Source organism: Myxine glutinosa, chromosome 1 (assembly GCF_964187855.1).
Source record: "Myxine glutinosa chromosome 1, kmMyxGlut1.1, whole genome shotgun sequence".
In the NCBI taxonomy this organism is placed as follows: Eukaryota; Metazoa; Chordata; class Myxini; order Myxiniformes; family Myxinidae; genus Myxine; species Myxine glutinosa.
The window spans coordinates 300,149,916-300,222,004 of record NC_136261.1 but is presented as its reverse complement, the minus strand read 5'-3'; the positions used below and the strand labels follow the sequence as shown (position 1 = coordinate 300,222,004).

The window sequence follows — 72,089 nt, the reverse complement described above, 5'->3', positions numbered from 1 at the left end:
TAATTCAAAATACCTCACCACCAAGTAATTCAAAACACCTCACCACCATAAAACACATAATAAAAACACCTCACCACCACGAAATTAAAAACACCTCACCACCACGAAATTGAAAACACCTCACAGCCATCAAGCACGTAATAAAAACACCTCACAGCCATAAAACACGTAATAAAAACACCTCACAGCCATAAAACACGTAATAAAAACACCTCACAGCCATAAAACACATAATAAAAACACCTCACAGCCATAAAACACATAATAAAAACACTTCACCACCACAAAAATAAAAACACCTCACAGCCATAAAACACGTAATAAAAACACCTCACAGCCATAAAACACGCAATAAAAACACCTCACAGCCATAAAACACGTAATAAAAACACCTCACAGCCATAAAACACGTAATAAAAACACCTCACAGCCATAAAACACGTAATAAAAACACCTCACAGCCATAAAACACGTAATAAAAACACCTCAGCCATAAAACACGTAATAAAAACACCTCACAGCCATAAAACACATAATAAAAACACCTCACAGCCACGAAATTAAAAACACCTCACCACCACGTCATTTAAAAACACCTCACCACCAAGTAATTCAAAACACCTCACCACCACATAATTCAAAACACCTCATCACCAACTAATTAAAAACACTTCACCACCACGTAATTATAAATACCTCACCACCACGTAATTTAAAAACACCACCACCACGTGATTTAAAAACACCTCACCACCATGTGATATTAAAACACCTCACCACCACGTCATTTAAAAACACCTCACCACCACATAATTCAAAATACCTCACCACCACGTGATTCAAAACCACCACAATGTTATTAAAAACACTTCACAACCACGGAAACAAAAGTTTGAGGGAGTCGTTAAGTGACAACACAGACACTGCCCAGATGTGTAGATATATAGATAAATGACTGGACCCGAGTTGCCGTTTTGTCATGGTTTAAACCAATCATAATTCAAACAATTATTTTGCACATATGTATTTGTAATATAAGTGATATCACATTTTATAAACAATTCAAGTTGAAAAAAAAAAATTCCCCAAAAAATTCAAAAATAAAAAAATGGAAAAATTTTCAAACAAAATACCCTTAGGACATACCGACGGGAGATATATGTGCATTCCAGAAGTTTGGTACGATTTCACAAAAGTTTGAGAAAGTAGTTCAGTGACAACACAGGACAACACAACACAACACAAGACAGACGCTGCACAGATATATACACAAAGAATTAAGTTAAGCACCCCTACACAACGAATTAAGGTAAGCACCCCCTAATATATATTCTTTGTGTATATGTATACATTGGCATATATTCTAAGGTATGTGAGATCAAATAATGATTGGTATGACATTAGCAATTATCCATTGATGAAATGCAGATGAGTGCACTCGTAGGGTTGAGTTGGGTTGAGTAGTGATCCGATCACGTGGGTCCTACACACGTTATTGACGCAAAGATCGCTAGAGGTCTTCTCAGAACAATGACTGTACGTTAGAAAACATAAACGTCATCCACACTGTCCGTGATGGACCTATAGCTCCATACTTAAATTGAGGTGAAAATATGCCTAAAATTCCCAAAAAATTTCACCTTAAATTATTCAGAAAAAAATAATGAAAACGGCATGATTGTTATGTTTTTATGTGACCATAATATCACTTCTCCAGAAAATATAGCAATACCATGGGTATATTACACTGTTTTGACGACAACAAACTTGTAATGTGCGAGGTTGTAAAAAAACGGGGGGGGTGCTTAACTTAATTCTTTGTGTATATATATAGATATATATATATTATATATATATAATCTTGTTTCTCACAGTCTGAGAGTCCTTTAGGCGCTTTTTTTGCAAACTCCAAGCGAGCTTTCATGTGTCTTTCACTGAGGAGAGGCTTCCGTCTGGCCACTCTGCCATAAAGCCCAGATCGGTGGAGTGTTGCAGTGATGGTTGTCCTCCTGGAAGTTTCTCCCATCTCGACACAGGATCTCTGGAGCTCAGCCAGAGTGACCATCGGGTTCTTGGTCACCTCTCTTACCAAGGTCCTCCTCCCCCGATTGCTCAGTTTGGCTGGGCGGCCAGCTCTTGGAAGAGTCCTGGTTGTTCCAAACTTCTTCCATTTAAGAATTACTAGGGCATGCCCGTACTATATCTATATCTAAAATTATATCCCCCCCCTCTATTTACATGAAATGGTTTGGTCCAAAGCGAACGGCTTGCGAGTACGGTGACAATCCCCCCCCTCTATTTACATGAAATGGTTTGGTCCAAAGCGAACGGCTTGCAAGTACGGTGACAATCCCCCCCCCCCCCTCTATTTACATGAAATGGTTTGGTCCAAAGCGAACGGCTTGCGGAGTTTGGTAAAGAAATCGCCATAGCGTGCACAAACGCGCAGGAAAGCGAAAGAATCGCAAAGTAGTTTTAATTAGTTTTAAAACATAGTTTAACGCCAACATAGTTTGCCAACGTGAAATAAATGAATACGCTCTCAAATGTGCCGTCCGAGGCAGAGTCTGTTCGCCACGTTCGGCACACGTGATAGCTCGCTGCTCTCTGATTGGTTGAATCGTTTTTTGGACATAGCTCGCTAACTACTTGTCCGATTAATATGAAACCTTGAAAAGGCACATCCTCGGGTCCCCAGCAATATACCTGGCAAGTTTAAAGTATATCGGACCCGTGGTTGTCGAGAAACAGCGGTCACAGACATACAGACATACATACATACATACATACATACATACACACAGAGATTACTGGAATTATAGATAGACTAGGGCATGCCCGTACGTGGGTGCCCGTTCCTTGCCAAAAAAAAAAAAAAACGCTACCCGTACGCTCTACCCCGCCCGTACGCCCGTAAACAAAAAAAACAACGCTCTTCGCTTCCGCCCTTCGCTCTGACTGAATTGGGAGAAATAATGCGCATAAGAAATCGAGAAATTATTATTTTCTCCGGAAGAAATCGAATTACGAACCGTAATGGCGCACGCGCTCGGCTCGGCTCGCTCTCACATCGGCCACGCCTACGCAACAACGCGTTCTGTGATTGGCTGCCGGAAGTGCAGTCTTCACTGTCCGGAAGGTCGCAAATCGCAGTTACGATGAATCGCAAATTAGTTTTAATTAGTTTTAAAACATAGTTTAACGGCAACATAGTTTTCCAACGTGAAATAAATGAATACGCTCTCAAATGTGCCGTCCGAGGCAGAGTCTGTTCGCCACGTTCGGCACACGTGATAGCTCGCTGCTCTCTGATTGGTTGAATCGTTTTTTGGACATAGCTCGGTAACTACTTGTCCGATTAATATGAAACCTTGAAAAGGCACATCCTCGGGTCCCCAGCAATATACCTGGCAAGTTTCAAGTATATCGGACCCGTGGTTGTCGAGAAACAGCGGTCACAGGCATACAGACATACAAACATACAAACATACAAACATACAAACATACAAACATACACACAGAGATTACTGGAATTATAGATAGATGAAGGCCACTGTGCTCTTGGGAACCTTCAATGCAGCAGAATTTTTTTTGTAGGCTTCCCCAGGTCTGTGCCTCGACACAATCCTGTCTCTGAGCTCTGCAGGCAGTTCCTTCGACCTCATGGCTTGATTTTTGCTCTGATATGCATCGTCAGCTGTGAGACCATATATAGACAGTTGTGTGCCTTTCCAAATAATGTCCAATCAATTGAATTTATCACAGGTGGACTCCAATCAAGGTGTAGAAACATCTCAAAGATGATCAAGAGAAATGGAAGGCACCCGAGCTAAATTTCAAGTGTCATAGCAAAGGGTCTGAATACTTATGTAAATGTGATATTTCAGTTTTTTCTTTTTAATAAATTTGCAAAACTTTCTAAAATCCTGTTTTCTCTTTGTCATTATGGGGTATTGAGTGTAGATTGATGAGGGAAAAAATGAATTTAAACGATTTCAGCATAAGGCTGCAACATAACAATATATGAAAAAAGTGAAGGGGTCTGAATACTTTCTGAATGCAGTGTATATATATTGTTGTGGATATGAGGATTGTATGTTTTTGATTGTGTGTATTGTATTGGAAATTGCTGTGTAACATTGATGATTATGGCCCCCTCCTGCCTCCAGAGTTGTGTAAAGGTAAAAAGGGCGTCCATGAAACCATGAAACCGTTAATTCCATGAAACACCACATTGAAGGACACGATAAAACCCTTGTTCAGTAGCTTATATCTTTATTATGTGTTTTAGAGTAAGGCCTTGTCTTCCAGTAACATGACACTCCATTGCACCAAGTAAAAGAGATAGATTCCCTTCATTCCCATTCCCAAAAACCTCCATTTCCCCTTTCGTAATGGCCAAGCCTCAATTTGGCAATTACATTCCCTCCAATTGCCGCCATTGACCACGAGGCAGGGTTGGGGAAGAAAGGCGGGTCCCCACCTCGTCATAGAGGGGAGGAGTGAGTCAGCCCCACTCAACCAACCACGAACAAGAGGTTGGACTTGGAGAGGGTGTGGAGAGAAACATCAAGGAGGTTCGCGAAGGTTGAGGGGCGGGGCCTATATAACCGGCCGCGGGACGTTCCCCAAAAACAGATGGCAGATGAGCTATGAGAAGAGCTGAGTTGTGAGGTCCAAAGGCTGAGCTGAGCTGCGAGATGAGAGATGAGCTATGACAAGAGCTGAGTTGTGAGGTCCAAAGGCTGAGCTGAGCTGCGAGATGAGAGATGAGCTATGACAAGAGCTGAGTTGTGAGGTCCAAAAAGCAGAGATCATCCAGGGAAGCGCAAAAGCCTGCTATTCGTCACCTTGCTCGCCAGCGGCAGCGTCCCCAGCAGCAACACTCGACAGCCGTTTGGGGCCTGGACGGCGGTTTTGAGCAGGGCCGCGAAGGGACGGCGGCTGCCGAACGCGCCGATCGTGCTACCAGCTCCGGACCTTCCTCTCCTTTCCAGCGATTCCTGCCTGCAAGTTCCCCATTCGTGTACGTGAGTTTGTTCTGTTTGTGCTGTCCGGGGTAGTCAATTAAGTCTGTATAAGCTAGTATTTTCCCTGTGTCTCTAAAAGCTTCTGTATATTATTTTCTTATCTTTCCTTCTCCTTGGTTATTTTGAGCCTGTAAATAGTAAATAAATTTAGTAGTATTTTCAACCTTTGTTTTGTCTTTTTATTCCTTTTCTTCACCTCCGTCGTCTTTGTCTTTTCCCTGATTGAATAGCTGTGGCGCGATACGGCCAACGTCTGGGTGAATCGGGTTTAGTCGGGGAAACTGTTAGGTCGCGGTGCCTTCGCTCGGCAAACAACATCCTTAACCGCGAACCGTAACAATATATATATACACTGTGTATACATATATATTGTTGCGGATATGGGACTTGGCCTCCATATCCGCTTGTAAATATTCCCCTATTTCCCCAATACTCCCCAACTATCCCCAATCCCCCATTCCCTAGTCCCATTGTCTGTAAACAACACTCTGTAGAACCGACCTTCCCCTTCTTCCCCCATTAAATGTCGTGCCCAGGTCCACCGCATCTCACGTAGACAACTTTCGGACCTCTTGCTAGTTATTCTTAGTCTATGTCAGTTAAGGACTCGTTTCCATTAATTCTGACTCTTCGTTGCACCAGAATGTGATTGTATGGCACCAGTAGTGAGTTTAGGACCTCCCCATACCTCCTCCCATCTTCCCCATGAAACAACAACTACAACAACGGCGTGCGGGGAGTGTGCGCCCTCACACCGGCTTGGTTAGCCGCCATTGCCATGTGCGCCCACGGGGTTACCACGAAGGGGCTGGCTGTCAGCTCCTCGTCAAGGGCGGAGCCCGGTAACCCCCGCACCCAATAAGAAGCAACGGGCCGATTCCATCTGGGGCGGCGCTAACGAGCCGAGGGCGTGTCACTCCCCGCCGGATATACGCAGCCTACCGGACGTGACGTCAGATGCGCCTCAGCCACGAAAGAGAACCAGACGCCACCTCCGAGCGCTGTGAGACCTCCCGCATCTCTGGACCGGACCGGGTCGATTCTGTCCCTGAGCCAAGAGTGCACCTTGAGCCATCGACTACCCGCCTTTCCTTGCCATCAATCCCCGTGTGAGTCAGTCTTGTCCCGTTTATCTGTCGTCTGTCGGGGCTAAGATAAGACCGTGTTTAAGTGCCCACCTTTCTATGCTGTCTCTCTTGTCTTTGTAATCTAACCTTCCGCAATATTATAACCTCCTCCGGAGGTCTTGAGAACCGTACCCCTGGTGTCGTGTCATTTAATCCAGCCGTTGTGTCCTTTCCATCATTGATTTAGCATAGCGCGACTTAGTCAACGTTCGAGTATAATCGGGTAACTTGTGCGAACACGGCGGCCATTCCGCTCGGCCCAGCATAACATCTTAATAAGTCGTGTCCGTAACAATTGGTGTCGAGGAGTGGAATTCGGACCTGGGACTAAATTTATTAGGCCCAAATTTTGGAACACCAATTGTACCATTAGGGTAACATTTTGGTGTTGGGAAGTGGAATTCGATCCGGAGCGCGTTTCCCGCGCTCGAAATTATAACGGCGAAATTTGATTTTGTTTTACGAAAATAAAAACCCGAATTTTGAAAGTCGCGCTATGGCAGACCAAGACGGCTGGGTTCCGGTAAAAGAGAGTGAGGCAGGGTTGATCCAGGACCAAAATGAGGGACATAAGGAGAGCGAAGCAGTGAGGGTGGCAGGGTCGCAAAATAGCGTTGTCGCGCACGAGGTGGCCACGGCGTCCACGCCCGCGACCGTAGTGGCGCCGCTGGTGGATTCGAACCTTTTCCTCCTGCAAATGAGGGCCCTTATGGAACAAATGGGTGAGCGATTGGAGGGCCAAATGGGGTCCAATAGCGAGAAATTGAGGGATGACATGGGGGCCCAGATCGGGGGGTTAGGGAGTAGAATAGAGGGATTAAACAATAGATTAGGGGAAATACAGGAGGGGTTAATGGGGGTAGAAAACAGAATGGCCGTTCAGGAGAATCAAATGGAAGGGATGAAAAAGGGGTTAGAGGGGTTAGAAAACAGTATGGAAGGCAAATTGAGGGACATGAGGGACCAAGCGGAAAGGGAAGTTAAACAAATGGGGCAGCAGATAAAGGGGGTCAGAATGGGGGTAGAAACCAAACTGGATGCTCACAGGGAGGAAATGGAGCAGATGAGGGTGGCATCTGGGCAGGAGATGCAAGTAATGGGAGAGGAGATCAGAAGAGGTGTGAGTGAGGAGGTCGGAGGAGTGCGCGAGGAGGTGAGGCACTGTAAGGAGCACATGGAGAAGGAGGTGAGAAAAGGGACTGTAAAGTTACAAGGGGGCATAGAGGACCTGACGCAGGAGGTGGAACAGCTGACGGAGGGACAAAAAGGACTAACGGAGCAGGTTCAAAGGAACACTGCGGTATTAGGAGGGTTAAAAGTGACACAGAAAGAACTAAAAGATGACTTGATAGCGACGAAGAGGGAATGTCAGATGGTACGTGAGGGACTGACAACGAGGTTGGACGAGGTGATAGAGGTAATGGAGACGAAGGACCGGCAGGTGAGGACGCACATGGAAACGGTCAAGGTAGCCTTGGAGGACGAGCTTGAGGAGACGTACCGGGGAATAAAAGAGGTGAAGCAGAAATTAGAAGAAGTGGAAGAAGGGGTGAGCGAAATTAAGAAGCGACGGAGAGGGGATAAGAAAGAGATAAAAGAGGAGATAAAAGAATTGGTCCAAAGTCTGTGTTCGGATCGTAATGAGGTGCTCATTAACCGGATGAGGGATTCGCAGGTGATGGAGGAGAAGCGAAGAGGAAGAGGACCCGGTGTAAGTGGTGACCAATATGGTCGTGCGTATGATGCGCCAGGGGATTTAAGAAGCTTGGGGGTCGAGATGGACCCGGGTGTTCATGAGAGGCCGTTGGTGAAGTGTGCGACAGGTCTGGTGTGTGAAAAAGGAGGTGTGCGAGAAAGTCCGACTCTGGGGTGCATGGGGAAAGAGTGCGCTGTCAAAGGCAAGGAAGAATGCACACCTGTGGTGAGTGTTACAGAGGGTGTAACGGGAGAGTGTGCGCGAGAAAGGTGTGTGACGGACAGGTGCATGAGGAAAGAGTGCGCTGTCAAGAGTAAGGGTGAGTGCGCTGTCAAGAATGGAGGTGAGAGTAGTGAGAGTGACAAGGAGAGTGAGTTGGTTGTGACAGGTGAGCGAGGATGTACACCTGGGATGGAAGGATGCACACCTGGAATGGTAGAGCGTGAGTGGGAATGCACGCTGGAGTTGGTTGTGAGGCACGTGGTTGGGTGTGCGAATGAGAGCACACCTGTGATTGTCACAGAGGAGGTGACAGGGGAGGGGGCGCGAAGAGGTGTGTTGGTGAGGTGTGCGACCAACGAATGTGTGCCAAAGTGTTCGGTGGTCAGGTGTGTGACCAAGGCTGTGAGTGGAATGGGTGTACCTGGGTGTGTAAGGAAAGGTACGAGGAGCATGGAAACGGCTGGATGTGTGAGCAAGGAACGGGCTGCGGGGTGTAAGCGTCCAGGTGAAGCATCGACGGTAACCGGTTTAGAGGTTAGAGCGACTTTTAGCCGAATCGGGCCCTCGGTGCGTGCTGGGCCTCGCTTTGAACGGCCGCGTCCGTGCTCCACTAGGCGGAGCGGGCAGCCCGATAGAAAGGGTCGTCATGGCGACCACTTTTTGTTGAGGCATTCCGGCAGGTCGAGATCGGGACATTGGATGGCTCCACGCCGAGATGGTGCGTGGGATCTCGGCCCGGGTAAGCCCCCGTCCCTGCACCGAGTGCCGGACGCATCCAGCCGCTGGCACAGAACAACCCGCATTCATGGCTTGGCTTTACGAAGCCGGGCTTTGGACAGGAATTGGCGCACCGAGAGGTATTAGTGAGTAGACGGGTGATGAGGATAGTGTTTTGGCCCCGAAATTAGAAAAAAAGCAAAATTTGATGATTGGCAAGGGATTGGCAGTAGTGATTGGCAGATGATGGGTAGTGATTGGCAAAATTTTTGATTTGTTGAAATTTGATGTGCAAAATTGGTAGTGAGCGATGGGCCCGGTGGGTAAGGCTGGCATCCCTGCCGCCCTTCCCATAGTGGGGCAAATGCGCAATAGCTTATGGGGTTGATGGCAGTGAAAACTAGCCCGGGTGGGTTAGGATATTGATAGGGATCTAGCGAAGATGACATTAGGTAACGTTAAGTTTAGTTAGTGACTGATACCTGTAGTGGGGACGCAGGTAGATTAGTATGGATGATAATGACGAGGGAGCGCAATAGTTTAAAGGGACGACTGGGAAGCGCAAGTTTCAGAGGGGAGTAGTTAGATGAGATGATGCTGTGTGAGGATTGAAGAGGTGTGATTGCACAGGTGTGCAACTGGACAGGTGTGTGGAGCAGTGTATGAGTAGTGAGTGTGTGGATCAGCGCGAATGCGCTTGGGGAGAGAAGGGTGCAGGTGGCACCAGGTGTGAGAGCACAGGTGTGCAGGTACAGGTGTGTGGAGAGAGTTGGAGTAAGTGGTACGGAGTGGTGTGCATGGTGCGAAGGTGTGGATGGGGGAAGAGTGGACCCCTTTCACGAGTACCCGGGGCGGGTAGTGTAAGTGTTAGGTAGAGGGTATAGGTAAATTGTGGTTGGATATTGGCATTTGTGGTGCGGTTGCAGAATGGTATTGTGGATGGGTGCATTAGTGTTGTGGAAATGGCTGGGCGTGTAGCCTGTTAGTGTGTGTATTTGGTTGGGCACTCCACCACTGTGAGGATGTCGGCCAGGTGAGGCCGCAGGTGGGCTCTGGGAGCCGGTAGTTGTGGATGGGGCCCGAGGATCCGGAGGACGGACCCGGGTAGCCCAGTGCCAGAGAGGGCACCGAGTGGGGAGAGCGCCAGAGGGCCTTCCCCAGGTAGTTAGGTTAGGGTAAGGAGCAGGTAAGCTCGGAGGCAACTGCAGTGGTGGAGGTGTGCAGGTGGGTAGACCCGCTGGGAGAGGTACACGCCACAGCCCAGAAATTGTGCGAGGGCACCGGGAGATGAATCGGGGGAGTGAGACCCCAAATTGAAAAGCACCACAGTTGGGTCAATGGGAATTGGTTTTTAGAACCCATAGTGTAAGTTGGCCAATGGATTGGCAGGGAAAGACCCCGGGTAATGTAAAGTTGTTAAAGTCATTTAGGAAATAGTTAGGATTGATGAACCTGTCGCACCATACGCAGCCACTTGCCTGAGGTGGTGATGATGACTCCACACCTGTGTTTTCTTTGTTTTGTGTTGCAGGAAGTAAGGATTGCTGTTGGATTGGTGAGACGCATCACGACGTGGATGAGACATTGGGGTGATTCCATCTCTCCCTCCTTAGGAGGGACTGATGATGAATTGGTAATGGCAAATTTTGATGTTCAGTTGGAGATGGCAAATTTTGATGAGAGTTGAAAATGGCAAATTTGATTGGTTAGGAGGGAGAGAAGACGAATTTGGTTTATGGGAGGAACGGGGAAGACAGTAGGGACGTTTGTTGATTTGTAAAGTAGATGTTTATGGGTAGTGTTGTGTTGTGTGGATACAGTAAGGGGTAAGGGAGGGGCTATGTAGGTTACCTGGTGGGGGGAGGGGCGTACGGTAGGAACGTACCTGTCTCACCTGGTTCCCATGTGCCCCCAGTGTGCATCACCTTGTATTGCGTGCACTTTTGCGCCCTTACCACCTTACTCACTTGTCTGCTTCTTTTGTCTCCCACCTCCGAGGATCTGGCTTTGGGGCAGAGAGAGAGGAGAGAGAGGTGCTGGCTCCGCAGTTGTGGGCCTGCACTTTCGCTGCTTGCTGCCGGGATCGATACACCATATGGACCGCAATGTTTGTGGCCACCCACCATGGACCGCAGTTCTTTTGCGGGCAAGCACCACCCATGGATGGACCTATGGGTCAACGTGGCACCTATGCCATACAGGTGAACCACTAATAGTTGGCCCCCTGACGGCCACAATAAAGAAATGGACGCGGTTGGCGCCTTTCTTTATTTTTGAAAGAAGTAAGAAGGCCAAGTGCACCACACGAAGAGCAAGAGACACCTGCAGGGTTAGGGGTTGTTGTTTTTATTTTAATGAACAATGGTGACTGCACCGATTGGGGCTTGGGGTGGTGCTTTTGGTGCTTGGAAGGGGTGCTCTGCACATTATTAAAGGCCGTAAGGCCACAGAGCACTCGTGGGTTGGTGTATCGATGCTGGCATGCGTGCTCTCTCTATGCATAACATCTGCATGTGTTCCTCCAAAAACAGGTCCTGGATCGTAGTGTAAATAGCAGCGTAGTCTTGTAAATAATGCTCCCTACCGGCTGTATGTTTAGTTTGCGAATTCTTTCCGCGATTCGGTTATCCTGTGGGTGTGTTTCTGTGAGAAGAAGGGTGCAACGTCGCAGGGGGACATATTTACTCATTTGTGAATATCTGTAAAACTGTCGCACTCAGGGTAGAGTTAATAGTAGAGGGAACTACATCTGAGTGCCACACTAAAGTAGGTAAAAATTTATCGGGTCGGGACGCCCCGAGGGTAGAGAAGGGTGCAATGTTGCGGATATGGGACTTGGCCTCCATATCCGCTTGTAAATATTCCCCTATTTCCCCAATACTCCCCAACTATCCCCAATCCCCCATTCCCTAGTCCCATTGTCTGTAAACAACACTCTGTAGAACCGACCTTCCCCTTCTTCCCCCATTAAATGTCGTGCCCAGGTCCACCGCATCTCACGTAGACAACTTTCGGACCTCTTGCTAGTTATTCTTAGTCTATGTCAGTTAAGGACTCGTTTCCATTAATTCTGACTCTTCGTTGCACCAGAATGTGATTGTATGGCACCAGTAGTGAGTTTAGGACCTCCCCATACCTCCTCCCATCTTCCCCATGAAACAACAACTACAACAACGGCGTGCGGGGAGTGTGCGTCCTCACACCGGCTTGGTTAGCCGCCATTGCCATGTGCGCCCACGGGGTTACCACGAAGGGGCTGGCTGTCAGCTCCTCGTCAAGGGCGGAGCCCGGTAACCCCCGCGCCCAATAAGAAGCAACGGGCCGATTCCATCTGGGGCGGCGCTAACGAGCCGAGGGCGTGTCACTCCCCGCCGGATATACGCAGCCTACCGGACGTGACGTCAGATGCGCCTCAGCCACGAAAGAGAACCAGACGCCACCTCCGAGCGCTGTGAGACCTCCCGCATCTCTGGACCGGACCGGGTCGATTCTGTCCCTGAGCCAAGAGTGCACCTTGAGCCATCGACTACCCGCCTTTCCTTGCCATCAATCCCCGTGTGAGTCAGTCTTGTCCCATTTATCTGTCGTCTGTCGGGGCTAAGATAAGACCGTGTTTAAGTGCCCACCTTTCTATGCTGTCTCTCTTGTCTTTGTAATCTAACCTTCCGCAATATTATAACCTCCTCCGGAGGTCTTGAGAACCGTACCCCTGGTGTCGTGTCATTTAATCCAGCCGTTGTGTCCTTTCCATCATTGATTTAGCATAGCGCGACTTAGTCAACGTTCGAGTATAATCGGGTAACTTGTGCGAACACGGCGGCCATTCCGCTCGGCCCAGCATAACATCTTAATAAGTCGTGTCCGTAACAATATATATATATATATATATATATATATATATATATACAGTGTCTGTCCTGTGTTGTCACTGAACTACTCCCTCAAACATTTGTGAAATCATACCAAACTTCTGGTATGCACCTATCTCTCCTGCGTGTATGTCCTAAGGGTATTTTTTTTTGAAAATATAAATATTGTTTGTATTATGATTGGTGTAAATCATGACAACACAGCAACTCAGGCACAGTCATTATCTTCAGCTACAACAAGCCCGTTCCTCTGTAACGACACGTGGTGAGGCGAGCATGGTGAGGGGAGCGAAGCTAGCCGAGCCAAGCTAGTTATACATATGCCTACAAAGTTTGGTTTAAATCCCTTCAGCTGTTCTCAAGTATCACATTTTTACCTGACATGACAACAAAATCGAATCAGTTCATCTTTGCGTCATAATATTTGCATCAAACTGCATCACTGAAATAAAATCCTGGCTTCAAATCAACTTCCTCAAACTTAACTATGATAAATCTGAAATAATCATCATTGGCCCAAAAACGCTCACCAAATCCACCCATAACTTTGCCCTCAACATCGACGGTTTCCCAGTATCCACCTCCCCTCACATCCGGAATCTTGGCATCATCTTTGACCAAACCCTCTCCTTCGACAAATACACTAAACAGATCACAAAGACAGCCTTCTTTCACCTGAAAAACATCGCCCGTCTCCGTCCATCCCTCTCCTCCACGGCTGCAGAAACCCTCATCCACGCCTTCATCACCTCCCGTCTGGACTACTGCAACAGCCTCCTCTATGGTTCACCCTCAACAATCACCAATAAACTCCAATACATTCAGAACTCCGCTGCCCGTCTACTCACCCATTCCCGGACCCGTGACCACATCACCCCCGTCCTTTACAAGCTTCACTGGCTCCCCATCCCCCAGAGAATCCAGTACAAAATCCTCCTCTTGACCTACAAAGCCCTCCATAACCTGGCCCCATCCTACCTGGCTGACCTCCTCTCCAGACACACTCCCACCCGCAACCTCCGCTCTGCTGGTACCAACCTCCCCCCCCCCGGACCAAATTCAGATCCTGGGGGGACAGGCCTTCTCCATCGCTGCTCCCACCCTCTGGAACTCACTACCTCACACCATCAGAGACTCCTCCTCACTCACCACATTCAAAACATCACTCAAGACCCACCTGTTCAACACTGCATTCAACATTTAACCCACATGATTTAACCCCTGACTATCTCTTCTCCTTCTTCCTTTTGCTTTGATTATTTCCCTTTTGATTTTTGTCTTTTTGCACTTGTTTTTTGTACTCTGTCAAAGCGTCTTTGGGCTTCTTGAAAAGCGCTATATAAAATAAATGTATTATTATTATTATTATTATTATTAATATACACCGATACAAAGTTCAGTCAAAATCCCACCACTGGTTCACAAATGAGTGCGGTAAATTAATTTTACCTAATGGGATCTCTGACCTATTCACCGAATAATCCGATCCACTTATCTTTACATCATTTTACAGACTTGTAACAAGTTTGACTTGGTTCCCTTCAGCCATTCTAAATTATCACGGAATGACGAACGCATGGGACAGCCAGACTGATAACCTGAAAACATAATGGCTCTGGCGACATCGTCGGTGGAGGCGTAAAAAAAGACATGGGTGGTGTCTGCAAACAGCAAATTCAATTGGATTTGATGACAAAATGCCGCAATATTTTGTTCAAGCGCTGGTAAGTGGAAGGGTTTTTAAAGTGCCAAAAAGGCGATTTGTGTTCTGCAGTGTTCAAGTATATAATTCAACTGAAATAAAAAACCGGTGAAAACAAATTTCCAATGTTTATCGCCATTGATGCAGCATCTTTTACATGCTGCATCAATGGCCCGCTAATTTCGGGCCCCTTGTGTTTTATACCTCTCCCCCCCGCCCTCCCCCTCCCACGCCTCCTGCCCCCAAGCCCTCTCCCTCCCACACTTCTCCCTGCTCTCAAATGTTGTGGTTGTGCGCTTCCCCTTCTCTCCCCATCTTGTCTTCCGCTCCCTCTTTTTGTGTGTTTTGTTTGTCTGGTTGATTTGTTTGTGAAATAAATGTTAGCGCTTTCACGAGCCTCGATTCAGTATACAATTAAAAAAAAAAAAAAAAAAAAAAAAAAAAAACCTTATTTAACACGTTCCATTGGATCTTCATGCCTGCTGTATGTGTCCTTAAAATAGTAGGTTTCCTGTTTAGAATGATTAGGTGTTGTTCGACTGCCAGACAGAAAGATGAAAAAAATCTCACTCCTCTCTGCACGTACACAATCGGGACAAATTCAGAGCCAAAGTATTGCAAAACTACAGGTTTTTTTCCAATTTGTGTTCAAAATATACCATTCAATTGAAATCAAGTTTTGTAGTTTGAATTTGAATTGAAAGTTTGAATTTAACAATTAAAAAAAATAAATCCTCGATCATAAACTGACATTTGCAGACAGACAGAGTGAACTAGTTGCTTAACCGGCTTTTCGCTTTGCGTGTGTGGGGTAAAAATAAGTAGTTGATCAGCAAGCTGAAGCATATGTTTCAATGGCGAAATGGTAGTTATTTGACTCATTGCCGCAAAGAATTGCTGAACAATGAAAGGCAAGTTGGTGGAAACAAACAAGATGCACTCGCCAAATAACCTAGCTCCCAGATTATGTTAACCAGTGAAATGATTAATGAGTCATTGTAAACATAAATGTACACTGCGAGAAACGTAATGGGTTGGAATGCACCTTTATTTTCGTACTACGTACTTGCGACTAGATCCTCCTCATCCTCAGCCAATATCTTCCCAAACAAACCTGTGCAACAAAATGCACATTACAGAAATGTCGAAGACTATGCAGCCTAACGCTTTTAACACTTTGGAATAATAAAAAAAACAATAAAAAGGAATGAGGTAAATGAATGCGTTTCTAGTGCTAGAGTGGAGTGAAAAAAATCAAAAGGAAAATATCAAAATAATCAGCAAAACATCTCGTTGTACTCAAGAAAATGGATAAAAAAAAATTACAAATACTGGTACAGTATATCTACATTAAAACAAAACATGCAAATCCACTCTGAAGGCCATAAATAATAGCAACATACGTGCCAAGAATGAGGTGTTCAAGTTGCATCAAATGCAAGGAATAAGAGGGGAGGACCAAAGGGGCAGCAACCTCTTTCGTGATCCGATTTATAACCCAGGAAAGGTCGCACGTGCTTCGAAACCAAACTTGTTAACGCAAAGAATGGACAAACGACCACCAATTCACCATCAATAGGTGCTTGCCATAATACCTCCAAGCATGCTAACTCCAATCAAAAAGATTACCTTATATTTAGGGATGGATACAAGGGATTTGATACATGATGGGTCAGCCTTCCTCTGGTCACCAACTTCTGCAAGTTACAAAATAAAATAAAAATTAGTTTTGTAAGCGTCTTCAAAATTCAGATTTCATAACACTACCAGAGCGTTGTCGATTTATATTTTTCATAGCGCAAAAACAAGGAGTTTTCAAGTTTGGTTTGCATCGCTGGCAATGGTGGGTCGCCGCTACGGCCTGGCAGTTACCGAACAGAGGGATGGAAATGTTTCGTAGTCCGACAGGATGGAAGAAAGACCTCCAGTCATCTAGTTTGGGTTCCATTCTCAAATGGACATCAAGCCAAACTTGCCATCTAATCGCCGTCCAATGTGAAATGGCTAATGACGACGAATATTTGGTGAGCGGACAGAGTTGACTGATAAATGCAACTGGAAGCACAAGAAAAAAAATATATCAAGGCTACACTCTGGGCAAAACGCACCTTTATTTCGCATTCCACGCAAGCTAACTGACCAAAATGAGGCAACAAAATTAATAAACAAACAATAAACAAACAAACAAACGGGTTCTCTGAAACAGCACCGTTTGTCTCTCAAGTAAAAAGTGATTAAAGAAAGTTTGTGAATAAACATGGCCGACAATTAAATTCGGTCTGTGGTAGAAAGAGCAGGTGAGAAGGAGAGTATGACGTCAAATGAAGTTAACACTCTCAAACCACGTGATTACTATTACCCCTCCCACGCTACCCCACACATTCCACCCTCACATTTCCCCATCACTTCCCCATTGTTTAAAAACCGTATCTTAATCATATTAGCACTGCAGCTGAGAACAGGAAAACCAATGATTGTGAATAAAATGTGTGGAAAGGTGTAGGTGGAAGTGGGGAGGTGAGTACGGATGAACTGAAGGCAGAAGATCTGGGAGGCAAGGTATTCGAGGTTGGAAATGTCAAAGGGGTGCTCTTCAATTACAGCGAGCCAATAAACATAATCGATGTGTAAATGGCAAGTCTACGTTCTCCTGCCACCAACACCCGCCTTGTTTTCCCCCACTCACCCCTTAGCCTTGCTTATAAACAAAGTGTGACGTGATTGTGATAGCACAAGGTTTTGCCATTTATTACATCATCCCATAAATCTATTTGGGGACAAACTGCATGGATTCACCTTCTTCCAAATTCATGATGACGACACCAACAAACCACACCAAACAGAACTGCCGGCACCAATTACTGGCCAGCAAGAAGCAGGGCCAGCGAAGCCACTGAAAATATGGCTCAAACGGCTCTTAATCCTCTTGGAAACCTCCATCTCACATAGCCAGCCCGTTACTGGGTGTGATTAAATAGAGCCAATAGATATTACCATGCCTGATTAAATGCCCACAAAGACAAGGCGTTAGGCCTACAGTCTATTGTACGTTTTGGGATCGAAATCAGGGATGGAAGAAATAAACGATGCCGATGGGATGAAAGGAGAAGGGGAATGGAAAAGGGTGTGATGAAGAGATATTGTCATCAGGCAGGAAGAAGAAAAAATGCTTCATACTCTTCCATAAGAAGCAAGGTTGACCTACAAAACTTTTGCAAGATTGATGGACCAGAAGAGAATACGAGTTAAGAAACCAGAATTCATTGAGCCCATGGTTTGCAATTCACATCCATAGCCAATGTGTTTGTTGGAGGTGGGGTGTGAAATGACAGGTGGAGGTGTGAAATGACAGGTGGAGGTGTGAAATGACAGGTGTATGGATTGACCATTTTAACCATAGCATCAACAAAGAAATGCAAAAGGCTGCTGGCAAGGGTCAACAAAAAATAAGGAGGACCATGGGCAATATGTGTGGGAGAAGAGGTTACATTCAGATGAAAATCCCCTCCATCATTATGGGTTAAATTGTGGCAGCAAGAGAAAACATGATTAAAGATGGCAGCAATGGACTGTGCAAATGGTGGAGAAAGCACCTCGATCAACTGCCAAACAGATTCAAGATGACCTTCAGACACAAGGTACGACAGTTTCAACTCACACCATCCGCCACCAACTTAATGAATGGGGTTCTATCGTCGGAGACCGAGGAGGATCTCACTGCAAAGAAAGCCTGACTGGAGTTTGACAAACTGGTTTGAGGAAGGAGGAAAGAGGAAGGGGAATAGGTGTCCAACATCAGGACACAAGCTTTGTTCAAATATAGTTACAATGGAAAAGATGAGTAGCAGAAAAGGAGGTTTGTATTCAGGAATGTGGAATGGGAGAGGAGGAGAAGAATACACTTTCCAGTTGCGATGTACATCTCTCAAGGATCCACATGTCATAAGCGCAATGTGCAGCGAGTCTCAAATGTAGGCCTCCATCACTATTGGTGGACAATGATGACTTGGGGTAAGAATGCTGGAGGATAATTTGAGTTTGGGAAGAGTTAGGAAATGCAGGAGGAGAGGAGTCTGCCAGGGTTCAAGATTACAAAAAAAAATCTGAAGGGAGAGGAAGGAAGGAAAATTAGTTGGGGTGGGTAGTGGTTGAATGAAGAAACAAAATCAAGAACAAAAAAAAAAAAAAAAACGTTTAGCGGTTCAGGGGTGGGGTGGGGGAAGAAGTCCAAGGGGGCAAAATACAGAACCTGGTTGTGATGAAGATTTATACAAATCAGCAACGGAACAGACAGTGATGGCAGTCCCAAAAAAACTGGGATTCATCTACAATGGCAAGACTATGAGCAGCATCGCCATCAACCATGCCTCAGGAGCTCCGGTGACACTCACTGCAGCCCACTGGACGAGTGAGCTTCCAGCACCTCACGGACCAATAAGATGCGGGTCAGCATGTGCTCCATAACTGTGGAGTTTACGGGCTGTGAAGAATACCAGATCGGGCTGTTGGGAGCCACGACGGGTTCTGGGGTAAGGTAGAACATGTCACTCTTCCCCTTCACGCTCTGTGGGCTGTTTGGTCAGTAGCCATGTTGGGGAGGAGGGGGGGAGGAGGGTGAGATGAAAACGAAAAAACATTTTTCAAAATACATGACAAGAGAATACATGACAAATCTTTTTGACCATAGCAAGCCCAAGCAGTTGGTGCCCTCGTTAAATCCTCATGGGTGTTGCAAGATTTGTCCTGCCCACACCTCTTTCTGGCCTCATGCATCCCTCTCCAAACTCGACGTCGTTACTGAACTTGATGTCATGCTCACAAGCAAAGGTCCATCTCAAAATTGACTTTTTCGAAGGAGTAATAATGTAATAAAACACCATCATGAAGCTTATATAGCACATGCTGTATTGAGGATAATGACTTAAGACTACAATAGGAAGTTTGTGTTTCGACTATTCTCACAAATTCCTTACGCGATGTAACCTGTAAAGACGGAAGTGGCGGTCACGTTCCTAGTGGGACATCACAGCCAAGGGTGAAGAAGAAGATTTCAACTTTTAATCGCTAAATTACCTACTTTATAAAATGCAAATCACAAAAGACACATCATATCTATTTTGTCGGGTATCAAGGGATAGATAGATTGGTGGCAAGGTGGTCTGAGTGTTTGGCTTTCTTTTTAAGAATGACTTAATTGGAATTGTGGTCTTTGGCTTTCGATGAAATGTAATAGGGCTTTCAAGACCATTCACTTTTGGACCTCAAACCACAACTTTGCCAAATTGGTGCTCAAAATGCATAATTGCAAAACTTTACAGATATCTATATACTGAATATGAATGAAAGAATGATCGTTTTAAGGCCATTTCCCCCCCTGGAGCGGGGGTTAGCCTTGTGGGCCCCATGACAATCATGGTTCCCTGTTTTGAGGCAATGTTTTTATGGCTGGATGCCCTTCCTGACGCCAACCTTTGGTCGCCTCTTACGATGCGCAGGGACACGGTGTACCTATTCTAAATCAGGGTACACACCGTGATCATTCATCCCAGCAAGCTGGTACTCAATTTGCCGACCTCGGAAGGATAACAGGCTGAGTCAACCCCCCTGGTGTTAATTCAGCGATCGATCGGGATTCGAACCCAGGATCCCAGGATCCCAAGCCTGCACCCTAACCGCTAAGCCAACACCAGGCTAAATACGCAATTTTAGTATATACTAAAATACGCAATTTGGTATCTGTCTGTCTGTCCGACAGCGATACGTTCAGTCGTTACTTATCCAATCTCAACCGAACTTGACGGGAGGACTAAGGGTCACACAATGGAGGTTGTACCAACTTCATCTGCCCCTACCGCCTACCACCCTCCACAAAGGGGGTTGGCCGCCTTGGGAAAAATCCGTGTTAAGGTGTATATCCGTGTTAACATAAGTTTATCGGGGCATTTTCCAAGGTGGCTTTTAATAACAAAAGTAATAACAACACGGACGATTATAATAGCATAATATGAATGCTATTACAAAACAATATCAATACTAATACTATCCCCCCTGCCGAAGGGTTTTTTTTCTCCATGGACAAATGTTGTGTTAACGTGTATAAATAGCATCCATGTTTTTAGGCCATAGCCCTTTGAAATTATTTCACAAATTAGTTCAATTACATCTTTCGCAATTTCTCGTAATAACACATACATGCAGTCGTGGCCAAAAACATTGGCACCCTTGCACTTTTTTCAAATAATGCACCATTTCTTCCAGAAAATTGTTGAAATTTAAAAATCTTTTGGAATCCACATATGTATTTCTTTGGTTTGCAGTGGATCAAAACATAAAAAGCTGAAGAAATTACTGAATCTTAGCTTATGCCACACAGAAATCCTAAAATGGCCAGGACAATATTATTGGCACCTTTTAGAAGTTGTTAGAAATAATTAGATTTCAAGCAGATGATTCTCCTTTACTTTGGAATTGAACTCACCTGTGTTGAGATGCAGGTGCCTGCAAGATAAAAATCACTCATTCAACCAGTTTGAATAGAGAAAAGGAGTCATTCTGCTGTTTTGTGTCACTGGGTGTACCACAATGAGCATGGAGAAAATAAATAAAACCAGAGAATTGTCTCGAGGTCAGACACAAGATTGTAGCCAAGCATGGACAGGAGGAAGGCTTTTACTTAAGGCTACAAGTCCATCTCCAGAGACCTTGATGTTCCTGTGTCCACCATACGCAATGTTATCAGGAAGTTTAAGGCCCATGGCACTGTAGCCAACCTCCATGGATGTGGCAGCAAGAGAAAACATGATTAAAGATGGCAGCAATGGATTGTGCAAATGGTGAAGAAAGCACCTCGATCAACTGCCAAACAGATTCAAGCTGACCTTCAGACAAAGGGTACGACAGTTTCAACTCACACCATACGCCACCAACTTAATGAATGGGGTTCTATCGTCGGAGACCGAGGAGGATCTCACTGCAAAGACAGCCTGACTGGAGTTTGACAAAATACACTTGAACAAGCCAAAAATCCTTCTGGGAGATTGTGCTGTGGACAGATGAGACCAAATTAGAGCTTTTTCTAAAGCACATCATCTCTATGTTTACAGAAAACAAAATGAAGCGTTCAAAGAAAAGAACACCTTCCCTACAGTCAAACATGGAGGAGCTTCAGTGATGTGTTGGGGTTGCTGTGCTGCCTCTGGCACTGGGTGCCTTGAATGTGTGCATGGCATCATGAAATCAGGAGATTACCAAGGCATTTTGGAGCGCAATGTTCAACCCAGTGTCAGAAAGCTGGGTCTCCGTCAAAGGTCATGAGTCATGCAGCAGGACAATGACCCCAAACACACTTCAAAAAGCACACCGGAATGGTTCAAAACAAAACACTGGACTGTTCTGAAGTGGCCAGCGATGAGTCCATATCTAAATCCCATTGAACACCTGTGGGAAGATCTGAAAACAGCAGTTGGGAGAAGAACCCTTCAAATCTGGGAGAACTGGAGCAGTTTGCACAAGAAGAGTCGGTCAAACTGCCAGTAGAGAGGTAGGAGCTCATTCATGGCTATAGGAAGCGCTTGACTACAGTTATTTTGTCCAAATTGCTACCAAATATTAAGTCTAGGGTGTCAATAATTTTGTCAATGCCATTTCTTTTTATTTTCCGATTTAAACGACATAATAAGTTCTGAATCAAAAACAAAGGTCCTGTAATATTAACAGTGAAATAAAGAATTGTGGAGACCAAATACTTTTGTCAATTTCAATGTATTTTTTATAGAAAATTGTGAGTTATTTGAAAAAAGTGCAAGGGTGCCAATATTTTTAGCCACTACTGTATTTTATCATGCATTTCCGCTGTCACAATTTGACCATGCAAAGGACCAATCTCCTGGGTACCACAGGACAGCAGAATAATATCGAATAAAAGTGCTTCTGTTCTCACCCTACAGGATCTCTCCAGAACATGGTGGTAATCAAAAAATAAATATTGTTGCGGCATTAGCTTTTCCTGTTTCGAACCTCTGGCCTGCATCTTGTAATTTATCCTCCAATTGACACCAATTTTTGAAGATGAACATGTTAAGAAAAATGTTGATTAAAAAAAAGACCTTTCCAACCATTTTGTATGACACTGTAGACCTGGGATAGCAAATTAACACAGCTGCATACCATTTGAAGAGGTAGAAGTCATACAATTTGATGGGACAGCGCAGGGGGTTTTCTACATTTTCTGGTTGTTCGGCATACATGTCATCAGTAACTGGAGGGACAGGGGGCAGACAAGGATGGTGGTGAAACGAGGAGAAGTTGAAGAAAGTCAAAACATTTGTCATCAGTTCAAACACAGCAGATAACGATGCATGTTATGGGCCTATACACAACATTGATCCATAGATTTACGGCATATATATTATATACGTTCTTCAAAAATTGTACAAAGAGTGAAATTCCATATTATTGAACTCGATTTTCCCATCGACTCCATTGTATTGTGATGGTTGTGGGCCCGAAGAGGACGTCATGCACCTCTCAGGTGAGGAAAAGCACATACACAAAGGATTATAGTCAGTTATGCCTTGGTACAGTATTCTATTTTGCAATTAAGTTAGATTGTATACTGTACATTGGATGAATATGCATTGTGAGTGCGAGTTAGCACAAGTTGCTGTTCTTTTCACCCTCTCCATCTTCTCCATCCTCTACATCTCACAACAAATGCACTCTCACTGACTTTCAGATCCTCACATGCCTCAAAGCTTTAGCGGAGCAGTGAACGCGGTTCTCAAGTGAATAAAGGCAAGTTTTGAAGCTTCTCGAAGATCCTCCCTCGCCCACCCTGCCCCTCCGAGACGTGACGTCGCTGCGGCACTGCTCCACTAATCAGGTGAGGCCACAACCAAGGAGACAGCCATCACAGATGACTCAACAGCCCAAGAAAAACTGCATCAATAAGGGGAGGATGGACCGATGGGGGGGGGGGGGGCTGAGAGATAGCCAACACGGTGGAAGGGGGGAGGGGGACATGGTCAGTTTCCTCTGACCAGGCACTGCTGCAGGAGGAAGGAAGGGACCGCAAAGGAGGTGCGCCTGAGCTGCTGAGCAGTGGGCACTTGCCTCTACTGAGGATGCTGAAGGTGTGCTTAGTAGACCCCATATTTCTCTTTCACACTCACTATCTCCTCAACCCTCTTCCCAAACTATGTTTCCTTCCTTCGGGTGTCTCGACCCATGAGTGTAAATGTGCCAAGTCATTGCTTTAAGTCCAAGGCATCCGAGGGTGTGATTGTTCATGTAGGGGACAAGGACTAAAGTACACCAGCTGTGGATATGTACCTCCACCACCGAAGGTGGATGGAGGTTATGTTTTCACCCCTGTGTGTCTGTCTGTCTGTCTGCAAAAAGAATATCTCAGAGTTGTGGCCAGATTTGAACAAAACATGTTGGACACGTTGGGTGCGTGACAAGGATTAATCAATTGGATTTTGGTTCAGGTCCAGATCCAGATCCGACCTATCAGTGGGATACAAAAAGTAAACTGGTCAGCCTGGCGGAGGTATGCACTCCAGCGAGTGTCGTTCTAGTGGCAGATGCATTCCTTTGGTAAACATTTCAGCCCCAAGACAAAATAGAAACACAATAATGCAGAAAACCTTGTTTTAAGCACATATTTATCAAACAAAATTTAAATCCAAGTCAATTGCTTTACTCTGGCTTTTTCCACTTCTTTTGTCACTTGCATTTAATGGCCTTTTCCCTTACTTTTACATCTTGACTTACTTTTACTGAAGGAAGAATGTTGAAAAAGGATGAAATAAATGTATGAAATGTGTGTTGTTCAACTTGCCTTCAATTCACCCCTTCCCCCCAACTTTTTATTATTAAAATAACTGAGGTTCATTATTCCGTAAAAGCAAATTTAACATAACATATAACAAATTGAATCCCTAAATTACGTTACATTATAGCGAAATTCCATATATCGAGTCACCATATACATCAGGGGTGTATGTACAGAGATACCAGGATACAAGTTGCTCCATTTAACATTGATTCAAAGTTCCGTCATCAATCAATAGGTGCCTCGGCTTTGAATTACGTCTCTTTACATCGAAGTTACGTCTCTTTACATTGACGTTACATCGTTCAAGCCACGTGCTTTGACGTTTTTTTGTCGCCAATTTCCCAAAACCACCCAGTCTCACACCGAGATGTTGAGATCATTCAAATTATTAATCTTGCAGACACGCACACCGCCACCCATTTTTGCCATTTCAAGACATGTTGGCATTGAAGTGTGATGGAGGTTTTGTACAGTGCTACGTCACACTTTTCGGATGGCAACCTTCTTACAGTGTTGCCAGATCTCAAAAGTGAAAAAAAAAAATCACATTGGAAGCTCAAAATTATCGCATTTTTAGTAAAATTAGGGTAAATTGTTAAATATTTGCAGAATGATAATATTTTACTCACCAATTATATTTAATCTCCGTCACACTTCAATTACGTGTCAATGACAAACTGTGCTGTGTGCGTGCCAGCAAATGCAAGCTTCACGGAACGGAAGAACGTTCCAGCAATCTGTGCACCGACCGTGCCCTTGTCAGGCTGTACTTGTACTTGTAGTCCTGTACGTAATATATTCCACCACGGAAATGAATGGAAATTTAAACCGACTAGATGGCAGCGCAGTCGGGCACTACGCCGCCATGGGTGCTGTTCAAATTTAAACTATTTATTCCACAAAAAACATGGAAAATTTTCTTGCCGTGGTAATTCAATTTAATTCAAATTTAATTGACTGGCCAGCTCAGGAAATGTCAAAACACGTGACTTGAATGACGTTACTTCAATGTAAAGTGTTCTGTATTTTATTATTCTTCTGCTTCTTCTGATTTCACTATGATAAGTGTATGCCCAAACCCTGGTGTTGGGCTAGCGGCTAGGGTGCCAGCTTAGGATCCTAGGATCCTGGGTTCGAATCCCGGTCGATCGCTGAATTAACGCCAGGGGGGTTGACTCAGCCTGTCATCCTTCCGAGGTCGGCTAATTGAGTACCAGTTCACTGGTAATTCCCTGTTTGTCGTTAAAGGCGGCAAAAAGGGTTGGCGTCAGGAAGGGCATCCGGCCGTAAAACATTGCTTCAAAAAGGGGACCAAAAAACAACAACAACCACGGTTCCCGAAAAAGGCCAACCCCCGCTTTGCGGGGAAAATGGCCTCTAAAGGTGGTTATTTTTTTTTTTCTAAGTGTATGCCCAAAGAAGAAGAAGAAGAAGAAGAAGAAGAAGAGGAAGAAGACTTTATTCTGCCTTTGCGCTGTTCAGATGTACCATGCTTCCAAAATATTTGCATACAGTAGTGTGATTCGTATCGTTTTAAATATAGTCATTGATTTCATTGATCGTGAGTTCTAAGCATGATAGTGGTTGGTGACAAGAGTGAGCCTGTGGCTAAGAATCTTGAATGGAAAAGATGCAACATGTGCTGGCCATGCGGATGTTTAGAATGACATGTGAGGAACTTCCTCCTGCCTTCCATCCTCCTCCATCTGATCATAACTCTCTGTCTATCCCTCTATCCCACCCCTCTCTCTGTATCCACCTCTTTCTCTCTCCCTTTCTCTACCACAACTACAGTATAATTTACAGTTTTACTGCACTGTACAGGGTGGCCAAAATGTCTTGGCACCCCTTGTAAAAATTGTGACTTTGCCTTTGGGGCTTCATAAGAGATTGTTGCACAGCAGCCTATGAAACCACTGATAAACCTAAACCAGCAGTGAGGCTTCCTTTTAATCGGATCAACCCACAAATGCTCCGGAAAATGTCTCACAGAACATGGTGCAAGCATCCCTGTTGTGTCCCTCTACCCTGCTGTTGCGTGTGTGTCCCCCACCTTCTTTCCACTATGTTGCCCTTGTTCTGTTATCGTCCTGTGTGCAACTCTTCCACGAGTCTCAATTGATACACAATTTTTTTTGAAAGGCACAATGTAAGAATTAGAAAGGAAATAGTGGTTGAAAAAAGTGTGAAGGTATTGCAGTAGCATACTTTTCTGACCAGCCTGAATCTGCCCATAGTTGCGCAGGTAGCGAATGCTTGCCGTCCGGTCCTTTACACTGTTGGGGTTTTTCTTCGTTTGCTTCAGCACTCGCGAGAAGGCAAGTTTCGAGTGTTGTTCCACAGTCTTCAGCATGAAGTACCTGGCAGAATAACCACAATAATTACCACTAAAGCACTTTACCCATTCATAAGACAGGGTGCCACAAAAGACAGCACAAGGTGCCAATTCAAAGATTACAAAAAGGTGTTTAAACAGTAGCTATAATAACTATCAGCTAGCAAAGAAGGGATACCTCCAGGATTACGGATGGGATGATTTATGACTTGCAATATCGGTTTTTCACCATGTGCTATATGATACACATTTACATAGAGAGAATTGTGGTGCTCACCTCACCCTGAAGACCGAGACTAATACGTTTTTAGCATCCAAAACCTTCCCATGCAGACCCCAGGAATAACTCATTCCGTCCAGCAGTTCAGTCCAAGAAACAGTCCCCCTCAGGTATCTGCATGATGCACATGGTCCAGCAGCAACCACCACCGAGTGAAGCTGCCTTTTCATCCAGAAATCCAGAAGCACTGCTCACTTTCACTCGCTTATTCCTATTTTTTCCACCTCTGGAACCATCTTCCTTACTCTTTTCAATCTTGTTCTTCCCTCCAGGTTTTCAAGACAGCTAGCTGTTCACCACTATTGCAAGTCATCCCCCATCCAAAATCATGATCTTTTCTACACCTGTTAAACCACCTCCACCCCTTCCAAATATTTTGCTCATGTATCCATCTTGTCCATCCTTTGCATTCTCCCTTAACCTCATCATTACCTTCATCCCTTGTTTGTCAGTCTCCATCTATTTTCTCCCTCCACTCTGCTGTTGGCGTTCACCTTTCCCTTGCTGTTCCCTTTATGTTGTCCTGATTTGTTCTGTGTCATAGCTCTTCCACAAGCCTCAACCATGTAGTTTAAATAAAAAGCAATTTCCCTCACCCACTCCCCTCCCCCCCCCCCCCCCCCCCCCCCATTCAAATAATGCCTCCTCATTCGTGGATTTGACATTCAAGGCATTTTCCAGGAACATATGCCCTGTAAATGTCGGGGTCCAACTGTATTTGTATTTTATTGTGTAAATATGGAGAATACTTTGTTTACTTTATCACTTGCTTGAAACAACTTGAAACAACTTGCTTTCGTCTCCTGGAAAGCAAATCCAACGGAAGGAAATCTCATTTCCTTTCACAAAGCCCGAAACAAGTGTGTGTCCACCCTCAGGAGAGCCAGAAAACAATATCTCACCGTTCTCAAGACCGAACTCTCTTATCTGTCTCCCTCTTCCAAATCCTGGTGGCGTCTGGTCAAATCTGTTTCTGGTGTTTGTTCCCCCTCCATCCCCTCCCTCACCTCAAACGGCTTAATGGCTGACTCCGCACGTGAAAAAGCTGAATGCCTCAACTCTGTGTTTGCCTCTAAATCTTGTGTCCCAAACCCATCCCTCTCTGTACCCACCGTACCCAGTCGTACCCAGCTGCTCCTGGACTCTGTGTCCTTTCCTCCTGACAAGGTGGAAAAGTTTCTGTCAACCCTCGACTCTGATTCTGATTCTGCAACTGGTCCTGACGGCATCAGCCCACGGGTCCTAAAATCATGTTCTTCCGCTCTTTCACTCCCTCTTTCTGTTCTCTTCACCCTCTCTTTTGCTCAAGGTCATCTGCCATCTGCTTGGAAATCAGCCAACATCACCGCTTTGCACAAAAAAGGTCCCAGCAACTACAGACCAATCAGCCTTCTCCCAATTATCAGCAAAGTCATGGAATCCATCATTGCTTCAGATATGAAATCTTTCCTCTTCTCCAATGGCTTGATCTCTGATCATCAATTTGGTTTCAGACCTGGTCACTCTACTCTGGACATGCTGCTTCTGCTTTCTCAACAATGGATGGAGGTCCTCAACGCCAAACAGGAAATTAGAGCTGTCTCCCTTGACATTTCACGTGCCTTCGATACTGTCTGGCACCCTGCTCTGCTCACCAAACTCTCCTCCTTTGGTATCCATGGAAATCTCCACGCATGGCTAGCGGACTTCCTCTCTGGTCGTAGTCAACGTGTGGCCCTGAATGGGTTTCTCTCATCTCCTCTTCCTGTTCAGGCTGGAGTTCCCCAAGGTAGTGTTCTGTGCCCTGTGCTTTTTCTGGTCTTCATCAATGATCTCTCTGACTCTCTTGAAAATCCTCTCTATCTCTTTGCTGACGACTCTACTCTCTGTCGCTCCATTCCTCATCCCTCAGATCGGCAGTCTGCAGCCTCCTCACTCTCTGCAGACCTGGACAAAATCACAGACTGGGCAAACAAATGGAACATGTCTTTCAATCCTGATAAATCTCACACTCTTACGATGTCTCTCCGAAAAGACCGACTGGAAAACCCTCCCATCCACTTTCTGAATAATCCTCTCCAAGAAGTTCTGTCACTCAAGCTTTTGGGTCTCACTATTTGCCATGATCTTTCCTGGGAAAACCACATTTCAAATCTGGCCTCCAAAGCCAGTCGCCGACTGGGCATCCTCCGTCGTGCGAAGTCCTTCCTTGGCACACCTGAGCTCCTCACCACATACAAGGCTTTCATCCGCCTTGTATGGAATACTGCTCTCCCTCTCTGGTCTGGTGCTCCTGCCTCACACCTAGCCCGTCTTCACGCTGTTGAAACCAAAGCGTTCAGAATCATTGGAATCTCCCACGATGAAGCTAACTCCAAGGGCCTTTCACTCACTCACCGCAGGGCAGGTTGGTGGTCTTTCCGTCTTCTACCGACTCCTCTCTGGCCTTGCCCCCCCAGCCCTCTCTGGGCTCTGTCCCCCAAATATCCCTACAGGTCGCACAAGATCTGCCTGCAACCCTCTTATGGTTAAACTGCCAAAATCAAGACTTTCTGCTCACCTTCACTCCTTCATTCCTCTTTTCTCCCGCCTCTGGAACAAACTCCCTCACTCTCTTCAATCCCACTCCACCCTCCAGGTCTTTAAAACAGCTGTTCACCACCATCTCTTATCCTCCCCCATCCAAAACCTTGATCTTTTCTACCCCCGCTAATTTCGGTCCCCTTGTGTTTTATACCTCTCCCCTCCCCCCCCCCCTCCCCTTCCCACGCCTCCTGCCCCCAAGCCCTCTGCCTCCCACACTTCTCCCTGCTCTCAAATGTTGTGGTTGTGTGCTTCCCCTTCTCTCCCCATCTTGTCTTCCGCTCCCTCTTTTTGTATATTTTGTTTGTCTGGTTAATTTGTTTGTGAAATAAATGTTAGCTCTTTCACGAGCCTCGATTCAGTATACAAAAAAAAAAAAAAAAAACTTTAGCATTGTCTTTTGTTTATTATTTTTTTCAATGTTATTTCTTTCTTTATTTCAATGTTATTTCATTCAATGTCAATTCATTATTTTATTTTCAAAAAACGACAGCCGCTATAATAAGAAATGTCAATTACACTGCTGTTGACTGTATCACCATGGCTTGCAAATGAACAAACATTAAAGAATACCACTCAAAGTTGAGCAACAAAGTCATTACAAATATTTAAGCAAAAAGACAATAAAGCAAATGAAAAGATAAGAGAATGGTGAAACTGGAGTGTGTGTGTTCCATTACCAAGCAGCTTGTAGAGCGCTCGCCAAGTGCCTTAAGCACTCAAGAAAGCACTCCACCAAAATGGTTGATAAGGAACGACTGGCTTGGCAAGCGATAGCAAGCTGATTGGTAACTGAACACACCCCATCACCTTCATAAACGCAAAAACAGGTGTAAAATATAGAGAAGGAGGGATCACAGCCTTGCTTAAAGTAAATATGCTTAATTATAAGAATTGCTAATTTCTTACACTATTACAAACTTTACTCCAGATTTTGACACTTATTTAATCCATGAGATCTGATCCTCAAATTGGAAGCCAGATTTTGATTATATACTTTAATTAGTCCGTGACAGCCCATTGTGGAAAATTGCATCATATAATGCATGAATCGCTCCAAGCTCCGAATTAGAAAACTATAGCATTTACAAAAGCGATGTATACAGCGATTTCTAGGTATGAAGATCAGGTATTCGACGATATGCGTGAGGAAAGTGAAAAAAAAACATTTGAGCGCTTTATCTGAGAGAAACTGCTGCGGCCTATTCTAAGTCCATTGTTGAGTATTCCATTGTTGAGCAGGCTGAAACAAAATGGTGGCTTAAGACCCCTGCAATGTGATAGCAATGGCTAACCACCGCTCTTGCAGGGAAAATGGCCTTAAAATGCCTGTTGTTGTTTGTTGTTGCTGAGCAACCCCCTAAATTATCTTCAAAGGGGTGTTTAAATCTAACCAAACACCCAGTTTTCATTCATGCACCCCCTTGGAAGCCTCTTAGTATGCATGCAAAGTTTTCAGCCGCTAGGTTACATGGTTTGGAGTTACGGAGGAAACAAACAGACACACATTGTCTGACAATAAAGTTCCAAGACCGACGTTTCTTCTTGACAGGTGGCATAGTGGGGCAGATTATTCACAATCGACCAAATACTTACACAAGCACCAGACTTTGCATATACACCCCATATGGGTCACTTATTAGAGGAAAAAATGTGAGCAAATTGAAAATCCAAAATAACCACCCTTTTTAAAGATAGCAATCAATCAGCAGGATGGCTATACCAATATTTTCACAAATGTCGCACTCTTTCAGGCAGTAAATGCTTTGCCCATTAAGCTGGATCCAACAAGACTCGATGAAGGAGGGGTATTGATGAAACACTGAGAAAGAACAAAGCAAAATATCATCAAAGCTGTCGTTATCAACAGCAAGCTACAAAGAGCCCAGAAAAGAACACCGTTAGCAAATGAAAGCCCAATAGAGGACTCCCCAAAACAAAGAAAAATTCCAAGGACAAGTCCTAATCCATCTGGATGTTCTTATGCGAGAAATTTGGACAATAATCTGAACTTGCACATGCCATGATACAACAACTGAATGACAGAGTGAATGAATATGACTCTCTCTGATGTGAACCTCCTGGCAAAAAAAAAAAAAAAAAAAAAAAAAAAAAAAACTTCGTGGTGGAGACTTGGGGGCAATCCTTTCCAGGAGGATTCAAGTGACTTGCTCACTTTAGACACCAAGGACATTGCCCACCCTAGTGTTCTTGAACTAATTAGCACACACTATGAGAGAGGCACAGGCAGATTCCGTGATTTTATGAAAGGACTGGAAAGTCCAGAACAACTATTGTTCTATAAACCCCTGAAGAAGATCAAGATTAACTTCTTCAAGGAAGAATGCATTGCTATTGACCCCAATCACAAGGTACTTAAGGAAGACTGTCACCTCTTCTCACAGCTCTTTTTTTTTCATGGCAGAGCAGTAGTTAGGTCCAAAACTTCAATTCCGTGACCATTTTCTGGCTAGTAAGGTTTGACGATTGATTTGACTTCTATTGACATTTTATAACAAAAATAGCCTCTATGTCCCTCCAAAAAATCCCGGCATTTTTCGCCAGAGGCCCGAATCCAAGATGACCGCCGGCACTATCTTGAAAAATTAAGTTTTGAACCAGAACACCTAGAATCACGTACAAAGACACTTTTTTGGGTAATTTGACCACGAGGTTCCGAATCTGACATTAGTTTGACGTTATGACATTATTTTGACCCAGAAATCCAAGATGGCCACCATCCAGTAGAGCGAAAATGCAACTTTTAAATGGGAGAACATATGATCATGAATTAACACATTATTTTGGCTAAATCTATACTGGCCACGGAATTGAGGTCCTGATTAGTGAATTGCTATTTTCTTGTTTTTTATTTGTCTGTGTGTGTAATGTCATATACTTATTTCTGTCTTTCCAGGGAGTATACGAGCGAATGAGACGGCACTGAGAAGCGCAGTATTCAGAAGATAGCTGTCAAGAGAATGTCCACCGTTCCGTGTGTCCTCCAGTGTGGCGGGCTTTGCAATGAAGCCACTGATGTCGTTACCTCCGTTGAGAGTTGGGAAAATCTCAAGAAAAAAGCCCTGTTATGGAGCGGTCTTGACAAGTTCGGAGACGTTTATGCAACAGTCAATTGGGATAATGGTCCCGGCAGACAATGTGTCCATAAATCATGTAGGCTGACCTTATGGAATGCTAATAAACTGGAGCAGGCCAAGACAAGACAGAAAAAACGAGAAGTCAAGGAATGCCAATCTCAGTCTTCGTCCATGTCTGAGGCTTTCCCCCCGGCTGCTTCTCCACCTGCCAAGCGGCTGCGATCAAGTGTAGAAGGGCTGATACATGCTCTCAAGGCAGTGATCAACCTGGTTGAGGTCAGTCATCTTGTGGACCTCACTGAGTTGCTGGAACATCGTGTTGTTGAGGAGTGTGTGGCTTTATTCAACTCCAACGGAACATACAGGAAGACACAGAAGAGTAAGCTCATCCAGAAACTCTCTCTGCAATCTGTAGATCTGCAGGAACCCTACACCGCTCTCATCGACATGGGCATGATTTGGAGGATGGCAACTCCATCAGCAGAGGATCGACAGACGCAACATGGCACCCCATACAAGTGGTCAGACTATGTCCACAAGGTGTCTTCCATCATCCTTGCCCGCCATGGTGATGCTGAACGTATCTTCTGTGTGAATGACCCATATGACACACCATACTCTACTAACGATGACGAGCGAGACCTGCGGGTACAGGGTAAGGCACATATACCCAACACCTACATGAAATTGAATGACCCCTTCCCTTCTGCCCAAGCATTCAAAACACTTCTATGTAGCGTCAGCAACAAGGGGCGGATGCAAAAGCTGATATGCACCTACCTGACAGACCTTGCAGAGAGTGTTGATGCAGAGATTGTCTACTCTGTTGGCTCCCACTGCACCAATTTGTCAACCCAGCAACCAATGGAGAACTACAGCTTTGACCAGTCTGAGGCTGATACTGTCCTCTTTTCTGCTTACGCATTTCTGCGTGAATCAGGCTACAGTGGCCCTGTTGTCATTGATACCGCTGATACCGATGCCTATGTCGCGGCAGCAGTCATCTCGCAGCAGCTGCCCGGAAAGCTCTGTATCAAGAGGAAGAAGGAGACTATCTTATGTCATGGCCTGGTTAATGACGAGATGGCAGACTGTGTTGTGCAGCTGCACTGTATGACAGGCTGTGATGCCAACTCAGGCTTCTATGGCAAGGGTAAGAAGTTGGTGTATGACCGGGTGGCGAAGAGCCCTGTGGCTCGACGGCAGCTCTCGCTGTGTGGTAGCCTTGACCTTGAGGAGGAGGTGCTAGAGGAGCTCTTCCAGTTCACACGACATGTCATCTATGGCGACGAAAAGAGTAGCACCATGGCTGAGGCCCGTGCAGCAAAGTGGAAGACACTGAAAAACAAATCATTTATCCGTCTCCCTCCAGATGCAGACAGCCTATGCCAACACTGCCTCCGAGCAAACTACTTGGCATATCTTGTGCGTCATCCCTCCAAGAAACACCACCCCTCGCCACTCGGACATGGCTGGGAGCTGGTGGGTGGTCGCTGTCGCCCTGTCCGCCACACGCAACCTGCTCTCCCGACATCTACCTGCACCAGGGCCAGCTGAAGAGAGTGAGGAAGATGAGAGCCAGGAGGGGAATGAGGAGCGAGATGATGATGTACAAAGGCGGGGAGATTCATCGGAATCTGATGATTCAGATTCTAGTGAAGCAGAATGCTCTGATTTGGACTAATCATATAATTAAAGGTCATATTGATTAATTACTTCATTTGAAAACTGTTCAAGTCACAGCTATTAAAAATAGCTTATTTTGAAGTGTAATGAGTTTACTTGTCATGCAATCATCAATTACTTTACTGCAAGATATCCTTATGTATTATTTTGTAGTTTTTTTAACATATTTAAGTACAAAAGTTGCATTTTCGCTCTACTGGATGGTGGCCATCTTGGATTTCTGGGTCAAAATAATGTCATAACGTCAAACTAATGTCAGATTCGGAATCCTCGTGGTCAAATTACCCAAAAAAGTGTCTTTGTACGTGATTCTAGGTGTTCTGGTTCAAAACTTAATTTTTCAAGATAGTGCCGGCGGTCATCTTGGATTCGGGCCTCTGGCGAAAAATGCCGGGATTTTTGGGAGGGACATAGAGGCTATTTTTGTTATAAAATGTCAATAGAAGTCAAATCAATCGTCAAACCTTACTAGCCAGAAAATGGTCACGGAATTGAAGTTTTGGACCTAACTACAGGCAGGGTGACTAGAGAGTTATTTAAGTATGAAAACCAGTCAGTTCCTGCTGCTTTGAGTGGCAATGGGAAGCTACACACCTGTCGGAAATCTCATATTGTTGAACTTATGCAATCACAAGTGATGACACCAGATACAGAAGCAGATGTTATCCACATTGATGGATTAGCATCGGTAAACTCGCTGCCCCAGCGTACAAAAAAACATTTGATGACTATGACAGAGTAAATGTCCTCCCAATTGTGGGAAGCAATTTCTGTCAAGTACAAGAGAAAAGACTGTCTTTGATGTATACCGTCCATCTAGCTTGAAGTCTGAAACAAGACGATGTTAGGAATGGGAGTCAGAAGGAGGATGACACGAACTAACAAGATGCAAAAAAAACTGGCAGAGCTTCCGAAATGATGCCAACAACAAGACAGAACTCTTCCATTTCCCAGTAGACAGAATTGCTGAAATGCACACACCAAATATGATCATTGTGACTAAGGAAGAACTTGTACTCGGTAATCAAATGATCAGCTTAGACAATGTGGCTCCACGTACCCATGAAGAGGTGGATTCATGTATTTTTGTACATGCCAGGCATGCAGTAATGGAAGGCACCAAAGTACTCGTGATCAAGGCAAATGCCACCGATGTTGCAGTCATAGCGATATCTACTCTGCCATCCTTGCAATAACTTGTCTTGCAGAAATTGTGGATTGCCTTTGGTCAATGATTCCAATACATGACATAGTGGAATCCTCTTCTTCCATGCCTTCAGTGGTTGTGATACCTTGTCTGCATTCTGTGATAAAGGAAAGAAGTCTGCATGGCAAACATGGATTGTGTACAATGAGGTATCAAGTGTCTTCAAACAACTTAGTAAGTATCCACCAACAGTTGGAGGTGATGACCTTGAGATCCTTGAGAAATTTGTAGTCACAACGTATGCTAGGTCCACCACTGCTACAAATGTGAATGACGCACAGCTGGAACTCTGCTCTTAAGCCGAGGTCATATGAATCCATCCCATCTACTCGAGCTGCTCTCCTGCAACATTCTAAGCACGCTGCCTATTAGACAGGATGATTATGGAGTCTGTCAACAGTGTGCCAGCCAGAAAATCAGAGTCCTGCGGATGGATAAAACAAGATGAAGTTAGGCAGATCTGCTGGAGTACCCTTCCACCTATTGTGAGAAGTTGGCAAGAGCTGATAAAATGTGGATGCAAAACGGAATGTCATGCAAGGTGCAAAAGCTATCGATCTGGCCTCACCTGCACAACACTGTTGTACATGCCTGAACTGATAGGAACAATCATTAACAGGGATTAATTACATGTCTCTAGAAATAATAAGATAAAGCATCTGTGAGGTCTCAAATATGCAGAATCGGCTTCATTGTGGTCAAAAACATCAAAATTAACACTAACATCGTTCAAATTGGTTACTTGTGTCAAGTTATATGGCTGAAAATGTCATGCTCGGCTATGATTGGTGGCCATCTGGAAAAATGGTGGCCATCTTGGATTAGCTAATGTTTTTCTTTCATTGTAAGTGACCCAAATGGAGTGTACGTGTAAAGTTTGGTGTTTGTATAACCATTTGGTTAATTGTGACATAAAAATGCCTTAATCTGCCCAACTAGCAGCACTGGCTTGGGTTTCGTAATTGACATGCGTCATAACCTTCCGGTCAGTACTTTGTTAGCCATTGTATCAATCGGTTGTTTTGTAGCCGTACTGGGGTTTTATTAAAATTACATGTACTGCAATTGTGTTCTGAAGATGAACAAGTTTATGGAACAGAGAATCATAATCAACTTTTTGGGAAAACTTTGCAAAAGTGGCACAGACATTTTCAACAAGTTGAATCTGGTGCACGGAGAAGACACAATGTCAAGATCAGGTGTGTTTGAGTGGGCCAAGATGTTTGCAGAAGTGTGAATGGACGTGAATGATGACGTGCGGTCGGAACGTCCATCGATTGCTGTATTGAAAAACCTTCAAAACCTCACTCCAAGATACGAGGCTTTATTCAAATCTATCTTTGGCATCCTACACAACAGACAATAATATTGTTGCGGTTGTGAGAATAAAGATAACCCCCCCCCCTCTTAGCTAGTTGCACCACAACATGTAGCCTCGCTTTAGTTCAGTTATTTCTTATTAAATGTAAGCATAGTCTCCTTTCCTGTGTTAGTATGCGTTGAGCAGGCCAGTGAGTGTAGGCCTCAATTGGACTAGAATGCCATGTGCTATGCCCAGAACAAGCCTAGAAGGCCCAAGGGAGGAGCTGCAGGGGAGTGGCCGGTAAGCGGCAGGCAGCCAATGAACGCTCAAGGGGAGTGGCTGACAACGGCACCTGGGGGAGGGGCTTGGAACATTCTGGTGGGACTCTGGGAGGGGCTATAAGACCCTGCCCTGGGCCCCCCACCCCAGTGAGAGCTGAGAGGAGAGTCAGAGCGAGCCAGTCAGAGTTTCTGTCCAAAAGGTCTGTGAACGAACGCTCTCTGCCCCCAGCCAGCTCTCTGCCCCCAGCTCTCTCTGTGAACGGTCGCTCTTGCTCGCTGCCCCCGAACGATCTCCTCCGTGTTAAGCTCCCTCTGTCATAGAGAGGTGTGATCGAGAAATAGCACGAACTCTCCCTGTGCCCTGTTGCTTGATAACAGCGCTTGCGAGGATGGTCCCTCCCGGGGCCACAGATGCCAACGAGCTTCCTGCACGCGTGCCGCGAACACCTCGAGGGACACGCCCGGCGAGCTGACCGGAGCAAACGGCGCCAAGGACACGTTTGGAGCGCGTACTTTTCCTTCCTTCTTTTCCCCGCGTGAGTGAAAGGGCCCTTGTCCGGGCATTAAGTAAGACCGATTAAGTATCTGCTCTGCCTCTCTTTACCCTGATCATTGTAAATTGTATAATAAACCTGTGTTCTTCCTTCCATTTGGTCGTTCACGTCATTTTCCACTATTGGCTTCGCACTGTACGAATAAGACTGCTCAATCGGGTTCAATAAGAATTAACGGCACGAGTCATGTGACACGCAAACCGCCCGGGCGTATCAGATCAGCGTGATTCATGCGAGGTCCAGTCCCCGTTCTTGTGGCGGCGTGTGTATCGAAGGTACTTAGGGAATCGACCAGATACCCTTCCGCACGCTCGCTACGGGAGTGGCGGCTCGGCCTCGTGGACTCGATGCTCGAGGGGGAAAAGGGTTTAACCCCCCTCTGTACGTCGACGGGCTCGAGATCCGCAACAATATCATCAGTCCTACAAATCTAATAAAGCATTATAAAGCAAAGCCAAGCATTTCAAACATTAGTCATGAATCCCAGTCACTTCTAACCAATAAGATCCAGAGCTCATCTCTGCATAACTCATTCAGCAGACAAGATAATGACCCCCTCTCGAACCGAGCGCTTGCCCCTAAATAGGCATGCCGAGGAAGGCTCTTCTTCTTCTTCTTAATTTTCACCACAATTGCCAAAATGGATGAAAATGTCGAAAGGGTGAAAATGTTGGTCCAATTTGAACGACATCTGAAACTCCAATGAAAGGAACTCGTTTTGCATCAATAGAAGAGATCCGAAGAGCCGTGAACAATGAGCTAAATTGCCTTTCAGACAATGACTTCCAAGGGTGCTTTGAAGCATGGCAGTGACATTGGCAAGCCTGTATTGACTCCCAGGGAGATTACTTTGAAGGTGACCACTAAACATAATTGGTACATTTGCAATAAAATTTTCTATTGCTTTAATCCTGGAACTTTACTGTCAGATCTCTTATATAAAGAGAGGAAAATGACAAAAAAAAACCTCATAACATCAGAGGTGTGCTAGTAAATGAACAGTTATGCCCTCACTTTGTGTTGAAGTACATGAGGGTGTTGAGAAGGGTGGCAGGTGAATGTGCTCCTAGCTGCTTGCACTCCCACAGCATTTCTTCCGTAATCTGACTGGGAATGATGAAGCCTGTTGGAATGAACAAGAAATAAGATGTACTTCTTCAAAGAGTGAATAAGAGAAATTGAAACTTCTACTTCACAAGATGAATAAATGTCGAGTGAGAAGGTGAAAGAGATGGCAGGAAAATAAAAAGATGAAGACTATAAAACATGGAAAAAGGTTCAGGTAAAGTCCGCACTACCAAGAGGGCTAACTCGTGGTTGCCACGTCTTTAGGACCTCGTGTAACCGCTCTGTAAATTTGTTGTAGTACACATCAGTAAAGATGTTGTCCACTCGCCCGTTGTCAAACAGATACTAAGAAAAGAAGAAGGGACAAACTGTCATTGATACATACAGCGATAATTTTAATGACATAACTACGTTAGAATTGAGAATGTTGTTAAATGCAATGCAGGCACCTTCTGCAAAGAGAGTATAAGGAAATAGAGAGCATCAGGTTCATGTTCCTCGCCATCAGGTTTGCGAGCTTCCCTCACGAGTAGACACAACCCGTAGTTGAGCTCTGCCACAGCCGCAGACACTATGTCCTCCTTGAAGCGAAGAGGAGGCCTCCCTAAAAGCACAGTAATACAATTGGGTATAAAATAAATAAATAAAAAAGTAATACAATTGGGTATGATGGACAGTAAATAAGTTTCAATGGCAGAAACACATTGAAGGATATAAGACGTTACCCGTATTAGCGTATTCCTTCCTCCATATACCTCCATTACATACATATACATATACATATACATATATATATACATACATATATACATATATACATATACATATATATACATATACATATACAGCATTAGCGTATTAGCGTATTAGCGTATTAGCAGAATCTTACTTTATAGTTTAATCCTTCCTCCGTTTTTAAATCTCCTGTTTGCTTATATATTGTTGAATTGTTTACGCTAATACGTCTTATACGGGTAACGTATTCATGTGGAGACTTCGTAAAGAATTATTGACCAAACGTGCCATTTTGGGGTAATCAAGCAGAAAGAGATCTCGCAGGACCATTTTTTCACCGCTTGTATATCCACACAAATAAAACCTCAGCACTCTGGTCGAGTTGTACAATTGCACAATGAGGCCTTTCTGGAATTTGAAAGCTCCTTTGCATTGGCACTTTGTTCCCTAAAAATGCACTACAAACTAAAATGGCACTCGGTAGAGAGTATACCTCTGCCAGGCTGAAAAGTTTACGTTTTGTATCTCACCGATATGTCAGATCTGGATCCAGACCCAAAATAAAGTCGAATCGGCTCATATTGTCACCGAACCAACTCATCCACCTAATTTTGTCAGAATAGAATGCATCCGCAACTTTGAGATATCTTGCTATATATCGTTTTTTGCCCTATCACTCAATGGTGAAAAATCACTTCAAAAGTCTCAGATCCAGATCTTCACCAAAATCTAATTATTTCGTCCTTATCACATACCCAACCTCTCCACCAAATTTCGTCGGAATCCGTCCACAACTTTTTGAGATATTCTGTTCACAAACAGAGAAACAAACAGACAGATAGGGTGAAAACGTATCCTCCATCCACCTTCGGTGGCGGAGGTAATAATGAACATAACATGACGTTTAAATTAATGTGACTGTTGATTTATAAACATTGTGCACATTAAGCATGTCCGTATATGGAGATAAGTCGGGCATAAATCAACATCTGTCCGTGGTGTCTAATTTTACTCACTGGGCAGCTAATAGGCATGCACAATAAATTAACACCTGCTGGGCTGAGTCAGCCAATGGGTGTGTGCCACAAAGGGTTTGATGGTGTATTTGTTATAATAAGGTGTGTGTTAAGGCCATCATGGTTATGGGATGTGTTGGTGAAATTTACTATTTGTTACTATCTGTGATAGTCACTGCATGGCAATGTACTTCTTCCTACTTTAAAAAAAGGTCTAAAAATACCAATAATCACACAAGCTTGAGTTTTGTGCATTTTTGTTGTGCACACAGGTGGTGTATAGCTGGTGTTGGGCTAGCGGCTAGGGTGCCAGCTTAGGATCCTGGGTTCGAATCCCGGTCGATCGCTGAATTAACGCCAGGGGGGTTGACTCAGCCTGTCATCCTTCCGAGGTCGGCTAATTGAGTACCAGTTCACTGGTAATTCCCTGTTTGTCGTAAAAAGGCGACAAAAAGGGTTGGCGGCAGGAAGGGCATCCGGCCGTAAAACATTGCTTCAAAAAGGGGACCAAAAAACAACAACAACCACAGTGCCCGAAAAAGGCCAACCCCCGCTTTGCGGGGGAAAATGGCCTCTAAACGGTGGGTTGTTTTTTTTTTTTTTATACACAGGTGGTGTATAGGCTCACCGTTGCTGGTTTGCACACCAACCAGAAGTAAAAAAATAACAACAACAACGTATAACTAGGTTCTAGTTTTGTATTTCCAATTCATTTTCTTAAATTTGTATAATTTGTTTTTCCACTTGGAAGTTGTGGGTTACGATATGTAACTAAAGGTGGGAAAAGTCAGATTTAATGCAATTTAATTCCACACAATAAGACAACAAAAGGTGAAAATTTTGAAAGGGAGTGTAGGCTTTCTATAGGCACTGTATGCATGTATGCGCGTGCGGGCACGCACGCACACGCACACACACACACATACCCCTTTAGAAGACCTCATGAACTGAGCCTGCTCAGCAGTTTGACAATGAAGTAAAACGTCTGGCTTTTACAAATGGGCCATCTGCCAATGGCATGGTAAAAATCAGTTGTTACATCAATAAAATTTCTTAGATCATAAAACATATGTTATGTTATGTTGTATTATATCACTACTTCTTCCATTACAACACTTTCTGTCATTGTCACTTCATGATGAAGGGCAGATGACTGCAATTTGGGAGACAAAAATGTCAATAACTCAGGATATTGTCAAGATACAAACAAAGGCCAATAAGCAACGACATCAAATTGTTTTGCATGCTTTCTAGCAAGAACACGACGTTGAAGGTCAACAAGAATTAATAAAATAAAATAAATTAATAACACACACACACACACACACACACACACACACACACACACACACACACACACACACACACACACACACACACACACGCACACACACACACACGCACGCACACACACGCACGCCCCAATTACCTAACTAATACAATGTATTTAACAATGCAAGGACACAGACTAAGTAACACGTACTGCCAGGCAGTGGAGGGTTGGTCTCCACCTCCTTGTCGATCTCTGCATTCTTGGTCTGGGCCCAGAGCCGCCAGAGGCGAAGACCATCTTCTGGCTTTAACGAGTCAGCTAGAATCATCTCAGTAGGTGCTGCACTCTCGGCTTGCACTAACTCGACTGTACCATGCCCCGGCTGCTCGCCTGCTGCAGCCTGCAGGGCCTGAGCCTGTTGTGTGACCAAATGGACAAAACAAGCATAGACAGACAAACACCATGAAAACCAAATAATGAGAAACACCTGCAGACAACTCAATCAGACAGGGAAAAGGAAAGGTTCCAAGTCATTGTGGGTAATCTTAAAGTTTAGGTCGTTTGGACAGCATTACTGAAAGTTCTCATACCCTAGGAATCATAACAACACAAAAGCGACATCTAATCTGTCCATCCGTCTCGCTAAAGAACACATAGCAAGACGGACGGACAGACCAGATTACATCCCCCGTTTTGTTTTCAAAAAGAGTGCGGATAATGGAACAATACCACAATAGTTACATCAATTGTGACTACCACACTTTGTACAACCACCAGACAACCTTTTATAATGTACAAGAGCAACCCAAAGCAGCACGTAATACACCATTACGATTAATTATGATTTCAGAAAGGTGAGACTTTTTAACCTGTTCTTTGCATGGTGTCAAGATAATATTATACAAATAAAAGGACACGGTGCTGTTTGTCCCATTTGGCATCTCCCTTTTTCACCACTAAGAATGGCCACCACGCAACTTAAAGGCATTATTAACAATCTTACAATTTCTCGGTTTAACTCCACCTTTTATTGCTTGGCCGTGTAAAAAGGAAAGTTTTTGTCAAAGGGTTCAGCATGATGTCTGACATTAAAGCATTCCAGTGGGTGTTGCTGACCATCATGAGATTTCTGTTAGTGTCATAATTTTCCATTCGTAAAGTTAACCAAGTGATTGCTGAGCTGCTTTTCTATGCACGCCTCCTCCCCACCCGCTGCATATCATTGGGATTGTGATCCTCCCATGCAAAAGGACGATTTCCAGCCACGTACAGACCAATGATGAAGCATCATTGATGCATTAAGCATTGGTAGGCATTATCATCATAGTTTTGTAGCATCGACACCGCAAAGTTTGGTAACTATTGACGTATGGAATGCTCTACGGAGAAAAAAAATACATCTGCCTGCATTCATATAAGGCAAACAGTAGGTTCCAAGTCCATTTCTGACTTCACCATTACTTTAACCTGATGGGAAGATGAAGAAAACTGCTCCCTCCCAGAGGCTGGTGCCAACATGCTCACAAGGAACACAAAATTTCCATCTTTTTTTTATTTTTATTTATTTACATATCTTTACAGAGTAACAGCACAGCAGATATGCCACCTGGGCCCAGTCCTGATATGAATCCTGAAATGTTAGTCAACCTGCCACCGAGTCAGTCACACGCAGTTATCTAATCATTTTTACCTCCGCCACCGAAGGTGGATGGAGGCTATGTTTTCACCCCTGTCTGTCTGTTTATGAACAGGATATTTCAAAAAGTTGTGGACGGATTCGGACGAAACTTGGTGAACCGGTTGAGTGAGTGCGTGACAAGGAAGAATCGATTCAATATTGGTGAAGATTCGGATCCGGATTAGAGAATATTCAAGTGATTCTTCACCATTGAGTGATAAGGCTAACACCGACAAACACCAAGATATCTGAAAAAAGTTATGGACAGATTCGGAGGAAACTTGGTGGGTAGGTTGGGTTTGTGACATGGATGAATCAATTCCATTTTGGTGAACATCCGAATCCAGATAGGTGAATTTTTTTTAATTTTAAGCGATACTTCACCACTGAGTGATGGTGCCAAAAATGATATATAGCATGATATTTCAAAAAAGTTGTGGACGACTTACGACAAAATATGGTAGATTAGTTGGGTAAGTGACAAGAACAAGCCGATTAGATTTTGGTTCAGGTCCGGATCCAGATATGACCTATCAGTGGGATACAAAACGTAAACTGTTCAGCCTGGCAGAGGTATGCACTCGAACGAGTGACGTTCTAGTTTACAATGTTTTTTTTTCATTTACAGGGTCTAAGACTTAGAGAAGATGCAAGCCAAATGACACACATACACACAGAATGAATGAATGAATGAATGAATGATCGTTTTTAAGGCCATTCTCCCCGCTAGAGCAGGGGTTAGCCTTGCGGGCCCCATGACAATCATGGTTCCCTGTTTGGGGCAATATTTTTATGGCCGGATGCCCTTCCTGGCGCCAACACATAGAAATACAATAATCAAGTACAGATACATTCAAAGTGCACCGCCCCCCATGCCAAATAAATAAATAACAACCTCAAGCGCGGGCATTGCCGGGGCGCCTTAGGCGCCTGGCGACACCATGATACAGCACATAGAGACCGTATTGGGAGGGAGAGGTGTACAATTAATTGATTAATTGCATAATTAAAATCAATAAACATTAATCGTAAAATAATTTCTTAATCAATTGGCTAATAGCATACCTCAACCACCAGTGTTTCATCTGAAGCTGTAACTTTTTGAAAATTAATTAAACAAGTCATTAATCGAAAAAAGTAAATAAATAATTCATTAATTAACTAATCAATAAATGATGAATCAATTCATCAATAAATCAAAAAGATATTTTATAGCCACATCACTTGGTCACTGTGGTGTCCAAATATCAGCTTCCTAGCTCAAAGGGTGCCTGAGATATTGCCCAGATGAAAAAGAAAATAAATAAATAATAATCGTAAAATAATGAAATTATTAATCAGTTGGCTAAGAGAATTCCGAAACCACCGCTGTTTCATTCGAATCTGTAACCTTAAAAAAATTAATGCATCAGGTCATTAATAAAATAATTGAATAATTAATTTATTGATTTATTAATCAATAAATCAAAATTAGCCTTTACAAGCAAATCACTTGGTCATTGTCATGTTCAAATATCAGCTTCCTAGCTTAAAAGGTGTCTGAGATAATGCCCAGGTGAGAAAGAAAATAAAAAAGTACTTAACTAATCGATAATAATTAACTAATTAATCAATTAATAAAAAATAAAAAATAAAAACATTTTGCCAAAGCACGTGCTAACTATTGTGCCCAAATTTCAGCTTCCTAGCTCAAAGGATGGCTGAGATATCACCCAGGCAGACAAACAAACAAACAAACAAACAACTGGAGTGAAAACCGAGTACTCCCTTTCAGTGCATGTCATTGCCGGACCCCCTTAAGTGCCCAGCAATAACGTCATGCAGTGCCTGGAGATGGAATATGAAAGGAGCGGTGTACGATGACACCCAGACTTGGCTTCAGGAAAAAAAAAATCGAAAAAAAATCAATGGGTACCAGCCACACCCCATTTGTGACTTTGGTTTTCTCTCCGCACTCAGTGACACATTTTATCAACTTAGCGAGCCCCCACCCTCCCCTGTCAGATGAGATGCATCCACGTTCCATCCTTTAACTGTTGAGTATCAAGCGAGGAAGCACCACATACCATTTTTGGCCAAGGGTCGGAGAATCTTACTATAATTCACCAAATGTCTGTCTGTCCGTCCGTCCGTCTGTTCCCAGGTACCACAAAAACGGCTGAACCGATCGCAACAAAATTTTGGGTGGGTAATCCTGGGACCCCCTTGAGTAAAATAGGCTATATTGTTTTCCCAATTTTCCAATTTTTCCAAACACGATGGAATAATATTTACCGATATGACCACCATATGATATGGAAGAAGTTTCGGGAACTGAGTGGCGTGCTGATGATGAGGGGAGTGTCGTTGAAGCTGAAGGGAAAGGTGTATGCTGCATGTGTGAGAAGTGTTATGATTTATGGGAGCGAGACATGGGTAATGAACGAAGAGCAGCAACGAAGGCTGGAAAGGGTGGCAATGCGAATGGTTCGACGGATGTGCGGAGTATCGTTGAGAGAGAGGAAGACAAATGATGAATTGCGAAAGATGATGGGAATAGAGCCTGTGATTGATGCTGTGACGAGGAACAGGTTGAGATGGTTTGGTCATGTGTTGAGGAAGGATGAAAGTGACTGGTTGAGAAGAGTGATGGAAATGAATGTAGAAGGAAGTAGAGGACAGGGAAGACCGAGAAAGACTTGGCTAAAGATGGTGGAAGAAGAAATGCGGGCAAGGGGGTTAACAAGGAGAGATGCAGAAAATAGGGCAAAATGGAGAAGATTGTCATGGAGACCGCAAGGCTAACCCCCGCTCTAGCAGGGAAAATGGCCTTTAAAATGCATGTTGTTGTTGTTGTTGATATGACCAGTGATGTGAATTTTATTGAAATGCTACAAATACTGTTTAGATTTTGATGATTAGCGTGTGATATGATTTAACGGATGTTTATATGAATCGTTTAAAATATAAAAGCCTTCAATTTCTGATATTTTGCCTTTTCATTTGGGCCTCCCAATTGAAGCCCTGCCCGTAGGACGGGTACCGTTGCTCGTATAATAAAATGTACAAAGGTCAATACTGTTCAAGGCAGCTACTTGTCTGGCTTACCATTCATTGCCTTCCGAACAATAAGTGAGGAAAGGAAATTGGAATTTGTTCATTCTGCTGAATACGATTGACAAATTTCAAGAGAAACACCGTGGGATATTCAATGTCGACCAACGGACAGTGCCAGTAGAAGGGTTTTCAAAGTTGAACGTCCTTCCGATAGCGGATAGACGGAGGTGTTTGACACCTCCGTTGTAACACGTTAATAATGTCTCACCTTGCATGTGAAACACCAAGGTGACAGTAACAGCTGGATTGAGATTCGAAACCAGGCTAGACAGCATCGAGGTGATTTTTCCAAGCTATTCTGCCAGCCATGAAATGATTACCAACTGATAAGAAGTCAATGAATGCATCTCGTTGATAAAAAGACTCAAAATAATATTGGTGTAGTCATCTTTTTTTTTTAAACAAACGTTAACTTCCTTACGTATACCAGATTCGGACGAGGTGGTGTAAGGATCAGAGCTTCCGCTCTAAATCTGGGAGATCGATGGTTCAAATCCCTGAAGCGGTTGACAAGTTATCGCGGTAATGGAAATCTGCTACGCACACACGGACACAGGGACAACCCGAAAACATAATGGTTTCAGTGCTTTCGGCTATGGAGGTACAAAAAGAGTCAATGACCTCTCGCTGGTGTCCATGTTCTTGCAAAATAGTATACAAGGTGGAGCACGATCTTTAAGATTATCCAGGTATGTCACTATCCCAACAAAAGCCACACATTCACCCGACAAGCCAAAGGCAAAATAGGGATTTTTATTTTTAACAGGTTAGGAAAAAATAAAGACCACACAATTTAGCCGATAATGTTATAGATCACGATCTATCAGGACATTAATAGTAGGACAGTTTTTTGTGCCAGATCAAACTAGCTTTACCACATTTACTTTGTGCCCTCTACACTCTACATTTCTAGGAAACAACCTCCCTTGGCAGGATAACAACCCACTTTGCATCTTATCAATGATACTGAACATGTAAGAGAGCACCTGTTCACACGTGCCATGGTCTGCAGCATCCCCAAACATGCTTCCACATGCAGTAAAGGTGTCGTGGTCAACTCCAGTCTTCATGCAACAATTGCACTTTAACCTGTGTTGCTGTATAGAATACCCTTAATTGAACATATGGGCTTGCTTGCTAGGGGAGGGGAGGGGGGGGAGGGAAGGGGGGGCGGGGAGGGGGGTGCGGGGAGGGAAGGGTTGGGGAAGTGGGAGCGGAGGGGTGGGAGCTCGCTGGATTTATATTTATCAGAAAGTCATCTGGCTACCCAAACAACTCAATTTTAAAATTCTGAGAAATTTTAGGGCAGCATAAAGAATAACTAATATCAGCAATAGGGCTATTAACAGAGGAAACAAAACAAGGATCAATTGTCCAATAATAACAGTCATAAATAAGGTCTCACCTGCAGATGCTGTTGGGGTTCCCAGTAGTGTGTGGCCTGTGTGGGTGTGTATATGTTCCCAGATGCCTGTACCGCCACTGGGAGCTGAATGCTGCCATTGACAAACTGTGGTGCAAATACAGGCGTTCCAATGGCATGGATGACTTCCTGTGCTGCTTTGGTCACAACAGCACCACAATCCTTATCCTCTGCTCCCCGTAGACCGAGCACCGTGGCCTGGCCGGGAGTCACCTGCACTATGGAGTAGGCCTCCTGAGAGAGAGACGTGTGCACAGAGGGTGCCACCTCACCACAGGCAGATGTCTGTGGCGTATAAATTGTCCAAGTCTCAGCCTGAGATGGCGAGATGGCATTGGATGCGTACAGCTGGCTGCTATCCACCGTGAGCAGCTCTTGGTGCACCGGGATGTAACTCTGCTGCTGGCCAACAGCTGTGGCTGAAGTTGGCAGCGCGAGCACCGTGGCAACAGCACTTTGCATGGGCTGTTGGGTAATGGCATACGAGACAGACGACGGAATGTCTACTTTGCGCTTTTTCACTGGCTGGAGCACACCCGACGATGCAGTCACCAATTGGCGCCGTTCTCCCACTTTGGCAGAGATTTGCTCTTGAGGGGGTGAACCAGAAGCTGGTGGAGGGCTTTGACCAGTGAGGGTCTGCTGCTGATGCAGCGGAGATGCGTGTGCTTGCAATAACACGTGCTGATTCTGGATTTGCTGCTGCAATTGCAGCTGCTGATGCTGAGCTTGCAAGGACTGGGCTGCGACAGCAGCTTCGGCAGATCCTTGCGGAGACTCTGCTTGTAACACGGGTATTTGCTGGCATGAGATAGACGGAGACTTCATCTGTAAAGTCACCTGTGGCGATTGTCCACCAGAAACTCCATCCTGTTGCAGTGGCGAGCCGATCGGCCGTGCAAGCTCCAGAAGGGAGCCAGCAACGTCCGCATTCTCAGAGTAGATACAGTGTCCGGGCTGCGCATACATCTGCGGTGTGGTCTGGACAAACTGTTGGAGAGCTTCAGGGCCTTTCACACTGAGGGAGTCGAGGAACTCCTTCATGCGGTTTTGTGGAATTGCTCGTGCCTTCATACGAACAAGCTCTTCATACGAGATGGTGTTGTCCAGGGAGTGGTTCATGCTGCCGGGAGACAGTCACTCCAGGGGCCTACATGAGGAAAGGGCATGGAGCAAGGACGAAGGAGATGGGAATGGGGGGGGGGGGGGAAAGAAAGGGGGGGGGGAGAGAGAGTTGGGAGATCGAGGGTGGTAAATAAAATAAGACAATCAAAGTGAGAGGTGCACATATATCAAAAGTGAGCAAGAATGGCAACACGTAACTTCAGAAAAAATATGCACTGAACAGCACTCTGGAGATAAAAAAAAACAACAACAAAAAATTACAGACATAAATATTTAGAGACCAATCCACAAGCAATTTCTTCCACAACAGAAAAAGTAAGCAAGCTAACCATTTGCAAACCAGCATGCGCAGTCCTTGCCAAACTATGACGACATGGTCCAAACTATGACGACATTGTCAAAACTATGATGACAATGTCAAAACTATGCCTGCATTGTCCAAACTATGGGGGCTACATGAGGAAAGACACGGTACGGTCCTTTACAGATGAAGTCCAAACTATGACTGCATTGTCCAAACTATGACTGCATTGTCCAAACTATGACTGCATTGTCCAAACTATGACTGCATTGTCCAAACTATGACTGCATTGTTCAAACTATGACTGCATTATCCAAACTATGACTGCATTGTCCAAACTATGGGGGCTACATGAGGAAAGACACGGTACGGTCCTTTACAGATGAAGTCCAAACTATGACTGCATTGTCCAAACTATGACTGCATTGTTCAAACTATGACTGCATTGTCCAAACTATGACTGCATTGTCCAAACTATGACTGCATTGTCCAAACTATGACTGCATTGTCCAAACTATGACTGCATTGTCCAAACTATGACTGCATTGTCCAAACTATGACTGCATTGTCCAAACTATGACTGCATTGTTCAAACTATGACTGCATTGTCCAAACTATGACTGCATTGTCCAAACTATGACTGCATTGTCCAAACTATGACTGCATTGTCCAAACTATGACTGCATTGTCCAAACTATGACTGCATTGTCCAAACTATGACTGCATTGTCCAAACTATGGGGGCTACATGAGGAAAGACACGGTACGGTCCTTTACAGATGAAGTCCAAACTATGACTGCATCGTCCAAACTATGACTGCATTGTCCAAACTATGACTGCATTGTCCAAACTATGACTGCATTGTCCAAACTATGACTGCATTGTCCAAACTATGCCTGCATTGTCCAAACTATGGGGGCTACATGAGGAAGGACAAGGTACGGTCCTTTACAGATGAAGTCCAAACTGTGACTGCATTGTCCAAACTATGACTGCATTGTCCAAACTATGACTGGATTGTCCAAACTATGACTGCATTGTCCAAACTATGACTGCATTGTCCAAACTATGACTGCATTGTCCAAACTATGGGGGCTACATGAGGAAAGACACGGTACGGTCCTTTACAGATGAAGTCCAAACTATGACTGCATTGTCCAAACTATGACTGCATTGTCCAAACTATGACTGCATTGTCCAAACTATGCCTGCATTGTCCAAACTATGGGGGCTACATGAGGAAAGACACGGTACGGTCCTTTACAGATGAAGTTCAAACTATAACTGCATTGTCCAAACTATGACTGCATTGTCCAAACTATGACTGCATTGTCCAAACTATGACTGCATTGTCCAAACTATGACTGCATTGTCCAAACTATGACTGCATTGTCAAACTATGACTGCATTGTCCAAACTATGACTGCATTGTCCAAACTATGACGACACGGTCCAAACTATGACGACACGGTCCAAACTATGACGACACGGTCCAAACTTTGACGACACGGTCTAAACTTTGACGACACGATCCAAACTATGACGACACGGTGCAAACTATGACGACACGGTCCAAACTATGACGACACGGTCCAAACTATGACGACACGGTCCAAACTATGACGACACGGTCCAAACTATGACGACACGGTCCAAACTATGACGACACGGTCCAAACTATGACGACACGGTCCAAACTATGACGACATGATGAACGCAATTTGACACATAATAGTAATACGAACGTGTCGATATAAAATTTTATTTTGAATAAAGCTTTATGAAGCCATTAAATCGAGTTGCATAGTGACCTCGCCAATGGACCGTTGTGTTGCACTTCATGGGAAGAGGAAACCGAAAGTGGGAGTGAAAGAAGCAGATAAGACATGCCGAGGATAAAAATGTCAACACTGTGATTAAGGGAATAAATGTAAAGGAGCGGGCCAGGATGAACGGGCCAGGATGAACGGACCAGGATGACCGGGCCAGGATGACCGGGCCAGGATGAACGGACCAGGATGAACGGACCAGGATGAGCGGACCAGGATGACCGGGCCAGGATGACCGGGCCTCCAAACCGTGCCATTACGGGTTAAAACTATCATCATTTTCATTCGCTTTCACGACCAAATATGAAATAACCCGCGCCTCCACAGTCTCCCACGGATCTGCGAAGGACACATCGACACGTTCCATTTGTTTATTTTTATTTAAAGGAATGTTTCCTCCAGAGTTTTCTAACGTGCTAGGCCTTGGGCTTCAAGAGGCCTTACAAGTCTCACTATCACCATCTCTCAGACTCTCTCGCTCTCGCTCTCTTGCCCGTCCTCACGCTCGCTCACTCACTCATTCATTCATTCTCTCTCTCTCTTTCATTCCCTTCCCTCCCCTGTGCCTCAGCTTTCCGGTAACTCGCCTCACGTCTCGTCTCTCGCCTCCGCGGGCGGCCCAGAGCAGGCTTCCCGCGGGGGAGGCGAACCGGGCCGGGCTTGCCGGACAGGCCCGGAGGTGGGGAGAGATGCCCGAGGAGCTAGACCGTGCGGGCGGCGCCAGCGTCACTGCTTGTCCGGCGCCATCTTGTTTGCAGCTGGAGCAGCGAACGGAGAGGATAGGGAGGGTGTTGAAGGAGGAAGCGAGAGGAACGACGATAGGGAATGGGGAGGGGACTTAGGAAGAGGAAGAAGAACACGTAAACGGACCATGGGCGCGAAAGGTATAAACTATAGGGAATTGTCGTAAAAAAAAACATTTAATTATAATCTGGACATTGTCGGCAGAGGTGACGTGTTATTTAAATATTTAATAACCAACCAGCTGGTATAATTTTCACTCTCGTACGTTGTATTACGGCCTATCATTCCTGTACGTATCATGACGTCACAGCGTCACCAATCAACATCGTCATAATCATTGCGCGGGATTAAAGGTTGTGTGTGTACTGTGGTTCCCGGACCCCGGTCACCTCTGATTAGTATCATTTATTGGTTATAATCCTCACATCGAGCACTGGAACTATTATAATTGAAGTAATAATAATTACTCCTAGCAAATAGGTTTACCATGGTAACGCCACACAATGGCCTACCATTGTCAATAATACCATAACTATCATGCTCAAGTCAAAGCAGCCGGTCACTGCCTTCCTGGTGCGGCACCGGAAAGGGGACGCTCTGTGTCTCGGAGCATACCGTCGCTGCACCAGAACGGAGATTATGGCGATTGGCTGGCCCTCGTGCACCTTCAATGAGGACTCCATAAGAGCAGGCAAGGCGGGGCATCAGTGAGTGTATTGATCGTCATTGGAGGGTTGCGAACCAGGTGTCCTGGACCAGCTGAACTAGCTGGCGCATTCAGTGGTGGATGTTAAAGATCCCAGGGTGGTGCTTTTCAAAACTCAATGGTATTCTTGAAATATTTACCCGCGCAGTCTTGAGAAGGACTAGGTGCGAGCCAACTCTTCGGTTTTTTTTAAATATCTCTGGGCATTAGGATTTGTTTAATTCACCGGGTAAGTTCTGAGGAGGCAGGCGTCATCCAAGTAATATGCACCATACCAAATGGTCATGTAACATGTGCTAAAGTTTCAAATTCCTCCATTGAACGGTTTTTGATGTACGCTCAACATGCGCTATATCAAATATAGTAGTCAAATAACATGTGCTAAAGTTTCAAATTCCTCCATTGAACGGTTTTTGATGTACGCTCAACATGCGCTATATCAAATAGTCAAATAACATAATGTCGTGCAACTCCGGTTAACATCAGAGTGGCGGATGGCCGAAACGGACTTATTCGGAGGCAACAACCAAGCACGGATTCGGCTATATGTCGCACGGGAGGAAGAAGGAAAATGGAGGCTGCGGTAAAAGCTTACCTTCAGCGCACCGACGTAGCTCCGGTCCTGTAAGGGGATTAACTCAAGCGGGCACAGGTTTAACAAGGGATGCAAAATAATACAAGGGTTTATTAAAGGAAAAAGGCAAGGACAGGAAAAAGCACGCACCGGTAACAAATATCCTAATCGGGACGTCCCCAAATGACAGATTTCAGAAACGAGACAAGGGAATATGAATTAATAAAAAGAATAGGTTTTTTGTTTTTTTTTGGATACAGAATCGAGGCTCGTGAAAGAGCTAACATTTATTTCACAAACAAAACAAACAGACAAACAAAATATATATAAAGAGGGAGCGGAAGACAAGATGGGGAGAGAAGGGGTAGCACACAAACACAACATTTGAGAGCAGGGAGATGTGTGGGAGGGAGAGGGCTTGGGGGGAGGAGGCATGGAAAGAGGGGGTGGGTGGGGGAAGTATAAAGCACAAGGACACCAAGAACTTCCAGGACAGAAGTTGGTATTTCAAAAAAGTGGATTTGGGGTGAAATTAGCGGGGGTAGAAAAGATCAAGGATTTGGATTGGGGAAGATAAGAGATGGTGGTGAACAGCTGTTTTAAAGACCTGGAGGGTGGAGTGGGATTGAAGAGAGTGAGGGAGTTTGTTCCAGAGGTGGGAGAAAAGAGGAATGAAGGAGTGAAGGTGAGCAGAGAGTCTTGATTTTGGCAGTTTAACAATAAGAGGGTTGCAGGCAGATCTTGTGCGACCTGTAGGAATATTTGGGGGACAGAGCCCAGAGAGAGCTGGGGGGGCAAGGCCAGAGAGGAGTCGGTAGAAGACGGAAAGACCACCAACCTGCCTGCGGTGAGTGAGTGAAAGGCCCTTGGAGTTATCTTCATCGCGGGAGATTCCAATGATTCTGAACGCTTTGGTTTCAACAGCGTGAAGACGAGCTAGGTGTGAGGCAGGAGCACCAGCACAGAGGGGAGAGCAGTATTCCATTGAGCTGCGGATGAAAGCCTTGTGTGTGGTGAGAAGCTCAGGTGTGCCAAGGAAGGACTTCGCACGACGGAGGATGCCCAGTCGGCGACTGGCTTTGGAGGCCAGATTTTGAAATGTGGTTTTCCCAGGAAAGATCATGGCAGATAGTGAGACCCAAAAGCTTGAGTGACAGAACTTCTTGGAGAGGATTATTCAGAAAGTGGATGGGAGGGTTGTCCAGTCGGTCTTTTCGGAGAGACATCGTAAGAGTGTGAGATTTGTCAGGATTGAAAGACATGTTCCACTTGTTTGCCCAGTCTGTGATTTTGTCCAGGTTTGCAGAGAGTGAGGAGGCTGCAGACTGCCGATCTGAGGGATGAGGAATGGAGCGACAGAGAGTAGAGTCATCAGCAAAGAGATAGAGAGGATTTTCAAGAGAGTCAGAGAGATCATTGATGAAGACCAGAAAAAGCACAGGGCCCAGAACACTGTCTTGGGGTACTCCAGCCTGAACAGGAAGAGGAGATGAGAGAAACAGGAACAGGAAGAGGAGATCATTCTTCGTGTAATTGGGAAAGGTAATGTAGTGTGCAGTCTTATCTGTCTGTAGTCTTGTGTGTAACACGGCCCCGCTCGGCCGCCACCAGGCCCCGCTCCACGCTCCGATCGTTTGCACATGAGGTAGGCCCCGTTCCAAGCTCTGATTCTCTCGCCGCCCACGAGGTCCATGCACCAGGCACCACACGTCCAACGCAGGCCCGCGAGCTCCACACAAGGTCGACCCTCAACTCGAGCACGAACACAGAACGACGAAGAACGGCAAAGGGGAGGAAGAGAGCGCGAGTCCACTGCACGCCAAGTGCCACTTCGAGCCAAGTTCAAGCCAACGAAGCAACTCTCACAATTCTCTCCCTGTCCGAACTCCACTGCTGGCCAACTCCTCTCCTTGCCAACTCACTCACTCTTGAACCCACTGCGTCTCAAGACTCATTGCCAGAAGCAAATGCTCTGAACCAACTGCCGCGCAACTGCTCTGCACCAACTGCCGCGCAACTCACTCTCAACCACTAAAAAGTCCTGCTGCCCCTCGTATCACTCCGCTGCGGTGATGTCAACCTTGGCGCGCCACCCAATCAGTGGCCTCCACCGAATCACAGGCCTGTTCCGTGATCATAGCACGTGGCACTCGAGGTGGATAGACCTGGCGGAGGTGTAAATGGCGGCGGCCATGCGGCGGTGTCCTGGCCTGGTTTCCTTCCTAAGTCATGTCAAGGGAGGGCGTTATTTAGTGTTGCAATAAAGATCCTAACTAAGTGTCTTAAGTGGTTGCGGTGCCAAAAGGGACAAAGGTTTGGCTAACCAGGTGAGGACACACAGTGGCGCTACTCTTTAATCCCTAACTCACCTCCTGGTAGGTTCACAAGTATACTCCTTACCCGACAAAACGCCTACATATGAACTTATTACAGGTAGTTTTCCTTACCGCAACAGACGAAGCACGTTACCTATTCAGATCTATCTGCTCTACATATCACTACCCCGCCAGACATAACACAGCCCCCCCCCCCCATCCCCCCTGGAACCGTAGCTCCTGCAAGGTTCACTGCAGGTGCTACCATCCCAGTCTCAACGCTTACTGTCACACACTTAATTAACCTATGAAATAAATCAGGAGGGTGTGGGAAGTGAGTCGGACTACTTACCTACACTTCCTTAAGATTCTAAACCCCTTAACAATCATGCATTGATGTATTTACATTTTCCTCTTTGTTCCTGCGGAGAGAGGAAACAAACAACACTCAAAAATCTACCTTAACCACAAACCTTTGCCTTATTCAAAAATTCAAAACTCTATAACATTTGTACATACCCCGGTCGACAGACCGCGTCCCCCGGTGGATGCCACAAGACACAACCTTACCTGCGGGGCCATCCCCAATGCACCCATAAATTTCCACGGGCCCTGTCCAGATGTTGCAGGTGAGTGACATGGCTCGGTGGATTTCGCCCACATTCATTCAACACAAACCCCTTAACCACTCATTCTCATTCCACCACTCATTACTGCATTTCAAAAATCAACAAAGCACTTACTTCACACCCCCCCCCCCCCCCCCCCGCAGGACCATGGCATTGATGTCATATACATGTGTGCATTCCTCAACTATGCAGCGGGGAAGTACCGCACAAAGATGGTGGGGGCGCCTCAGGCTGTGGTGCCCACAGTCCCAAAAACAAGTCAACCGACTTACAAGTTCATTGCCCCCCCCCCCCCCCTTTACCTCTTGGCCCCATGACAGCCCAACAGCCCCTTTCTGCTGTTCCCTCGCCGGTGAGGGTCTCCACACACCAGGCTCCTCCGTGGCCTCCTGCTTCCGCACAGCTACACGGGTCACCGGGAATCTCCGTTACCCCTCGGCGCCAAACCAGACCCTCCACCGATGAGCTCCAATTTCCAGATACCACCGGCTGCCAGGGCTAATTGCCGCAGAGGGGGGCCGCAGGCATCGCTCCTCAGAGCTTGATCCATACCTGCGGACACACACACCTTCCCCACCCACAAGATCCCCAAAACACACTTCCTCCCCTGCTACCATTCAATTCTCAACACAACTCAGCACAATTACTAAGATGGTGTAAAATATTGTTGCGGATATGAGGATGGCATTTTTTTGATTGTGTGTATTGGATTGTGGTAAACTGCTGTGTACCATTGGTTGGATATGGCCCCTCTTGCCTCCAGAATTGTATAAAGGTAAAAAGGGCGTCTCGGTAATTAGTCCATAAGCATACACGTCAGCCAATCATAGAATGCCCCTGTTCGATAGCTTATATCTTATTATGTGTCTTAGGGTAAGGCTGTGTCTCCCATTAACTTAAATACTCCATTGTACCAAGTGAAATAAGAATAGGTCCCCTTTCATTTCATTTCGATGGCCAACTGCATTTTGGGCGGTTTTCTCTTCAACCACCATTGGCCACGAGGCAGGGTTGGGGAAGAAAGGCGGGTCCCCACCTCGTCAGAGAGGGGAGGAGTGAGCCAGCCCCACTCGACCAACCATGAACAAGGGGTTTGGCTTGAGAGGGTGGAGGAAGAGCGTTTGGGGGAGGTTCGCAAAGGTTGAGGGGCGAGGCCTATATAACCCACTGCGGGGCGTTCCCGAAAGAGTTGAGACGAGGGAGTTGAGACGAGGGAGTGGAGACGAGGGAGTTGAGACGAGGGAGTTGAGACAAGGAGGGAGGAGACAAGAGCTGGGTCGTCAGAGAGTTGCGCTTTTACTGAGTCCAAAGAAAGAGCTGGATCGTCAGAGAGTTGCGCTTTTACTGAGTCCAAAGAAAGAGCTGGATCGTCAGAGAGTTGCGCTTTTACTGAGTCCAAAGAAAGAGCTGGGTCGTCAGAGAGTTGCGCTTTTACTGAGTCCAAAGAAAGAGCTGGGTCGTCAGAGAGTTGCGCTTTTACTGAGTCCAAAGAAAGAGCTGGGTCGTCAGAGAGTTGCGCTTTTACTGAGTCCAAAGAAAGAGCTGGGTCGCCAGAGCAGATGCGCTTTTACTGAGACAAGCAGCTCCGACCCGTGACTCCGCGCACACGACAGGCTCGGTGGCATCAGCGGCCGTCGAGGTCCAGCCCGACGTCCCATGCGGGATCAAGCTCCAGCCAGCTCCGTGCCGTCCTCCCCCTCCAGCCACACACCTCCTTCCAGCAATCCACTCTGCAATTCCCCGCATGAGTCAGTGTCTTTGTTTGTTCTGTCCTGGGTAGGTAATTAAGCTTGTATAAGGAATTCACTGTGTCACCTGCGTCTCATGTCCCTGTAAATAATCGTGACTGCTCCTTTTTGCTTGTGTGTGTAAATAATAAATCCCGTTACTCTTCTGTACGTCTTCTTCCTCTTTGCATTCGGTCGCTTTAGAGTTTTCCCGATTGAGTAGCTGTGGCGCGATACGGCCAACGTTTGGGTTGAATCGGGTTTTAGTCGGGGAATAACTGTTCGGCCGCGGTTACACCACCACTCGGTCAAAATAACATCTAATCCGCGGTCCGTAACAAATTGGTAGTCAGGAGTTGGGATTCGAACCTGGGACTAAATTTATTTAGCCCAAATTTTGGACACCAATTGTGTTATTACAGTAACAAATTGGTGTCTGGCAGTGAGATTCGAGGCCCGAACCAAATTTTTAAAAAACATCTAGGAAAAAAGTTGGTCAAAATTTGGAGCTGCTGGAAATTTGTGTTGTTTTAAAGCAAAACCCGAATTTTGAAATCGCGCCATGGCTGGTCAAGGCGACGGGATGTCGGTGGGAGAGATAGACGGGGTAGAATCGACCCAGGACCCCAGGGAAGAAGTGGGGAAAATGGTGGAGGAGAGTAAAGAAGGTGTGGTTGAGGGGGTATCAGGCGCACAAAATGGCGCTCTCGCGCACGAGGTTGGGGCGGCTGCGGCCGCACCCTTTGTACTACCAACGGTGGCCCAAATGCAAGCCTTCATGGCCCAATTCATGGTGGAAATGCAGAAAGAAAACGACAGTATGGAACGAATGGAAAAAAGAATGAGGGCTGATAGTGAGCGAATGAGGGAGAAATTGAGTAACCAAATTGAAGCAATAACGAACGAAATGAGGGCCGATAATGAGGAACGGGCGAGGGACAGAGTCGCATATGAAGTAAGGGAAGCGGAGAGGGACAGAGACCGCGGGTTGGGCGAGCAGGTCCCACGGGTGCACGAGAAGGTAACGCAGGTCTAGAAGCGCTGGTTGAGCGAAGCGGAGGTGAGCGCGGGTACAATGACAGGGGTAGAAATCGCGACACGGGGTTTGGAAAAGCCGGCGACCGATGAGGTAGAGGGAATTTTATTAAAGCCAACGGTCGTCGAGGTGAGTAAAGAAAAAGTGGAAGTGGGCATTGAAATTGAAGAGACCGGGGACTTAGAAAACCACTCGCGGCAGGAGGAAAAGATGGAATATGTACAAAGTCCCTGCTCAAATCATGAGTATGTGCTCACTAACCAAATAAAGAGTTTGCAGGTGCGCGTGGAGAAGGGAATCCCCCAGGTGAGTCGTGCTGTATATTGTGCGGGTAGATTTTATAAAAGGATGTTTAACGACAAAAGAATCGTCGCGCGATTGGGATCGATATGGCACCCGGGCGTTGGTGAAGGGTCCTGTGTGAGTGGAAATGGCACGCGTGTGAAAAAAAAGTGTGCGTCGGCGAGTGGGTGTGTTATAAAGTGTGGGAGTGAAACAGAGTGCGAGCGAGCATGCACGTCGGGGTGTACGGAGTGTACGTGCGAGGGTGAGAGTGACCCGGAGAGTGAGTTGGTGGTGGAGCGGGTGCGAGAATGCACGTTTGGAATGGTTGAGGGTGTGCGAGGAAGCACACCTGAGTTGGTGGTAGCGCGGGTGTGGGAGAGCCCATGTGAGCGCATTAGTGGGTGGATGCCAGAGTGCACGCCCATGGTGAGTGTTATGGAGGACGTAACGGAGGAGAGGTGTGGACCGAGGTGTGCGAGTGGCGAGTGTGCGCAAGAGTGTGCGCGAGAGGCGTGGTTTGTAACAGGGAGTGCGTTGGTGGAATGTACGGACGGCGTTGGAACGCCGGATTTGGTGAGGGTGAAAGGGGTAGCGTATGCGTGTGAGCATGCAGGTGAAGCATCGACGGTAACCGGGTTAGCGGTTAGGGCGACGGATAGCCGATGCGAGCACTCGGGGCGCGGTGTGCTTTGTTGGGTGCGAGGCCCGGCGCGGATCGAAGCTGCGTCGTTTCTCTTCGAAGCGTCGTTGCCGATTCGGGCTTGGCCCCGCCCTGCACGGTCGAGTCCGGGCCTTGGCGGGCGAGGCGACCGGTCCGGTTCAAGGGCGAGTGGGAGGAAGCGGAACGGTGCCCCCTCGCGGGGACGGGGTTCCGACCGGGGGAGATTGAGCCATCGGGCCCGGGACCGCAAGGTGTCGCGCCGAGATGGTGCGTGGAATCTCGGCCCGACCAAACCACCTCCCTTGAACCGAAAGCCGGACGGATTCAACCTGCAGGCGACTAAACCACCCGAATTCATTGCTCGGCTTTACGAAGCCGAGTTTAATGATGTCATGACGCACCGAGGCTAGGATATAGCGGACTGTGATGATGGTGATAGTGATAGTGTTTTGATCCGAAATTTAGAATAGTGAATATAATTGGCAGAAATTGGAAAATTTTTGATTGGCTGAAATTTGGTGAGCAAAATTTATAGTAAGAGATGCCCCATGTGATGGGATGGCAACTCTGTCATCCCTCACAGAGGGGGGCAAAGGAGCACTAGTTTATGGGGTTTATGGCAGTGAAAACTAGCCCGGGTGGGTTAGGATATATCGTGTGTAGGGATCTAGCGAAGATGACATTAGGTAACGTTAAGGTTTAGTTAGTGACTGATACCTGTAGTGGGGACGCAGGTAGTTTAGTGTGGATGATAATGACGAGGGAGCACAATAGTTTAAAGGGACAACTGGGAAGCGCAAGTTTCAGAGGGGAGTAGTTAGATGAGATGATGCCATGTGTTTGAGGATTGAACAGGTGAGATTGAACAGGTGTGATTGCACAGGTGTGCAACTGGACAGGTGTGTGGAGCAGTGTATGAGTGAGTGAAGGTGATTGTGTATTGTGCTGACCAAATGGTCCAGGAAGAGGAGGAGGGTGCAGGTGGCACCAGGTATGATTGCACAGGTGTGCAACAACAGGTATGAGGAACAGGTGTATGGAATAAATGGTAGTGTGGAATATATGGGGTATTGGAATGGATGGTCGTGGAGTGAGTAGGATGGAAACTGTGGAGTGGAGTGGATGGTGCGGAGGTGTGAATGGGGGAAGAGTGGACCCCCATCATGAATACCCGGGGCGGGTAGTGTAAGTGTTAGGTAGAGGGTATAGGTAAATTGTAGTTGGATATTGGCATCTGTGGTGCGGGTGAGAGAATGGCATTTGGATGGGTGCATTAGTGTTGTGGAAATGGCTGGGCGTGTAGCCTGTTAGTGTGTGTAGTTGGTTTGGGCACTCCACCACTGTGAGGATGTCGGCCAGGTGAGGCCGCAGGTGGGCTCTGGGAGCCGGTAGAGTTGTTGTGGATGGGGCCCGAGGATCCGGAGGACGGACCCGGGTAGCCCAGTGCCAGAGGGCACCAAGGGGTGACAGAGCCAGGAGGGGCCTTCCCCAGTTAGTTAGGTTAGGGTGAGGAGCTAGGTAAGCTCGGGTGGCAACTGCAGTGGTGGAGGTGTGCAGGTGGGTAGACCTGCTGGGAGAGCTACACGTCACAGCCCAGAAATTGTGCAAGGGCACCGGGAGATGAATCGGGGGAGTGAGACCCCAAATTTGAGAAGCACCACAGTTTGGTCAAACGGAATTGGTTTTTAGAACCCATAGTGTAAGTGGCCAATGGATTGGCAGGGAAAGACCCCGGGTAATGTAAAGTGTGTTAAAGTCATTTAGAGGATAGTTAGGATTGAAGTCTCCTCGCACCATCTACATCCACTCACCTGAGGTGACAGGTACTCCACACCATGCCATGTTTAATTATTAACGCACAGGTTGAAAACCCGGTGCGTTATAGCGTTTGCCTGGGAATTTCTGTCTCTCCAAAAGTGAAGCTCCAACAGTGTAGACGTTTCTGTCGCTCAGATGTGTAGACAGTTTCTGTCGCTCAGATGTGTAAACATGACGTCATCAAATCTATATTTAGGCTAACCATGGGCTACCCCTTTGGCTGGTACGCGGCCGCTCGCTAGTACATAATATAGGATATATTTGTTATATGTTATGTTATAGGATATATAGGATATATGTTATATGATATAGGATATATATAGGATAGGTTATAGGATATATATGTTATAGGATAGGAATATAGGACCCAAATGACCCAGAGGACCCAAATGACCCAGAGGACCCAAATGACCCAGAGGACCCAAATGACCCAAATGACCCAAATGACCCAGAGGACCCAAATGACCCAGAGGACCCAAATGACCCAGAGGACCCAAATGACCCAGAGGACCCAAATGACCCAGAGGACCCAAATGACCCAGAGGACCCAAATGACCCAGAGGACACAAATGACCCAGAGGACCCAAATGACCCAGAGGACCCAAATGACCCAGAGGACCCAAATGACCCAGAGGACCCAAATGACCCAAATGACCCAGAGGACCCAAATGACCCAGAGGACCCAAATGACCCAGAGGACCCAAATGACCCAGAGGACCCAAATGACCCAGAGGACCCAAATGACCCAAATGACCCAAAGGACCCAAATGACCCAGAGGACCCAAATGACCCAGAGGACCCAAATGACCCAGAGGACCCAAATGACCCAGAGGACCCAAATGACCCAGAGGACCCAAATGACCCAGAGGACCCAAATGACCCAGAATTTCTGTCTCTCCAAAAGTGAAGCTCCAACAGTGTAGACGTTTCTGTCGCTCAGATGTGTAGACAGTTTCTGTCGCTCAGATGTGTAAACATGACGTCATCAAATCTATATTTAGGCTAACCATGGGCTACCCCTTTGGCTGGTACGCGGCCGCTCGCTAGAACATAATATAGGATATATTTGTTATATGTTATGTTATAGGATATATAGGATATATGTTATATGATATAGGATATATATAGGATAGGTTATAAGATATATATGTTATAGGATAGGAATATAGGACCCAAATGACCCAGAGGACCCAAATGACCCAGAGGACCCAAATGACCCAGAGGACCCAAATGACCCAAATGACCCAGAGGACCCAAATGACCCAAATGACCCAAATGACCCAGAGGACCCAAATGACCCAGAGGACCCAAATGACCCAGAGGACCCAAATGACCCAGAGGACCCAAATGACCCAAATGACCCAGAGGACCCAAATGACCCAGAGGACCCAAATGACCCAGAGGACCCAAATGACCCAGAGGACCCAAATGACCCAAATGACCCAGAGGACCCAAATGACCCAGAGGACCCAAATGACCCAGAGGACCCAAATGACCCAGAGGACCCAAATGACCCAGAGGACCCAAATGACCCAGAGGACCCAAATGACCCAGAGGACCCAAATGACCCAGAGGACCCAAATGACCCAGAGGACCCAAATGACCCAAATGACCCAGAGGACCCAAATGACCCAGAATTTCTGTCTCTCCAAAAGTGAAGCTCCAACAGTGTAGACGTTTCTGTCGCTCAGATGTGTAGACAGTTTCTGTCGCTCAGATGTGTAAACATGACGTCATCAAATCTATATTTAGGCTAACCATGGGCTACCCCTTTGGCTGGTACGCGGCCGCTCGCTAGTACATAATATAGGATATATTTGTTATATGTTATGTTATAGGATATATAGGATATATGTTATATGATATAGGATATATATAGGATAGGTTATAGGATATATATGTTATAGGATAGGAATATAGGACCCAAATGACCCAGAGGACCCAAATGACCCAGAGGACCCAAATGACCCAGAGGACCCAAATGACCCAAATGACCTAAATGACCCAGAGGACCCAAATGACCCAGAGGACCCAAATGACCCAGAGGACCCAAATGACCCAGAGGACCCAAATGACCCAAATGACCCAGAGGACCCAAATGACCCAGAGGACCCAAATGACCCAGAGGACCCAAATGACCCAGAGGACCCAAATGACCCAGAGGACCCAAATGACCCAGAGGACCCAAATGACCCAGAGGACCCAAATGACCCAGAGGACCCAAATGACCCAGAGGACCCAAATGACCCAGAGGACCCAAATGACCCAGAGGACCCAAATGACCCAGAGGACCCAAATGACCCAAATGACCCAGAGGACCCAAATGACCCAGAGGACCCAAATGACCCAGAGGACCCAAATGACCCAGAGGACCCAAATGACCCAGAGGACCCAAATGACCCAAATGACCCAAATGACCCAGAGGACCCAAATGACCCAGAGGACCCAAATGACCCAGAGGACCCAAATGACCCAGAGGACCCAGATGACCCAGAGGACCCAAATGACCCAGAGGACCCAAATGACCCAGAGGACCCAAATGACCCAGAGGACCCAAATGACCCAGAGGACCCAAATGACCCAGAATTTCTGTCTCTCCAAAAGTGAAGCTCCAACAGTGTAGACGTTTCTGTCGCTCAGATGTGTAGACAGTTTCTGTCGCTCAGATGTGTAAACATGACGTCATCAAATCTATATTTAGGCTAACCATGGGCTACCCCTGTGTAGAAAAGTACATAATGTGAATACTAGTAGCAATTTTACAAAAACCATGGCATAATTTCAAATCTTGACCCGAGATGATAATTATGCTACATCATAATTTCCATGTGCCAACCTGGGCGGAATCCAAGTGGATTCACTTGTTTTATGATGCAGATGTTTGGATTGTGAGACACATCATGACGTGGGTGTGACATTGTGCTTGATGTTCCATCTCTTCCTCCTTATGAGGATTGATGATGAATTTGGTGATGGCAAATTTTGGCTAGAGGGATTGTGGAGACGAATTTGGTATAAGGGAAATATGGGGAAGACGTGACAGTAGCGACGGATTGGTAAATGTGTAGATTTTTGTAAATATGGGGTAAGGGCAAGGGTAGTGTAGGTGACAGGGGGGGTGACGTACGGTAGGGACGAGCTTTCTCACTTCGCCCTCCGTACGCATTTCGCCTTGCATTGCCTTGTTTGATGTGTATCCTTGTGACCTTACCCCTCGCTCATTTGTCTTCCCCCTTTTGTCTCCCACATGACCTGTGCGCCATTGGGCGCCGAGAGGAGCGTGCGTGAGTCGGCCATTGTGCGCCCGAAATTCCCAGAACCAGCTGTCTGCATCGATGCACCACATTATGGACCACATGTCTGTGGCCGAGCACCACTTATGGACCCCATGGGTTGGGGCATGGCCCCTCTGCTGGAACCGGCCATGAGGGCCCGAAATCTTGCTGGCGGACCTTGGCCACAGGGCACCGATGCCCCACAGGTGAACCACACGTAGTCGGCCCTGTGGGCCATAAATAAAGATAAATAAAATGGACACGTTTGGGCAAGCTTTATTGCAAATAGGCCGCCAGTAAGAAAATGAAGGAAAAGACAACAACTGGAAGAAATAATAATAGCCAGCAGAGGGAGCCGAAGAGCAAGAGATCACCTGCAGGGTTAGGGGTTGTTGATTTATTTTTATTATTGAACATACATGAACACTGATAAACAATGGTGACTGCACCGATTGGTGCTTGGGGGTGTATTGGTGCGTTTTTAGGTGCTTTCATGGTGCATTGATGCAGAGCAGACTGTCTCCCCCTCCCAGAAAGAACAGATCACAGGTCCTGGGTTAGTTTTGTAAATAAAAGTAGCGTCAATTATAAATAATGCTCCCCACCGTCAGTGTGTAGTTTGAAGACCATTCCGCAATTCGGTTAACTGTGGGCGTAAGTCTGTTAGGCAGGGTGCAATGGAGCAGCGGGACACATTTATCTATGTTTTAAAACTGTCGCACTCAGGGTCAGGTTAAAAGTAGAGGGAACTACACCTACGTGTCACACTAAATAAAAGTTGTAGGCCCGGGACGTGCCTAAGAGGAGGAGGGTGCAGTGTTGCGGATATGAGGATGGCATTTTTTTGATTGTGTGTATTGGATTGTGGTAAACTGCTGTGTACCATTGGTTGGATATGGCCCCTCTTGCCTCCAGAATTGTATAAAGGTAAAAAGGGCGTCTCGGTAATTAGTCCATAAGCATACACGTCAGCCAATCATAGAATGCCCCTGTTCGATAGTTTATATCTTATTATGTGTCTTAGGGTAAGGCTGTGTCTCCCATTAACTTAAATACTCCATTGTACCAAGTGAAATAAGAATAGGTCCCCTTTCATTTCATTTCGATGGCCAACTGCATTTTGGGCGGTTTTCTCTTCAACCACCATTGGCCACGAGGCAGGGTTGGGGAAGAAAGGCGGGTCACCACCTCGTCAGAGAGGGGAGGAGTGAGCCAGCCCCACTCGACCAACCATGAACAAGGGGTTTGGCTTGAGAGGGCGGAGGAAGAGCGTTTGGGGGAGGTTCGCAAAGGTTGAGGGGCGGGGCCTATATAACCCGCTGCGGGGCGTTCCCGAAAGAGTTGAGACGAGGGAGTTGAGACGAGGGAGTGGAGACGAGGGAGTTGAGACGAGGGAGTTGAGACGAGGGAGTTGAGACAAGGAGGGAGGAGACAAGAGCTGGGTCGTCAGAGAGTTGCGCTTTTACTGAGTCCAAAGAAAGAGCTGGATCGTCAGAGAGTTGCGCTTTTACTGAGTCCAAAGAAAGAGCTGGATCGTCAGAGAGTTGCGCTTTTACTGAGTCCAAAGAAAGAGCTGGGTCGTCAGAGAGTTGCGCTTTTACTGAGTCCAAAGAAAGAGCTGGGTCGTCAGAGAGTTGCGCTTTTACTGAGTCCAAAGAAAGAGCTGGGTCGTCAGAGAGTTGCGCTTTTACTGAGTCCAAAGAAAGAGCTGGGTCGCCAGAGCAGATGCGCTTTTACTGAGACAAGCAGCTCCGACCCGTGACTCCGTGCACACGACAGGCTCGGTGGCATCAGCCGCCGTCGAGGTCCAGCCCGACGTCCCGTGCGGGATCAAGCTCCAGCCAGCTCCGTGCCGTCCTCCCCCTCCAGCCACACACCTCCTTCCAGCAATCCACTCTGCAATTCCCCGCGTGAGTCAGTCTTTGTTTGTTCTGTCCTGGGTAGGTAATTAAGCTTGTATAAGGAATTCACTGTGTCACCTGCGTCTCATGTCCCTGTAAATAATCATGACTGCTCCTTTTTGCTTGTGTGTGTAAATAATAAATCCCGTTACTCTTCTGTACGTCTTCTTCCTCTTTGCATTCGGTCACTTTAGAGTTTTCCCGATTGAGTAGCTGTGGCGCGATACGGCCAACGTTTGGGTTGAATCGGGTTTTAGTCGGGGAATAACTGTTCGGCCGCGGTTACACCACCGCTCGGTCAAAATAACATCTAATCCGCGGTCCGTAACAATATGTTACAAGGGTTGCCATGGCCTGCCACATGTGAAATCCCAGTTCACATTTAAATCCATATTTCCAAAAGCACAATAATCACAATAATCACCAGTCATCCTCATTTTCTCCAACCTCATGACCACATAGAAACACATAACCACTACACAAAAACATACGCCACCCACAAGACACTGTGTGGCCCACATTCCATCCCCCTCACCGGCCATGTCATCACTCGCACCCGCCTCCCAACTCCAAATTACATGTCCCCAATTTGAATAGCAAGTCCTGGAGCCTGGGACAGTAACCATCAAGGCCTTACCTCTACCTTGATGCACAGGTAACTTCCGGTTGGTCAGGTCCAAAGTGCAATCTACCCACAAAATCCCAAAATTTATCAGTGGGCCAATCAAATTTTTCCAAATTTCTCTTTTGTCCCCATTACACTGGCAGGTACGTGGATCTGCATCCAACGGTGATTATCACTACACAACTACCTGTGGTCAAGACAGCTCTGCACCTCTACCGTGCAACGGTCATCGGGACAAGGTGAGCAGTCAAAACGCCAACATGAGTGTCCACAAGGGTGCGACCCACCATCCATCCTTCGGCCCCCCTGCGAGGAACACAGCTGCACCAGCCCCAGCTGGCCAATGTGGTGAGCACCTGCTGCCAAAAACACACTACCACATGCACAACCTCGGCCCTAGGGGGCACGGTCGCAGTGCGTGGCATCCTTAGAGCCACGTCCCCTGCACCTCCACATCATCCCCCAGTCTGACCACAGAACTGCAGCCCCCCCCAGTGCTCACCCACACTTGACCACACCAAGGTCCAGTCAACAGCCATGCTCCACCAGGAGACTCACCCAGAAGACATGGTCCACACCCCTCGGACACGCACAGCACCACGTTGACCCTCAGGCTACACAACTACATCCCCATGATCCCGCGTCCCAAATATTGGCGAAGTCGCCCCCGCAACCAGTCGAAGCTGTGTCCTGCTACCCTGTCAATTTTATCACAGCCTCCAACACTTTGGTCTAACACACCTGGATCAATAATGGCGTCACTATACAGTGTCCACCATTTCCCTTCACAAAATTCACCCTTAAATTTACATCTAACCCACAGATTACCCATGCCAAACATTTGTCACAATTCACTCATTTCACCAAAGAAAGATGCTTTGCCATACACATGCCAGCCGAGCATGGCCCATATGCTCGGCACGTTACACATTCCAAATTCAACAATCCCCGTGGCTCTCTTCCCAACCCGAGAGTCCATAAATCATAACGAGACATCTGTGGAAGATCATTCTCACCATCATGTTCCACAAATGCCCCAATGGTTGTCCGGCAGGCTGTCTCATTCCTGCCCATTCGGTTCGACCCGCGTCCATAGCCCAGCACAGCATGGCAGGTCACCACATGCCGGCTGTCCCAAAGTCTCAGGGAGAGGGTGTCAGGCCGCATGCCCGGGCGGTCACTACATCAGGCCCAAGTTGGCCGTCCGCAGTGCCACCACCAAAGCGCGACCCACAACACCTCCCCCTAGTGGTCCTCAATATCTGCCCCCCCCCCCAGGCTTGAGAAACCACCTTGGACCCCCTGGAGGTCTTAACCCCCACCAGGGTCCGGTGACCCTGCCGGCCCGAGCCACATGCCCGGCCGGCCTCCCTGACGGACAAGGGACGCCACACTCCACCAGACCGGGGGCCCAGGTTGTACCTCAACACCCAAGGCTGGACCCCACGTCCAAATCTTGCAGCACAGCCCCCCAGCTGGCTGGCATAACCAAATTTTGAAAGGGGCAACCTTTGCCCAAGGCCATCACCATTGGCCTCCCCATGTCCAAATCCCGCAATCCGGGTACCATCTCCAACCAAGGCTGCTCCAAATCAAATTCCCATTTTAATTTTATTTTAGATTTTCTTTTACCAATTTTTGCCCCAGGTGTCCAATCACCGCAGCTGCAGGTAACAACCTCTATCACAGGTTGTTCTGCCCCTCCCTGCAGCTGCTCCAAATACCCTACGGGTACCAAATCTCCAGAGGCTCTATCTCCCGACTCCCCAAGGTCCAAATCCAGTCCGGAGTCAACACACTCCCCCAACTGGTTGTCCAATTTTGGAGCCTCCGTGACCAAATCGTAGTGTACGGTGAGGGTCCACTTGGTTGTTCCAACCACCTCCTCGGACCGACTCACCTCATCCCCCAAACTCCTTTGGGCCCGGTCAAACTCGTCCTCGTTGGGACTGTCCCAGGTCCCCAGCCGCTGGATCACATCATCCTCATCATCATCATCATCATCATCATTACACCAAACCATTTCTGGCCCCGACAGGTTTTCATCAATAAATACCCGGTCCGGCTCCACCACACGGACCCCCAATAATGTTACCCCCTCTCGCTCTGCACCACCGCCCTGGTGCTGCACAATTCCGAATTCAACCCCCGGTTGATGTGTTGGGGCATCCACCCGCGGTCCCGATAGACAACCAGGCCAGCAGGTGGGAAACATTCCCTGTTACAATTTAATTCTCCCTTCACCTCTTGGCACTCCACACTCACCTGTAAGCACTCCCCGTTTACCTGCAGGCATTCCCCATTCACCTCTTCACATGCCGTTCCCTCTGCAATTCCCAATTTGCATTCCCCCCATTAAGAATGAATTTCTGCCACCTTGGCTTCTCCTGTGCCCCGACGGCACCATTCGTTCGTCCTTCCCTCAATTTATTCGTCGAGGCATCCATTTTGTTAATCAGTCCCTCAATTTTTCCTTTAATTTGCCCCTCAAATTGATCACTCATTCCCTTCATTCCTTCCCTACATTCATTCCCCTGGGACTCCATTTTGTTTTGCATTTCACTTTTCATTTCTTTCATGTTATATTCCAATCCCACAATTTGATTTTCCAACCCATCCTTCATTCCCTGCATAAATTTCATTAAGGCCTGGTTGTCTATGGGGGCCGTCCCTGTGGCGGGGAAAGTTCCGACACTACCCTCTACCTCCTCTACTTCCGACTCACTCCCAAGAATTCCCGCATCTTCCATCCCTTCTTCCATACCGCTCACCTCCTCCTCCGTAAAGGAGGTCGCTTTCCCGCGCGGCTTTACAATAGGAATTGAATTAATTTAATGACGCACCTTTCGCGTCGTGCAAGCCCAATCGACTATATAAAATTTTCGCCTCCGACTACGAAAAATTTTCGTTCAAATTCTCCACTCCTTGACACCAATTTGATTCTGAGTTCAACCCCACTACCTGACAACAGTTGTCGCGCAACTCTGGTTGACACCAGAGTCGCGGATGGCCTAAACGGTCTTATTCGGAGGCAACAACCAAACACGGATTCGGCTATATGTCACGCGGGAGGAAGAAGGAAAATGGAGGCTGCGGCAAAAGCTTACCTTCAGCGCACCGACGTAGCTCCGGTCCTGTAAGGGGATTAACTCAAGCGGGCACAGGTTTAACAGGGGATGCAAAATAAAACAAGGGTTTATTAAAGGAAAAAGGCAAGGACAGGAAAAAGCACGCGCCGGTAACAAATATCCTAATCGGGAGGTCCCCACACGACAGATTTCAGAAACGAGATGAGGGAATATGAATTAATAAAAAGAACACGTTCGTCATGTAATTGGGAAAGGTAATGTCGTGTGCAGTCTTATCTGTCTGTAGTCTTGTGTGTAACACAGCCCCGCACGGCCGCCACCAGGCCCCGCTCCACGCTCCGATCGTTTGCACATGAGGTAGGCCCCGTTCCAAGCTCCGATCCTCTCGCCGCCAACGAGGTCCGTGCACCAGGCACCACGCGTCCAACGCAGGCCCGCGAGCTCCACACAAGGTCGACCCTCAACTCGAGCACGAACACAGAATGACGAAGAACGGCAAAGGGGGGAAGAGAGCGCGAGTCCACTGCATGCCAAGTGCCGCTTCGAGCCAAGTTCAAGCCAACGAAGCAACTCTCACAATTCTCTCCCTGTCCGAACTCCACTGCTGGCCAACTCCTCTCCTTGCCAACTCACTCACTCTTGAACCCACTGCGTCTCAAGACTAACTGCCAGAAGCAACTGCTCTGAACAAACTGCCGCGCAACTGCTCTGCACCAACTGCCACGCAACTCACTCTCAACCACTATAAAGTCCTGCCGCCCCTCGTATCACTCTGCGGCGGTGACGTCAGCCTTGGTGCGCCACCCAATCAGTGGCCTCCACCGAATCACAGGCCTGTGGTGTGGTCATAGCACGCGGCACTCGAGGTGGATAGGCCTGTCAGAGGTGTAAATGGCGGCGGCAATGCGGCGGTGTCCTGGCCTGGTTTCCTTCCTAAGTCATGTCAGGGGAGGGCGTTATTTCGTGTTGCAATAAAGATCCTAACTAAGTGTCTAAGTGGTTGCAGTGCCAAAAGGGACAAAGGTTTGGCTAACCAGGTGAAGAAACACAGGGGCGCTACTCTTTAATCCCTAACTCTACTTAACACACGAACCTCCTGGTAGGTTCACAAGTATACTCCATACCCGACAAAACGCCTACACATGAACTTATTACAGGTAGTTTTCCATACCGCGACAGACGAACCACGTTACCTATTCAGATCTATCTGCTCTACATATCACTACCCCGCCAGACATAACAATAATTATGCTAAAGTTTCAAAATCCTCCATTGAACCGTTTTTGATGTACGCTCAACATGCGCTATATCAAATAGTCAAATAACATGTGCTAAAGTTTCAAATTCCTCCATTGAACAGTTTTTGATGTACGCTCAACATGCGCAATATCAAATAGTCATACAACTTATGCAAAAGTTTAAAATTCCTCCATTGAACGGTTTTTGATGTACGCTCAACATGCGCTATATCAAATAGTCATATAACATATGCTGAAGTTTCAAATTCCTCCATTGAACGGTTTTTGATGTATGCTCAACATGCGCTATATCGAATAGTCACATAACATGTGCTAATGTTTCAAATTTTCACGCTGTTGAAACCAAAGTTTTCAGAATCATTGGAATCTCCCACAATGAAGCTGACTCTGAGGG

At 46.2% G+C, this 72,089-nt stretch overlaps 1 protein-coding gene across 2 annotated transcripts; it reads right to left on the bottom strand.

Moving 5' to 3' along the window:
- Window positions 1–15,393: 15,393 nt before the first annotated feature.
- Window positions 15,394–51,872, bottom strand: QRICH1 (glutamine rich 1). Of its 2 annotated transcripts, XR_010986931.2 has the most exons (11): window positions 51,639–51,872; window positions 47,779–48,946; window positions 41,810–42,014; window positions 39,025–39,179; window positions 38,806–38,920; window positions 38,522–38,630; window positions 26,410–26,561; window positions 22,530–22,620; window positions 18,755–18,934; window positions 15,993–16,060; window positions 15,394–15,477 (listed from the first exon to the last, which is right to left on the bottom strand). XR_010986931.2 is itself a non-coding variant. In XM_068135191.2 (10 exons), exons 2-10 carry the CDS (start codon window positions 48,916–48,918, stop codon window positions 16,051–16,053), a joined length of 2,157 nt encoding a protein of 718 aa, XP_067991292.1. In that variant the 5' UTR covers window positions 48,919–48,946; window positions 51,639–51,872; the 3' UTR covers window positions 15,394–16,050. The 2 variants fall into 2 exon arrangements, 1 of the variants encoding a protein (XP_067991292.1); XM_068135191.2 differs by having other exon boundaries at window positions 15,394–16,060.
- Between the last annotated feature and the right edge of the window lie 20,217 nt (window positions 51,873–72,089).

Bases quoted from the DNA above. Each gene is read 5' to 3' on its own strand.
- QRICH1 (XM_068135191.2), bottom strand. From the start codon at position 48,918: ATGAACCACTCCCTGGACAACACCATCTCGTATGAAGAGCTTGTTCGT. The intron at 39,180-41,809 runs GTACGTGTTACT...CTGTGCTTTTAG, and splicing joins CAACCCTCCACTGCCTGGCA to GGAGGCCTCCTCTTCGCTTC. The intron at 26,562-38,521 runs GTGAGGGCATAA...TTATTCTGCCAG, and splicing joins CTCATGTACTTCAACACAAA to GTACTTCATGCTGAAGACTG.